Source organism: Ranitomeya variabilis, chromosome 5 (genome assembly GCF_051348905.1).
Source record: "Ranitomeya variabilis isolate aRanVar5 chromosome 5, aRanVar5.hap1, whole genome shotgun sequence".
In the NCBI taxonomy this organism is placed as follows: Eukaryota; Metazoa; Chordata; class Amphibia; order Anura; family Dendrobatidae; genus Ranitomeya; species Ranitomeya variabilis.
The window spans coordinates 435,531,574-435,603,662 of NC_135236.1; the positions used below are offsets into that span (position 1 = coordinate 435,531,574).

A 72,089-nucleotide genomic window follows, 5' to 3' on the forward strand; every position below is an offset into this window, starting at 1 on the left:
CCTGGTGCAGGGCTACAATTTTGTTTCTGGTGTCCTTTGACAGCTCTTTGGTCTTCACCATAGTGGAGTTTGGAGTCAGACTGTTTGAGGGTGTGCTGTTATGATCCTTAGTGGTTGAGGATCACAAATTACTCCAGCTAAGTAACAAACATAGGACAAGCTCTAGGGAGGTGGCAAACTGGACTGACCGCAAATCTGAACCTATCCAAACACACTAGAAGTAGCCGGTGAACGTGCCTAAAAATCCTAGACGTCTCGAGCCAGCCTGAGGAACTAACTACCCCTAGAGAGAAAGAAAAGACCTCTCTTGCCTCCAGAGAAATAATCCCCAAAGATATAGAAGCCCCCAACAGATAATAACGGTGAGGTAAGAGGAAGGCACATACACAGGGGTGAAAGCAGATTCAGCAAATGAGGCCCACTAATACTAGATAGCAGAAAATAGAAAAGGGAATCTATGCGGTCAGTAAAAAACCCTTACAAAATATCCACTCTGAGATTTCAAGAACCCCCACACCAACTAACGGTGTGGGGGGAGAAACTCAGTCCCCTAGAGCAACCAGCAAGCGAGGAAATCACATTTTAGCGAGCTGGACTAAAAACATAATGAACACTGATAATCAAAAAATGATCAAACAAAAACTTAGCTTGTCTTGGAGAGACTGGGAGCAAGGTAGACACAAGGAATCTGAAGAGCACTGAATACATTGATAGCAGGCAAGGAACTGAGTCTCCAGGTGAGCTAAATAGGAAACCAACCAAGGATAACGAACCAGCTGATGCAGCCAACCTGCAGAAAGACAACACTACACAGTACCGCTTGTGACCACTAGAGGGAGCCCAAAAATAGAATTCACAACAGAACCCCCCCCTTGAGGAGGGGTCACCGAACCCTCATCAAGACCCCCAGGGCGATCAGGATGAGCCGCGTGGAAGGCACAAACCAAATCGGCCGCATGAACATCAGAGGCGACAACCCAGGAATTATCCTCCTGACCATAGCCCTTCCACTTAACTAAATACTGAAGCCTCCGTCTAGAGATACGAGAATCCAAAATCTTCTCCACCACGTACTCCAATTCGCCCTCGACCAGCACCGGAGCAGGAGGCTCAACAGAAGGAACCACAGGTACCACATACCTCCGCAACAAAGACCTATGGAACACATTATGAATGGCAAACGATGCTGGGAGATCCAAACGAAAAGACACCGGGTTAAGAATTTCCAAGATCTTATAAGGACCGATGAAGCGAGGCTTGAATTTAGGAGAGGAGACCTTCATAGGAACATACCGAGAAGACAGCCACACCAAATCCCCAACAAGAAGTCGGGGACCCACACCGCGGCGGCGGTTGGCAAAGCGCTGAGCCTTCTCCTGTGACAACCTCAAATTGTCCACCACATGGTTCCAAATCTGCTGCAACCTATCCACCACAGAATCCACCCCAGGACAGTCAGAAGGCTCAACCTGACCCGAGGAAAAACAAGGATGGAAACCAGAATTGCAGAAAAAAGGCGAAACCAAAGTAGCAGAACTAGCCCGATTATTAAGGGCAAACTCGGCCAATGGCAAAAAAGTCACCCAATCATCCTGATCAGCAGAAACAAAACATCTCAAATAAGCTTCCAACGTCTGATTAGTTCGCTCGGTTTGGCCATTAGTCTGAGGATGGAAGGCCGACGAAAAAGACAAATCAATGCCCATCTTAGCACAAAAAGTCCGCCAAAACCTGGACACAAACTGGGATCCTCTATCAGACACAATATTCTCAGGAATGCCGTGCAGGCGAACCACATTCTGAAAAAATAGAGGAACCAAATCGGAGGAAGGAGGCAACTTAGGCAAGGGCACCAAATGGACCATCTTGGAAAAACGATCACACACCACCCAGATGACCGACATTCTCTGAGAGACTGGAAGATCCGAAATCAAATCCATGGAAATGTGCGTCCAAGGCCTTTTCGGAACAGGCAAAGGCAAAAGCAAACCGCTGGCACGAGAACAGCAAGGCTTAGCCCGAGCACAAATCCCACAAGACTGCACAAAGGAACGCACATCCCGCGACAACGAAGGCCACCAGAAGGACCTAGCCACCAAATCTCTGGTACCAAAAATCCCAGGATGACCCGCCAACACAGAAGAATGAACCTCGGAAATAACTGCTGGTCCATCTATCCGGGACAAACAGTCTCTCTGGTGGGCAACGGTCAGGTCTATCCGCCTGAAATTTCTGCAGCACTCATCGCAAATCTGGGGAAATGGCAGACAAAATCACTCCCTCTCTGAGAATACCAGCCGGCTCAGAAACTCCCAGAGAGTCAGGCACAAAACTCCTAGAAAGTGCATCAGCTTTCACGTTCTTCGAACCAGGCAGGTATGAGACCACGAAGTTGAAACGGGAGAAAAACAACGACCAACGAGCCTGTCTAGGATTCAGGCGCTTGGCAGATTCAAGGTAAATCAGATTTTTGTGATCAGTCAAGACCACCACACGATGTTTAGCTCCTTCGAGCCAATGTCGCCACTCCTCAAATGCCCACTTCATAGCCAACAACTCCCGATTACCAACATCATAATTCCGCTCGGCAGGCGAAAACTTTCTTGAAAAGAAAGCACATGGCTTCATCACAGAGCCATCAGAGCTTCTCTGCGACAAAACAGCCCCTGCTCCAATCTCAGAAGCATCAACCTCGACCTGGAAGGGGAGAGAGACATCTGGCTGACATAAGACTGGAGCTGAAGAAAACCGGTGCTTCAGCTCCCGAAAGGCCTCCACGGCCGCAGGAGACCAATTAGTCACATCAGAACCCTTCTTGGTCAAATCCGTCAAAGGTTTAACCACGCTAGAAAAATTAGCGATGAAACGACGGTAAAAATTAGCAAAACCCAAGAACTTCTGAAGACTCTTAACAGACGTGGGCTGAGTCCAGTCATGAATAGCCTGGACCTTGACTGGGTCCATCTCCACAGTAGAAGGAGAAAAAATAAAACCCAAAAAGGAGATCTTCTGTACTCCGAAGAGGCATTTTGAGCCCTTCACAAATAAAGCATTAGCACGCAGGACCTGAAACACCATCCTGACCTGCTTCACATGGGACTCCCAATCATCAGAAAAGACCAAAATGTCATCCAGATAAACAATCATAAATTTATCCAGATATTCTCGGAAGATGTCATGCATGAAGGACTGAAACACAGAAGGAGCATTAGAGAGTCCAAAAGGCATCACTAAGTACTCAAAATGGCCTTCGGGCGTATTAAATGCTGTTTTCCATTCATCTCCCTGCTTAATGCGCACAAGGTTATACGCACCACGGAGATCTATCTTGGTGAACCAACTGGCACCCTTAATCCGAGCAAACAAATCAGACAATAGTGGCAAAGGATACTGAAATTTGACTGTGATTTTATTCAGAAGACGATAATCTATACAAGGTCTCAAAGAACCGTCCTTCTTGGCCACAAAAAAAAAACCTGCACCAAGAGGGGAAGAGGATGGGCGAATATGTCCCTTCTCCAGAGACTCCTTTATATAACTCCGCATCGCGGCATGCTCTGGTATAGACAAATTAAAAAGTCATCCCTTAGGGAATTTACTACCAGGAATTAAATTTATAGCACAGTCACAATCCCTATGAGGAGGCAGGGCACAGGACCTGGGCTCATCAAATACATCCTGGTAGTCAGACAAAAACTCAGGGACCTCAGAAGGAGTGGAAGAAGCAATAGACACCAACGGAGTATCGCCATGAATTCCCTGACAACCCCAACTTGACACAGACATAGCTTTCCAATCTAAAACTGGATTATGAGCTTGCAGCCATGGCAGACCCAAAACGACAACATCATGCAAATTATGCAGAACAAGAAAGCGAATCACCTCCTGATGTACGGGAGTCATGCACATGGTCATTTGCGTCCAATACTGAGGCTTATTCTCAGCCAATGGCGTAGCATCAATTCCCCTCAGAGGAATAGGAAATTCCAAAGGCTCCAGGACAAAACCACAGCGCCTGGCAAACGACAAATCCATCAGATTCAGGGCAGCACCCGAATCCACAAAAGCCATAACCGGGTAGGACGACAAAGAACAAATCAAAGTAACAGACAAAATAAATTTAGACTGTATAGTACCAATGGTGACAGGTTTAGATTTCTTTTTTAAGCGTTTAGAGCATGCTGAGATAACATGAGTAGAATCACCACAGTAAAAGCACAACCCATTTTGACGTCTATGACTTTGTCGCTCAATTCTGGTCAGAGTTTGGTCACATTGCATAGACTCAGGTCTCTGTTCGGAAAATACCGCCAAAGGATGAGCAGGTCTGCGCTCCCGCAAACGCCGATCAACCTGAATGGCTAAAGCCATAGAATCACTCAGACTTGCAGGGGGGCACCATAACATTCTTAACGGCCTCAGAAAGACCTTCTCTGAAATTTGCAGCCAGGGCACACTCATTCCATTGAGTAAGCACCGACCATTTCCGAAATTTTTGACAATACACCTCTGCTTCATCCTGACCCTGAGAGATAGCCAGCAACGCTTTTTCTGCCTGATTCTCAAGATTAGGCTCCTCATAAAGCAGTCCAAGAGCCAGAAAAAATGCATCCACATTAAGCAATGCAGGATCTCCTGGCGCCAGAGAGAAAGCCCAATCCTGAGGGTCGCCACGCAACAAGGAGATAACAATCTTAACTTGCTGAGCGGAATCACCAGAGGAGCGAGGTCTCAGAGATAGAAATAACTTACAATTATTCTTAAAATTTAGAAACCTAGATCTATCTCCAGAAAACAACTCAGGAATGGGTATCTTTGGTTCTGACATAGGGTTATGAATAACAAAATCCTGAATACTTTGCACCCGTGCAGTAAGATGATCCACACTAGAAGTCAGAGTCTGAACATTCATGTCTGCAGCTGAGCTCAAAACCGCCCAGAGTTCAAGGGGATGAAAGAAGCTAAACAGACTGCAGCAAAGGAAAAGCGGGAGGAAAAAAAAAATAAAAAAAATGTACTCAGGTCTTCTTTTTATCCCACTTCTTCGAGGCATTAAACACTTTTTGGCCTGCTATACTGTTATGATTCTTAGTGGTTGAGGATCACAAATTACTCCAGCTAAGTAACAAACATAGGACAAGCTCTAGGGAGGTGGCAAACTGGACTGACCGCAAATCTGAACCTATCCAAACACACTAGAATTAGCCGGTGAACGTGCCTAAAAATCCTAGACGTCTCGAGCCAGCCTGAGGAACTAACTACCCCTAGAGAGAAAGAAAAGACCTCTCTTGCCTCCAGAGAAATAATCCCCAAAGATATAGAAGCCCCCAACAGATAATAACGGTGAGGTAAGAGGAAGGCACATACACAGGGGTGAAAGCAGATTCAGCAAATGAGGCCCACTAATACTAGATAGCAGAAAATAGAAAAGGGAATCTATGCGGTCAGTAAAAAACCCTTACAAAATATCCACTCTGAGATTTCAAGAACCCCCACACCAACTAACGGTGTGGGGGGAGAAACTCAGTCCCCTAGAGCAACCAGCAAGCGAGGAAATCACATTTTAGCGAGCTGGACTAAAAACATAATGAACACTGATAATCAAAAAATGATCAAACAAAAACTTAGCTTGTCTTGGAGAGACTGGGAGCAAGGTAGACACAAGGAATCTGAAGAGCACTGAATACATTGATAGCAGGCAAGGAACTGAGTCTCCAGGTGAGCTAAATAGGAAACCAACCAAGGATAACGAACCAGCTGATGCAGCCAACCTGCAGAAAGACAACACTACACAGTACCGCTTGTGACCACTAGAGGGAGCCCAAAAATAGAATTCACAACAGTGTGCACAGGTGTCTTTTTATACTGATAACAAGTTTAAACAGGTGCCATTACTACAGGTAATGAGTGGAGGAAAGAGGAGACTCTAAGGGTATGTGCACACGATGCAGATTTAGTGCAGAATTGGTGCAGAACTGCAGCAGATTTTTCTGCTGCAGAAACGCTGCAGAACTGCACTGTGATTTACTGTACAATGTAAATCAATGGGAAAAAAAAAGCTGTGCACATGGTGCAGAAAAATCTGCGCAGAAACGCTGCAGATTTCAAAGAAGTGCACGTCGCTTCTTTTGTGCAGTTCTGCAGCGTTTCTGCTGCAGATTTTTCTGCACCATGTGCACAGCTTTTTTTTTTCACATTGATTTACATTGTACTACACAGAAACTGCATAGAAACTGCATAGAAACTGCACAGAAACTGCATAGAATCTGCGCAGAAACTGCATAGAATCTGCATAGAATCTGCATAGAAACTGCACAGAAACTGCATAGAATCTGCGCAGAAACTGCATAGAATCTGCACAGAAACTGCACAGAAACTGCATCAAATCTGCAGATGCAGATTTAGTGCAGAAAATTCTGCACCACATTTCCTACGTGTGCACATAGCCTTCTGTGAGAGCCAGAAATCTTGATTGTTTGTTTCTGACCAAATACTTATTTTCCACCATAATATGCAAATAAAATGATAAAAAAACAGACAATGTGATTTTCTGGATTTTTATTTCTCAGTTTGTCTCCCATAGTTGAGGTCTACCTATGATGTAAATTACAGACGCCTCTCATCTTTTTAAGTGGTGGAACTTGCACTATTGCTGAATGACTAAATACTTTTTTGCCCCACTGTATATAGCACAGCAACGTAGTATATAACACAGCCCATGCAGTATATAACATAGCCCACGTAGTCCCACATAGTATATAGCACAGCCAAGTAGTATATATCACAGCCACGTAGTATATTGCACAGCCACGTAGTATATTGCAGTCCACGTAGTATAAAGCACAGCCCACGTAGTATATAACACAGCCACGTGGTATATTACACAGCCCATGTAGTATATAGCACAGCCGACGCAGTATATAACACAGCCCACGCAAAATATATTACAGCCACGTAATATATTACACAGCCCACGTAGTATATTGCACAGCCAACGTAGTATATAACACAGCCCATGCAGTATATAACACAGCCCACGTAGCCCCACGTAGTATATAGCACAGCCAAGTAGTATATTGCACAGCCACAAAGTATATTGCACAGCCACTTAGTATATTGCACAACCACGTAGTATATTGCAGTCCACGTATATAGCACAGCCACGTAGTATATTGCAGTATATAACATAGCCCACGCAGTATATAGCACAGCCCACGTAGTATATTACACAGCCCACGTAGTATATAGCACAGCCACGTATTATATTGCACAGCCGATGTAGTATATAGCACAGCCCACGCAGTACATAACACTGCCAACGTAGTATATAACACAGCCCACGCAGTATATAGCAATGTGGGCAACATAGCCCTGTTAAAAAAAGAATTAAAATTAAAAATAGTTATATACTCACCCTCCGACGGCCCCCGGATCCAGCCCAGGCCTTTCCCGCTCCTCATGCGCCGCTCCGGTCCCAAGCGGCAATAACACGTGATGATGTAGCGGTCTCGCGAGACCGCTATGTCATCTCCGGTCATTGCAGCAATGCACTCTGGGGACCGGAAAGGCGCGGGAAAGGCCTGGGCTGGATCCGGGGGCCGTCGGAGGGTGAGTATATAATGATTTTTTAAATTATTTTTAACATATGTTTTTACTATTGATGCTGCATAGGCAGTAAAAAGTTGGTCACACAGAGGGTTAATGGCAGCGACCAATCAGCGACGCGGGATTTCCGTGACAGACAGACGTGGACCTTAGACGATTATATAGATAGATGTGTATATGTCTATGCTATTCTAACCTGTCCGTGTGATTTTACTGTACGCCGGACATGAATTACCGGCTTTTCAAAGGACACCTGTGCGTAAAAATCGGACAACACTTGCATGGTGCGAGTGCTGTGCGATTTTTTTTCTCGCACCCATTGACTTACATTGGCGAGTCTCGTCCAAGAATCGCAGCAATACGCAGCATGCCGCGATTTTTTCCTCAGTCCGATTTCGGCTGAGAAAACACTCGCAAATGAGATGTTACCTATTGAATAACATTGGTCCGAGTGCAATCCGATTTTTTATCTGATTGTACTCGTCTGTTTTTCTCGTAAATGGGTATGAGGCCTTATACACATTATATCTTCACAGCACTCACATTATATATTGTCTGTGCAATGCACACATAAACACAATACTGCTGCATGCACAGTACACGCACGCTCAGTTCTACTGTACATTTACACATCTATGCTACATACGCATATACATACAACTCTGCTACATAAACACACATTTCAACTACAATAACACACTCAGCCAGCTACATCAACACCTAGCTTCACCTTGCCAGGACCTGCAGCAAACACCCAGCTTTAGTGCTGTCTGAATCCTGGTAGCATCGTCTCCTGTCCTGCACCAAATCAGTATCAGGCAGGAGAAGAGAAAATAGTGCTGCTACATACCTCTCCAAGGCTAGGTTCACATTTGCGGTTGAGTCCGTAGCGTTTCATACGCAACCGCAAACGCATGCTAACGCTGTTTTTTTATCCGCATGAACTTACGCATGACAGATAAAAAAAACGCACCGTTTGCACGCATTTACATGCATTTTTGCATGCGTTCGCGTTTTTTATGCGCATGTGTTTGATAGGAGAAAGATTTTCCAGGAGAATTTCCTTCTGTAGTCCCGGCGTGGGGAGCAGTGAGTATTCTGGCAGCTGTCCTCTGCTTGTAGGCGCTGCTTACAATCAGCAGCTGGCATCAGTACAGGAGACTGCCAAAGAGAGCAAGGACGGTAAGTAGAATGTGTTTTTTTATGTTTTTCTAATGGGGCCCATGCATACCAGGATAGGGATGAGGAGCCATGCATACCAGGATAGGGATGAGGAGCCATGCATACAAGATAGGGATGAGGAGGCCATGCATACCAGGATAGGGATGAGGAGCCATGCATACCAGGATAGGGATGAGGAGCCATGCATACCAGGATAGGGATGAGGAGCCATGCATACCAGGATAGAGATGAGGAGCCATGCATACCAGGATAGGGATGAGGAGCCATGCATACAAGATAGGGATGAGGAGGCCATGCATACCAGGATAGGGATGAGGAGCCATGCACACCAGGATAGGGATGAGGAGCCATGCACACCAGGATAGGGATGAGGAGCCATGCACACCAGGATAGGGATGAGGAGCCATGCATACCAGGATAGGGATGAGGAGCCATGCACACCAGGATAGGGATGAGGAGCCATGCATACCAGGATAGGGATGAGGAGCCATGCATACCAGGATAGGGATGAGGAGCCATGCATACCAGGATAGGGATGAGGAGCCATGCATACCAGGATAGAGATGAGGAGCCATGCATACCAGGATAGGGATGAGGAGCCATGCATACAAGATAGGGATGAGGAGGCCATGCATACCAGGATAGGGATGAGGAGCCATGCACACCAGGATAGGGATGAGGAGCCATGCACACCAGGATAGGGATGAGGAGCCATGCATACCAGGATAGGGACGAGGAGGCCATGCACACCAGGATAGGGACGAAGAGGCCACGCATACCAGGATAGGGATGAGGAGGCCATGCATACCAGGATAGGGACAAGGAGGCCATGCATACCAGGATAGGGACAAGGAGGCCATGCTTACCAGGATAGGGATGAGGAGGCTATGCATACAAGATAGGGATGAGGAAACATGCATACCAGGATAGGGATGAGGAGGTCATGCATACCAGGATAGGGACAAGGAGGCCATGCTTACCAGGATAGGGATGAGGAGGCTATGCATACAAGATAGGGATGAGGAAACATGCATACCAGGATAGGGACGAGGAGCCATGCATACCAGGATAGGGATGAGGAGGCCATGCATACCAGGATAGGGATGAGGCCATGCATACCAGGATAGGGATGAGGAAACATGCATACCAGGATAGGGACAAGGAGGCCATGCTTACCAGGATAGGGATGAGGAGGCTATGCATACAAGATAGGGATGAGGAAACATGCATACCAGGATAGGGACGAGGAGCCATGCATACCAGGATAGGGATGAGGAGGCCATGCATACCAGGATAGGGATGAGGCCATGCATACCAGGATAGGGATGAGGAAACATGCATACCAGGATAGGGACGAGGAGGCCATGCATACCAGGATAGGGATGAGGAGGCCATGCATACCAGGATAGGGATGAGGCCATGCATACAAGGATGGAGATGAGGAAACATGCATACCAGGATAGGGATGAGGAGGCCATGCATACCAGGATAGGGACGAGGAGGCCATGCACACGAGGATGGGGATGAGGAGCCATGCACACCAGGATGGGGATTATGGGTCCATGATCACCAGGATGGGAATGAGGAGGCCATGCACACCACGATAGGGATGATGGGGCCATGTACACCAGTATAGGGATGAGTGGGCTATGCATACCATTATAGGGATGAGGAGGCCATGCATACACAGATAGGGATGAGGTGGCCATGTATACCTGGATAGGGGACATATATACCAGGATGGGGAATATTAGTTCAGAATTGACCATATTTTTTCTTCACTTTTTTTTCCTACTTTCCTCCTTTAAAACCTAGAGACATATCTACAATATGGGGACCTGGATGGGGACATGACTACAATATGGGGACCTGGATGGGGACATAACTACAATATGGAGAACTGGATACTGGGACATAACTACAATATGAGGACCTGGATGGGGACATAACTACAATATGAGGACCTGGATGGGGACATAACTACAATATGGGGACCTGAATACTGGGACATATCTACAATATGAGGACCTGGATGGGGACATAACTACAATATGACGACATTACTACAATATGGGGATCTAGCTATAGGGACATAACTACAATATGAGTGCACATTTGTTATTACCACATCCATAACGACCCAACTTCTTAAAAAAAAAATTATTTTTTTAAAAAAAAGCAAAAAAAATGTTCAAAAGGTGTATAGAAAAAAAATGGTATCACTAAAAATGTCACTTTGTCCTTCAGAGAATGCAGCCCCCCAAATTAATTTTTTTTTTATATGCGGCCCAAATACCCAGCCAAGTTTGAGACCACCGATCTAAGTGATCTGAAAGGATGATGTGTCAGGAAGCTGCCTTCGGTCTATAAGACGCACACACAATTTAGATTCTCTCTTGCTAAAACATGCGATTTACAGTCAGAAAAATACGATATAACATTTTTCGAAGACAATTGTGTGTGCTCAGATTTGTGTATGATGTATTGCCGCTTTCACAGTGATCTAAAATCTAGTTTATCAATATTCAACCAGTGAGTCTCGAACACTCAGCCCGCTCACTGATCAGTTGTTTGCAGATCCCACAGCAGCCAGATGGATACTGTGTACAGAGCGAAACAGCATGGCTCTGCACAGTGTATAGTGGCTATTCTAGGGTAATACAGTCCAACACCTATTGACTTCCATAGGATCTTTCTCCTTGTGGGGGTGGTGCTTTGGTTTTTACCTGGCAGCGCCCACCGCATGACGCCGGCTGGCGTTGCAGGTAGTCATGGCTACGGACACATCACTTCCGGTTCGGGTTATCACTACATCCAGTCCAGCGGTAATTTATATCCTGCATTTCATTCATCACATACGCATCCTGACGAAGGAGCAAGTCTCCGAAGCGCGCGTCGGGGTTGACGTACTGACCTGACTTCCACACACGGCGCCATTGGCCCTGAGGTAACACCCGTAAGAGATACCACTTGTGGATGCAGTTAGCCATTATGTTTATACTAATAGATGCTAGTGGATAGGAGTAGCTGGGACTGTTAATAGGGGATTTTTGTTTATACTACTGATCTAATATGGTGCATAGCACAGTAGGTGACCTAATTTTAGGCATAATACATAGATAAGTGTCATATATTTCTTGGCATTTATTATCCGGCTGCATACTATAATATCTTGAGGTGCCTCTCTATTGGTTCATCACCATCTAGATGGTGAGTGTTGATCCTCTTCTATTTACCACCACTAAACAGATTACCCTCTACAACAGATTGATAATGGTATAATAAGTGTGGTGTGTCTTAGTCAGAGCGTCTTGTTTTTTGCACTATTGCTTGTATTTGCACACGTTCCCCATGAACTCCATTTTTGTCTCTGTTTTGAATATGCAATAAAGCAAATTGTCTTATCTACATCTTGGATCTTTGGTCGCATTTGTGGTTTCCACATTCCCATTTTGCTTAAGTCATGAGCGACTGATCCGGTTAAATGCCCAAGTCGTTAGCAGGCATGTTTGGATTAATAGTATCACTGAATACTGAATGATATGATGCTGCTATATACCATTTTCTTTGTTCTACATAGGATCTTTCGGTCGTGTTTTGGCTCTGTACAGTACTCACAACCAGCTGCAGTGGGAGCGGCAGAAAGGTGTATGATAAGGAAATGTTTGTCGGCTCCCCACCTATCCGATACTGATGGCCTACTTTGGATGGGTTATAAGTCCTGGACAACCCCTCGGACTGCTAGATCCCAAAATCTGTGCTGAGAACAGTGGTGGAACTTTGCTGTACTGCAGGCAACCAGGTGGTGTGTTTTGATATAAACGGCAGTGAACAAGATAACCACCGTCCCCAAACACCGTCAGAAAATATGCAGTGGACATCTAGTCTCCTTCCTAGATTTTGCAACATGTTATAAATAAAAAAAAAAAAGCACACACTTTCCAAAAAACTACATTTATAGTTTACATGTCAATTTTAAAATATGAGGAAGCAGATACCTAGTAACTTTAGGTATTAGGAAAACAACCTGCATTAACGCCTATAAAGGTCAATGATCCTCCAGCAACATGTCTTGATCAGTTTCTTCGCTCCGACTACATGGGCTCCTTTTAACACCAACAATCAAGTCTACAGTCACAAGCTGGCTGATGCAATGGAGCACAGAGGCTAGCAATTGGTACTTACAGGAAACAGGTTCCAGACCTGTCTCTGCTATGCTAAGCGAAGCTGTGTGTTTCATGTTTTGAGTACACTGTAAATAATATAGTGGTAAATGGACCTGTCCGGTCTTTGCTTTGTAGATTTGCCTGGGAATACATAAAAGAGCATTTCCAAACATTGTACATATGGATGCCAGTTCTGTATCATGGCATGTCTTCGCAAACTTGTAGAGATAATCTTTCATCAAAAGTTCAAAAACTCCAGCCCCTGGAAATACTAGTCCAACATTTGCAAATGGTATTGTGCCCGTTGAATCAGTAATACTACTAGAGTCGCCATGGATTATAAACGGTTCTTGATGCGATTTTCTTCTCATCTCATGAAAACATATATTGCCTGTGTCCTCACATCTATAAGATGGACTTAAACTTGCTGAACACTCTTTACAAGCAAAAGTCGAGTCCTTTTCCACGGACAGTGTGCTGAGTACGTGGACGGCCTGGTCAATATTTTCTAGATAGCACTTGTGGCCAGCTGAGTCATTCCGGCAGCCATTACAAGTCTCACTTTGTTCTTTAGTGCGAACGGCCACGTTCGGAAAATAACTGTCCGCATTACTTGGTGGCTGTTCCTGAATGGCAGTGAACGGATGGAATAACTGGGTTAGCATCCTAAAAGCACCATGAAAGGCAGAAACAAGCTGCTCAGTCACACCTTTGACAGGGCCACACAACACGAGGCTGTGCGGCCTGAAGGCCGATGAACTCTGGAAAACAAGATGCACATACTTCTTGGAACCAATCACAATAGGCTTACAACTTGCTGCTGGAAAAGTTACAGTCTGAAGCTCTCCATTAGGTGGTCCAGACATTTGGGATACTCCAGTGATCTTGCAAAGAAGATCAATCTCCTCTGATGGTAAGCAATCTACTATCGATATTCCACTTAGTTTGGCATAGTAAAGTACAATCTCGTGTTGCTTCACCCTTGAAAATATGACCTTGACTTCTTTCTGTCGTAATTGTCGCAGAACACTTTCGGTTCTCAGTCTTAGGAATAGTTGGGACTGCTGTAGTTGAAAATCTGATGAAACGAGAAAATCTATATCTGTATCTGAGAGATAGGGACTGATCTGCTCGGTTACAATTAGTGCTCTTACTTCTCCCTCTGCTGGACAGTACACAGAAAATGTCCGGTGTAGTATTAGGCCGGGTAATATCCTGGAATCAGCTACTGGGAGTCCCGAAACTTCTGTGAGAAGCTCACAGAAATATTTGTTCACTAAACTGACCACACTGGGAATGTCGCCAATGTCCAGAAAAGAGTTATAAAAGTATTCACAAGCAAGTTTACTAATGAACCCCTGGAGGTTACATCCAATTCTTCCGCTGAAATATGTATCTAATATGTGCTGTACAGACACTCTACATAAAGTAATATTTCCTTCCATAAGTCTGAAAACTGACAGAAAGCGAGGACTCAAGTGCTCGGCTATAATGGGAGCCAGAACTCTACTGTGGAAGGTCAACAGCAAATTGCTTAATCTTCTCAATGCATGACCTAGCCTTTGATATCGGTTCATCAGTGTTGTCTTCCCGGATAAAAGCGGATCTTCATTTTTATCAGCTGTTGCCTGGAGCTCTCGGAGGACAGCACATAAGAGAAGAACAAAGGATTTCACACCATCACCAGTAATACCGGAATGCCTGGAGGCAGAGTTCACAATCATTCTAGAGAAAAACAAAATCAGAACGGAGGTTAACTTCAGTGGCAGATCATTTTTATGTAGTTTGTACATAAGTGGTATTAACCTCATTTTTAAAATCAGCAAGAAAGTTTACAGAGAGACAGATATTATCTTAAGGTGATAAGATAGCAGTTTCTCCACATACGCTCTTCAGCCAAACATTAAAACACCGGTTAAGTGAATAAAATTGATCATCTTGTGACAATAACACTTGTCTAGGGGTCAGTTCTTAAAAAGGAAATGTTGGGGTCAGGAAAGTGAGCAAGTGTAAGAATAGTAGCAATCCTAACAAGCACCAAATTCCGAAGGTTAGATTGGGTTAGAGGATCACCAAAACATCAGGTCTTGGGAAGCGCCCCCAGGATGCAGTGGTATCTGCTAAAAGTAACCAAAATAGGACAATAGTCAAGCTGGCGACAGAGTCATGGGCACCTAAAGCTCACTGATGCGCTTGTGGTGCAAAGGCTAACCCTATTCCAATCCTACAGGGTTAAAGTAGCACACACTGCTGAAAACATCTATGGTGGCTATTACAGAAAGGTTTGGAGTCCGGCCAGAGTGCCCAGGTTGACCAATGTCCAATTTCAGAACAACCAACAATACACATGTAAGCATCAGATCTAGACCATGAAGCAATGAAAGAAAGTGACCTGTCCTGGTCTGGTGCGATGAATCAAGTGTTATTCAACATCATGTGGACGGCTGGGGGGAAGAGATGTATCTGAGAGACACCAACTGACCTGCACCGTAGCAATTAGCGCTCTTACTCCCCCTCCGGTGGATAGTATACGGAAAATGTCCGATGTAGTATTAACCATCAATTATTTAACATCATGTGGACGACCGGAGTAAAACATGTTTCTGAGAGACACCTAGTGATGCACTATAGAAAGAAGGCAAGCTGATGGAGTCAGTATGGTGCTCTTGGCAATTCCTGCACCTTGGGACCAGGCATTCTTCGGTATGTTACTTTGATATATAATGCTCCCTGCGATACTGCAAAAAATGTTTAGGAATGGTGAGAGAAACCTCCAAATTTCTCATATCTCAATGAAGCCATTGTGTACTGTGTTAAAAAAAAAATTGTTATCAAACATTGCAAGTTACATGGATCTCCTTACTAATGTCTTGGAGTCATGTACTATATGACATCTTCAGAGGTTGTGTGGAGTCCATGCCTCCACAGTCTAATCTGTTTAGGTAGCACAAAAGGACCTCCACAGTGTATGATCAGCGCAAATACAGTGGGGAGAACAAGTATTTGATACACTGCTGATTTAGCAAGAATGTAAAAGTCTGTAATTTTTATCGTAGGTACACTTCACCTGTGAAAGACATAATCTAAAAAAAACAAACAGAAAATCAAATTGTATGATTTCTAAATAATTAAATTGCATGAAATGAGTATTTGATCACCTACCAACCAGCAAGAATTCTGTCTCTCACAGACCTGTTAGTTTTCCTTTAAGAATCCCTCCTACTCTGCACTCATTACCTGTATTAATTGCACCTGTTTGAACTTGTTACCTGTATAAAAGACACCTGTCCACACACTCAATCACACTCCAACCTCTCCACCATGGTCAACACCAAAGAGCTGTCTAAGGACATCAGGGACAAAATTGTAGACCTGCACAAGGCTGGGATGGGCTACAGGACAACAGGCAAGCAGATTGGTGAGAAGGCAACAACTGTTGGCACAATTATTAAAAAATGTAAGCCCTCACCCGACCCCAGATCACGAAAAATGGAGACGCTACAAGTATCCGAAAATGGAGGTTTTGTTTTTTTTAGCAAAGTTTGGAATTTTTTTTCACCACTTAGATAAAAAATAGCCTAGACATGTTTGGTGTCTATGAACTTGTACTGACCTGGAGAATCATAACGGCAGGTCAGTTTTAGCATTTAGTGAACCTAGCAAAAAAGCCAAACAAAAAACAAGTGTGGGATTGCACTTTTTTTGCAATTTCACCGCACTTGGAATTTTTTTCCCATTTTCTAGTACAAGACATGGTAAAAACAATGATGTCGTTCAAAAGTACAACTCTCCCCGCCAAAAATAAGCCCTCACATGGCCATATTGACGGAAAAATAAAAAAGTTATGGCTCTGGGAAGGAGGGGAGCGAAAAACGAACACGGAAAAACGGAAAATCCCAAGGTCATGAAGGGGTTAATCATCCTGTCCAAAAATGAACATTTTCTTCAAAAGATGTATCCAATGATTTGCCTCTCAGGACATGAGCCTCAGTGTGTAATTCAAGTCTCTAATCTAGAAATAAAATACATGTGATCCATGCTGTTTCTTGAACTACTTCAGCCCTTAATTTCCTCCTTGCTGAAAGAAAGATATAATAAAAATAAATGAAATACCTTAAATGACTATAAAACTGTTTGCGTATCTGTGGATAGAATGTGCCACCTACAGAAGTAGTGTGCTTCTAGCAGCCTGTGCACCATTTCTAGCAACAGAGTCTGGGGGAAAGGGGAGGTAAACATAATGTGAGCAGGCAGACTTGTAGAAACTATTACAGTGGTGACGTCGCAGCAGCTCAACTGCATATGGAACATGGTAGACATTCCTGGCAGTGTATTAGGAAGATGGAGAAGTCGCCAGCACAAGCAGCTGAGCTTTAAAGGAAAAGTCATCACAACAGTAGTGCAAATAAGGATCCAACAGCTCTGTGAAGAATGTATTTTTCTTGAAAGGTAGACTTGCAAAACCGAAATCCATGTTACAGCAAGCACAGCTCCTTTAGAGAATATTGCTCTATGATACTTTGAGTCTAACAATCCACTGGAGAGTTTCAGAGAGCACTTTCTTTATGTTCTCCTGCAAATTAGATGCCTACACCTGTGAAGTAAAGATCATCATTCCCACACAGTTCCTCCTGCTAACTCAGTCTCCTGTCGTGGTTCCCAATGGCAGGGGAACGTCAGGACACATAAATAACGGACGAGCTCTTGGGTGATGGAATCTCGAGCTGACCGTGAGCTAAACCTACCACACAACTAATAGTGGCCGGGGGGCGTGCCTACGTTTTATCCCTAGACGTCTCTCGCCAGCCGGAGGACTAACTAACCCTAGTAGAGGAAAAAACAGACCTGGCTTACCTCTAGGGAAATTCCCCCGAAAAGGAGACAGAAGCCCCCCACATATATTGACGGTGAGTTCAGAGGAAAAGACATACGCAGTATGAAGGTAGGTTCAGCAAAGCGAGGTCCGCTTACTAGATAGTAGAAAGATACAAAAGGGAACTGCACGGTCAGCTGAAAACCCTTTTAAAATACCATCCTGAAATTACTTTAAGACTCATGTGTCAACTCATGACACCGGAGTGGTAATTTCAGCCCACAAGAGCTTCCAGCTACAGAGAATGATATAACTGTAAACTGGAACAAAAAATGCAAACAAACCTAGGACTAAGAGTCCAACTTAGCTGATCAGTAGTCTAGGAGCAGGAACATGCAACAGAAAGGCTCTGGTTACATTGATGGCCGGCAAGGCAATGACTGAAGAGCAGGAATAAATAGGAACTCCCCACTACTGATGAAAACAGGTGAACTGAGAAAGAAAACACACCCGAGTCACCAGTACCACTAGCCACCACCAGAAGGAGCCCAAAAGCAGATTCACAACAGTACCCCCCCCTCAAGGAGGGGGCACCGAACCCTCACAAGAACCACCAGGGCGATCCGGATGAGCCCTATGAAAGGCACGAACCAAATCAGAGGCGTGAACATCAGAAGCAGTTACCCAAGAATTATCTTCTTGACCATGACCCTTCCACTTAACCAGATATTGTAGTCTCCGTCTGGAAATACGGGAGTCCAAGATTTTCTCCACAACATACTCCAATTCACCCTCAACCAGCACAGGAGCAGGAGGCTCGGTAGAAGGAACAACCGGCACCTCATACCTCCGCAACAACGACCGATGGAAGACATTATGGATAGCGAAAGATGCCGGAAGGTCTAAACGAAAGGATACAGGGTTAAGAATCTCCAAAATCCTATAAGGACCGATGAACCGAGGCTTAAACTTAGGAGAAGAAACCCTCATAGGGACAAAACGGGAAGACAACCACACCAAGTCCCCAACACGAAGACGAGGACCAACACGACGACGGCGGTTGGCAAAATGCTGAGTCTTCTCCTGGGACAACTTCAAATTGTCCACCACCTCTCCCCAAATCCGATGCAACCTATCCACCATAGTATCCACTCCAGGACAATCCGAAGACTCCACCTGACCGGAAGAAAAACGAGGGTGAAACCCCGAATTGCAAAAGAAAGGAGAAACCAAAGTGGCAGAACTAGCCCGAATATTGAGGGCAAACTCTGCCAACGGCAAAAAGGCAACCCAGTCATCCTGATCCGCAGACACAAAACACCTCAAATAAGTCTCCAAGGTCTGATTAGTTCGCTCCGTCTGGCCATTAGTCTGAGGATGGAACGCAGACGAAAAAGACAAATCAATGCCCATCCTAGCACAGAATGTCCGCCAAAATCTAGACACGAACTGGGTCCCCCTGTCAAACGATATTTTCCGGAATACCATGCAAGCGAACCACATTTTGAAAAAACAGAGGAACCAATTCGGATGAGGAAGGCAACTTAGGCAAAGGTACCAAATGAACCATCTTTGAAAAACGGTCACACACCACCCAGATGACAGACATTTTCTGAGAAGCAGGGAGATCAGAAATAAAATCCATAGAGATGTGAGTCCAAGGCCTCTTCGGAATAGGCAAAGATAACAACAATCCGCTAGCCCGAGAACAACAAGGCTTGGCCCGAGCACAAACATCACAAGACTGCACAAAAACTCGTACGTCTCGAGACAGGGAAGGCCACCAGAAGGACCTAGCCACCAAATCCCTAGTACCAAAGATTCCAGGATGACCTGCCAACGCAGAAGAATGAACCTCCGAGATGACTCTACTGGTCCAATCATCAGGAACAAACAGTCTACCAGGCGGGCAACGATCAGGTCTATCCGCCTGAAACTCCTGCAAAGCCCGTCGCAGGTCTGGGGAAACAGCAGATAATATCACCCCATCCTTAAGGATACCTGTAGGTTCAGAATCACCAGGGGAATCAGGCTCAAAACTCCTAGAAAGGGCATCTGCCTTCACATTTTTAGAACCTGGTAGGTATGAGACCACAAAATTAAACCGAGAGAAAAACAACGATCAGCGCGCCTGTCTAGGATTCAGGCGCTTGGCAGACTCAAGATAAATCAGATTCTTGTGATCGGTCAATACCACCACCTGATGTCTAGCCCCCTCAAGCCAATGACGCCACTCCTCAAAAGCCCACTTCATAGCCAAAAGCTCCCGATTACCAATATCATAGTTTCGCTCGGCGGGCGAAAATTTTCGAGAAAAGAACGCACAAGGTCTCATCACGGAGCAGTCGGAACTTTTCTGCGACAAAACCGCCCCAGCTTCGATCTCGGAAGCGTCGACCTCAACCTGAAAAGGAAGAGCAACATCAGGCTGACGCAAGGGGCAGAAGAAAAGCGGCGCTTAAGCTCCCGAAAGGCCTCCACAGCAGCAGGGGACCAATCAGCAACATCAGCACCCTTTTTAGTCAAATCAGTCAAAGGTTTAGCAACATCCGAAAAACCAGTTATAAATCAACGATAAAAATTAGCAAAGCCCAAGAATTTTCCCTTCCCCCATGACGGCACACCTGAGAGAGGGGATCCGCCCAGTCAGGACAGGAAACCCTACTGAAAATAAAAGGGCGGTACCTCTCCCTCGCTTCAGTTGGGTTTCCTGTCCTGACAGGGACCCTTGTACTGAACACGGCGGTTCAACTTACCCAGGTCCCGTCCCGGCGTGGAAGAACAGGCAGCGCCTGTGCGTCGGAGGTTCGGGTCCTGGAGGCGCCGTCCGCAGGTCCCCCCGGGTCACTGCGTCCGTGCGGGCGTTGCGCAGCATGGTTGGAGGACCGGGTTCCTTCCATGGCTGCCACGCCGCCCTCCCCTCTCTGCCGGCGTCCAGGCGCGGCGGCCGCTTCCGGGTCGCTCTTCTGACGTCACACGCCAGGCACGCTGGGAATGGGCGTGCCCGTGTGGCGTCGGAGGCAGGCGCCGGATCCAAGATGGCGGCGCCCATGAAGAAAACGCCGGCCGGTGAATGAAGACTCCGGCGGCATGGCAGAGAGGGGGAGGGGCCATTACTGGGCACCGGAGAGGCGGGGAGTGCAGTGGTCCCCCCATAAAAGGGTGGTAGACCACAGAAGACGCGCTCATGTCCAAAAACTTCACCATGGAAGTAGGACAACAAGAGCAGCTGCAGCAGCCGCTTTCACAACAGCAACAGCAGCAGGAGCTCTCACCAGATGCCTTGCCGAGCCACCAGCATACCAGGAGCAGCCGCTCAAGTGGTAGAAACAGTGGTCGTTCCGTCCGGCAAGATTCGTCGGCGTCCAGGAGGGACGCTTCACGTGCATCTGTCCAGCCTCCAAAATCGGTACCCTTGATTGTCGGCGGTGGTGAGTGATCTACGTGAATGTATCCCTTATGGTAACAGGGTCCATTTTTCTGTTTTGATCACTAGGGGTCCAGGAAAGCTACCGGTAAAACAAAGAACCGAGAGTGTGCCCTTTGTAAAAACCCGCTTGCAGTGCAGTATCAGAAGGATCTCTGTGCTGACTGCATTAATAAGACTATTCAAGAAGAAACCCCTAATTTCGCCACTAGCCTTAAAGCCATAATACAGGCTGAAATTAAAGACTCCTTGAAAGTGGCCCTTAGCGAGCCAAGAGGGAGAAGCCGTAAGGCATCTACAGAGTCGGATACCTCTCAGAGACAGGGGAGTCATAAAACATCCCGATCTCCCTCTACTTCTCCAGCCTCGGTCCACTCTTCAGATTCCTCCTCGGACAGTGATTCAGGGGGTCGTCCATGCTTTCCCACTGAGGACGTGGACAAATTAGTCAAAGCAGTTAGGTCTGCAATGGGCCTTAAAGAAGAGAAGACACCTAGGTCACTAGAGGATGTCATGTTTGGTGGCTTAGAAGAGAGGAGGAAACGCACGTTTCCAGTTAATGCAAAAATAAAAGCATTAATCGAGAAAGAGTGGAAAAGACCTGAAAAAATGGGTTCTTTGCCCTCTTCATCCAAAAGGAGATATCCCTTTGAGAATAAAGACTCTGAACCCTGGGAAAAGATCCCAAAAATTGACGGAGCGGTAGCCAAATGCTTAAAAAAATCATCCCTCCCATTAGAAGACTCGGGTGTTCTTAAAGACCCGCTTGACAAAAAAGCAGATGGGTTTCTCAGACATATCTGGGAAGCCTCAGCGGGGGGCCTGAAGCCAGCAATCGCTGGAACATGTACGGCCCGCGCTCTGATGGTCTGGCTACAGCAGATAGAGGATCAGCTAAGGGACAAGGTACCCAGAACCGACATCCTTGCCAATATATCCTTAGTGCAAGGAGCAGCAGCCTTTTTAGCAGACTCTTCTGCAGATTCCGCAAGACTAACGGCCAGAGCAGCGAGCTTGTCTAATGCGGCAAGAAGAGCCCTCTGGCTCAAAGGTTGTCCGGGGGATTTACCATCTAAACACAAGCTGTGCTCCATCCCATGTGATGGTCAACTTCTCTTTGGGAAGAAGCTTGAAGAAATCCTGGAACATGCAGGAGATAAAAAGAAAGGCTTTCCCAATATCCCTAAAGAGTCCAAAAAACCCTTTTTTCGGAGGAGAAGATTTAATAGAGGTCGCCCCCCAGGGGAGAGGAAAAACTGGGACTTTAGGGATAAAAGAGGCTCAGGCTATATGTTTAAAGGGCCCTCTACTTCAGCCAAAAAATCCCCCCAATGACATTACGCCAGAAGTGGGAGGAAGACTCTCCCTCTTCTTTCCGGCCTGGGTAAACATCTCCCCCAGTACCTGGGTCATAAATATCATCAGAGACGGCCTCAAAATAAAATTCACCTGTCCACCCAGACGAAACTTTATCATAACTCCCCGAAGAAAGTCTCTGCAGGAACAATCTGCCCTAGAAACCGAAGTCTTGGGACTCATCCAAAAAAGGGTTCTTCAGGAGGTTCCTGCTCGGGAGGAGAGAGAGGGATTTTACTCCCCCCTCTTCTTGATCCAAAAACCGGATGGTTCTTGGAGAACTATTATAAATTTGAGAAAACTCAACCAATCCATAGAGAACTACTCTTTCAAGATGGAGTCTATAAATACGACCATAAAACTCCTTTTCCAACACTGCTTCATGGCAGTAATCGACTTGAAAGACGCGTATTATCATATACCAATACATCCGGAATATCAGAAATATTTGAGAGTAGCTCTCTATGTCCAGAACCAGATAAAACATTATCAATACACAGCCCTTCCGTTCGGTCTGTCTACAGCTCCCAGGGTTTTCACCAAGGTGATGGTGGAGGTTATGTCATACCTCCGGTCCCGGGATGTAGTCATTGTCCCATATCTGGACGATTTCCTGGTAATAGGAAGATCAGAGTCCCACTGCACTCATCAAGTATCAGTGGTAACATCAACTCTAAGGGAGCTGGGTTGGATAATAAATATCCCCAAGTCCAGACTGCTGCCAGTAAAATTACAATCTTTCCTGGGGTTAATACTGGACTCCGAACGTCAGCTCTGCCTTCTTCCAGAAAACAAGGTAGACAAAATAATAAATCTGACCAGTACAGCAATACGCCAGCCGACAATGACTCTGAGAAAGGCAATGTCCCTTCTAGGCTCGTTAACATCGTGTATTCCGGCAGTAGAATGGGCACAATTCCACCTAAGACAACTACAGTGGGAAGTTCTCTCAGCTCAAAGACTACTAAAAGGGCATTTAGAAGGAAATCTATGTCTCTCCCTGGGCGTAAGGGATTCCCTAGTTTGGTGGACTGTGAGAAACCACCTGACAATGGGGGTCCGGTGGCAAAATCCGGTCATAGACATTATCACGACCGACGCAAGTGGTACAGGTTGGGGGGCTCACCTGAGGTCTCACTCTGTACAAGGGACCTGGTCCATACGAGAAAAGAACTATGGATCAAACGAAAAAGAGCTGTGGGCAGTGGAGAAATCCCTAAGACATTTTCTTCCTTTACTCCGGGGTCGCCATACTCGAATCCTGACGGACAATCGAGCAGTGGTGGCGTATGTCAATCATCAGGGGGGAACGAGGTCCAAAGGCCTCATGCAGGCATCAAACATACTCTTTCAACTAGCAGAACAACACCTGTCATCTCTGTCGGCATTGCACATCAAAGGCACAGAAAACACTCAAGCGGACTTCCTGAGTCGCAGAGGCTTAAAGCAGGGGGAATGGTCATTAAACCCCCAGATATTTCAACAAATAGTCCAAGCCTGGGGCACACCAGAGATAGACTTGTTCGCCAACTCCCACAACAGAAAAGTCAGGAGGTTCTGCTCCTTGAATCCGAGAGAACATCCCTTCGCAGTAGATGCCCTACTGATACCTTGGAAGTTTTCTCTGGCCTACGCATTCCCCCCGATAGTGATGATTCCAGCTGTGATCCGGAAGATCAGAGAGGATCAGGCGAATATCATCTTCATAGCTCCTTTTTGGCCAAGGAGACCTTGGTTCTCCCTTCTAAGGCAGATGTCGGTAACAGACCCATGGATCCTGCCAGAGGTTCCGGACCTGCTAACCCAGGGCCCAGTGACCCACTCTCAGGTGAAGGGCTTCCATCTCGCAGCCTGGAATTTGAGAGGGCGTTACTAAGTCGCCAAGGATTCTCTCCAGGGTTAATCTCCACCCTGTTGAAAAGCAGAAAACCCATAACCTCCAGGATCTATGGTAGGACATGGAAAAAATTCCTCGACTTCCTGGGTGAACCATTGGGGGAGGTGGCTCCTATAGGTCCTATCTTAGAGTTTCTGCAAGCAGGGTTACATCTTGGGTTGGCAACCAGCACCCTTAAAGTTCAGGTTTCTGCCCTGGGGGCCCTATATAATTGTAATCTTGCCTCAAATAGATGGGTCTCACGATTCATAAAATCTTGCAGTAGATCTCGGCCGGTCATTATCCCAAAAATCCCTCCTTGGGATCTAAATTTGGTCTTAGAAGCCCTGACTAAACAGCCCTTTGAGCCTTTGCAGGAGTTATCACCTAAGTTACTTACCCTTAAAACAGTTTTACTAGTAGCCTTAACATCGGCACGTAGGGTAAGTGATTTACAGGCCCTGTCAATATGCCCTCCTTATACTCAGGTTTTTGATGACAGAATTGTTCTAAGACCAGACCCGGCTTATCTCCCCAAGGTGGTTCAAAAGTTCCATAGAAGTCAAGAGATTACTTTACCATCATTCTGTAGTAATCCTAAAAATCCAGGGGAACAAAAGTTCCACATGTTAGATGTGAGAAGATCTATGTTACATTACATGTCTATGACTAGTCAGTGGAGGAAAGACCAAACCCTATTCGTAGCCTTTCAGGGTAGCAAAAGAGGGTGCGGGGTAGCTAAAAGTACTATTGCTAGATGGATCAGGGAGGCCATTAGTTTATCCTACTCTGCAAGTGGCACTCCGGTTCCTGACGGCATCAAGGCTCACTCCACCAGAGCTGTGGCTACCTCCTGGGCAGAGAAAGCTGAGGTATCAATTGACCAAATTTGCAAGGCCGCTACCTGGTCCTCACCCTCAACTTTTTTCAAACACTACCGGCTAGACCTTTCCTCCTCTGCTGACCTAACCTTTGGTAGAAGGGTGCTCCAAGCGGTGGTCCCTCCCTAAAGGTTTCATTCTACAAAATTCTCTCAGGTGTGCCGTCATGGGGGAAGGGAAAACACCAAGGTTACTTACGGGTAGCCGGTTTTTCCGGAGCCCATGACGGCACCCGTATATTCCCCCCCTTTTATCACCCTTCGGTGTGCACTATTGTTTTGGGTGTGTTTAGTTAATATAATGTGGTGATGGATTTGCCATGTGTACTAACCAGGGGGGCCTCTCATGCTCTGAAAACCAACTGAAGCGAGGGAGAGGTACCGCCCTTTTATTTTCAGTAGGGTTTCCTGTCCTGACTGGGCGGATCCCCTCTCTCAGGTGTGCCGTCATGGGCTCCGGAAAAACCGGCTACCCGTAAGTAACCTTGGTGTTTCTGAAGGCTGTTAAGAGAAGTAGGTTGCGTCCAATCACAAATAGCCCGAACCTTGACAGGATCCATCTCAATGGAAGAAGGGGAAAAAATGTACCCCAAAAAAGAAATCTTTTGAACCCCAAAAATACACTTAGAACCCTTCACACACAAGGAATTAGCCCGCAAAACCTGAAAAACCCTCCTGACTTGTTGGACATGAGAGTCCCAGTCATCTGAAAAAATCAAAATATCATCCAAATACACAATCATAAATTTATCCAAATATTCACGGAAAATGTTATGCATAAAGGACTGAAAGACTGAAGGGGCATTTGAAAGACCAAAAGGCATTACTAAATACTCAAAATGGCCCTCGGGCGTATTAAATGCGGTTTTCCACTCATCCCCCTGCTTAATTCGCACCAAATTATACGCCCCACGAAGATCAATCTTAGAGAACCACTTAGCCCCCTTTATTCGAGCAAACAAATCAGTCAGCAGTGGCAAAGGATACTGATATTTGACTGTAATTTTATTCAAGAGTCGATAATCAATACACGGCCTCAAAGAGCCATCTTTTTTAGACATAAAGAAAAAACCGGCTCCTAAGGGAGATGAAGAAGGACGAATATGTCCCTTTTCCAGGGACTCCTTAATATACTCTCGCATAGCAACATGTTCAGGTACGGATAAATTAAACAAACGACCCTTTGGAAATTTACTGCCTGGAATCAGATCTATGGTACAATCGCAATCTCTGTGAGGAGGGAGTGAACCAAGCTTAGGCTCCTCAAAAACATCACGATAATCAGACAAAAATGCCGGAATCTCAGAGGGAATAGATGATGAAATGGAAACCAAAGGTACGTCCCCATGAGCCCCCTGACATCCCCAGCTTAACACAGACATTGCTTTCCAGTCAAGGACTGGATTATGAGATTGTAACCATGGCAATCCGAGCACCAAAACATCATGTAGATTGTACAACACAAGGAAGCGAATCACCTCCTGATGGTCTGGAGTCATACGCATAGTCACTTGTGTCCAGTATTGTGGTTTATTACTAGCCAATGGCGTAGAATCAATACCCTTCAGAGGTATAGGGACTTCCAGAGGCTCTAGATTAAACCCACAGCGCCTGGCAAAGGACCAATCCATAAGACTCAAAGCGGCGCCAGAGTCGACATAGGCGTCCGCGGTAATTGACGATAATGAACAAATCAAGGTCACAGATAGAATAAACTTAGACTGTAAAGTGCCAATTGAAACAGACTTATCAACCTTCTTTGTGCGTCTAGAGCATGCTGATATAACATGAGTTGAATCACCACAATAGAAGCACAACCCATTTTTTCGCCTAAAATTCTGCCGTTCGCTTCTGGACAGAATTCTATCACATTGCATATTCTCTGGCGCCTTCTCAGAAGACACCGCCAAATGGTGCACAGGTTTACGCTCCCGCAAACGCCGATCAATCTGAATAGCCATTGTCATGGACTCATTCAGACCTGTAGGCGCAGGGAACCCCACCATAACATCCTTAATGGCATCAGAGAGACCCTCTCTGAAATTCGCCGCCAAAGCGCACTTATTCCACTGAGTAAGCACAGACCATTTACGAAATTTTTGGCAGTATATTTCAGCTTCATCTTGCCCTTGAGACAGGGCCATCAAGGCCTTTTCAGCCTGAATCTCTAAATTAGGTTCCTCATAAAGCAACCCCAAAGCCAGAAAAAACGCATCCACATTGAGCAACGCAGGATCCCCTGGTGCCAATGCAAAAGCCCAATCTTGAGGGTCACCTCGCAGCAAGGAAATTACAATCTTAACCTGCTGTGCGGGATCTCCAGCGGAGCGAGGTCTCAGAGAAAGAAATAATTTACAATTATATTTGAAATTCAAAAAACGAGATCTATCTCCGGAGAAAAATTCTGGTATAGGAATTCTAGGTTCAGATATAGGAGCATGTATAACAAAATCCTGTAAATCTTGAACTTTTGTGGCAAGATTATTCAAACCTATAGCCAAACTCTGAGGATCCATTTTAAGCAGGTGAGATCAGAGCCATTCAAGGGTTAGAAGGAGAGGGAGACAAAGACTGCAATTAGAGCTGAAATGCAACTGATTCAACTATAGAGCAAGCACCAAGGAAAAAAAAAAAAAAAAAAATTTGCAGACTTCTTTTTCTCTCCTTTCTTCTGCCAACAGTTTTAACACTTGGCCGGCCATACTGTCGTGGTTCCCAATGGCAGGGGAACGTCAGGACACATAAATAACGGACGAGCTCTTGGGTGATGGAATCTCGAGCTGACCGTGAGCTAAACCTACCTCACAACTAATAGTGGCCGGGGGGCGTGCCTACGTTTTATCCCTAGACGTGTCTCGCCAGCCGGAGGACTAACTAACCCTAGTAGAGGAAAAAACAGACCTGGCTTACCTCTAGGGAAATTCCCCCGAAAAGGAGACAGAAGCCCCCCACATATATTGACGGTGAGTTCAGAGGAAAAGACATACGCAGTATGAAGGTAGGTTCAGCAAAGCGAGGTCCGCTTACTAGATAGTAGAAAGATACAAAAGGGAACTGCACGGTCAGCTGAAAACCCTTTTAAAATACCATCCTGAAATTACTTTAAGACTCATGTGTCAACTCATGACACCGGAGTGGTAATTTCAGCCCACAAAAGCTTCCAGCTACAGAGAATGATATAACTGTAAACTGGAACAAAAAATGCAAACAAACTTAGGACTAAGAGTCCAACTTAGCTGATCAGTAGTCTAGGAGCAGGAACATGCAACAGAAAGGCTCTGGTTACATTGATGGCCGGCAAGGCAATGACTGAAGAGCAGGAATAAATAGGAACTCCCCACTACTGATGAAAACAGGTGAACTGAGAAAGAAAACACACCCGAGTCACCAGTACCACTAGCCACCACCAGAAGGAGCCCAAAAGCAGATTCACAACAGTCTCCCCGTTGTATTAATGGAAATGCTGAGCTAAACTGTGAGTAGAAAGTGCTCCGAATAGTGAGGCCTCAAACAATTTATTTGCATTTGAATGTACTCTTCAAAGTTATCCAAAGATTGTTTAAAATCAAGTTAATGACTTTGCACAAATAGGGGCATCTACAAGGAACTTTGCTTATTTTGATAAAAATTTTATGAGAAAACAGAATCCCTTTTAATGAGACTGTTAGCACAGAATGACTGTTGAAGCCAAGTACAGTCACTATATGCATCATGGTGTGGCCAATCATTTAAATGCTCATTCCCATCTGCTTGATTTCCATCTACAGCTGATTCTCACAAAATTAGAATATCATCAAAAAGTTAATTTATTTCAGTTCTTCAATGTAAAAAGTGAAACTCATATTATATAGAATCATTACAAACAGAGTGATCTATTTCAAGTGTTTATTTCTGACAATGTTGATGATTATTACTTATAGCCAATGAAAACCCAAAAGTCACTATCTCAGTAAAGTAGAATAATTAAGAAAAACACCTGCAAAGGCTTCTTAAGCATTTAAAAAGGTCCCTTAGTCTGCTCCACAATCATGGGGAAGACTGCTGACTTGACAGATGTCCAGAATACAGTCACTGACACACTCCACAAGGAGGGTAAGCCACAAAAGGTCATTGTCATTGGCGGTTCACAGAGTGCTGTATCCAAGCATATTAATGCAAAGCTGAGCGGAAGAAAAAAGTGTGGTAGAAAAAGATGCACAAGCAACCAGGATAACCACAGCCTTGAAAGGATTGTTAAGAAAAGGCCATTCAAAATTTGGGGGAGATTCACAAGGAGTGGCATGCTGCTGGAGTCATTGCTTCAAGAGACACCACACACAGAGACGTATCCAGGACATGGGCTACAAGTGTCACATTCCTTGTGTCAAGCCACTCATGACCAATAGACAACACCAGAAGTGTCATACCTGGGCCAAGGAGAAAAAGAACTGGACTGTTGCTCAGTGGTCCAATGTGTTGTTTTCAGATTAAAGTAAATGTTGCATTTCATTTGGAAATCAAGGTCCCAGAGTCTGGAGGAAGAGTGGAGAGGCACACAACCCAAGGTGCTTGAGGTCTAGTGTGAAGTTCCCACAATCAGTGACAGTTTGGGGAAGATGGAAATTTCATTGTCCAGCAGAATTTGACACCTGTCCACACTGCTAAGTACCAGTACCTGGTTTAAAAACAACAGGATCACTGTGCTTGATTGGCCAGCAAACTTGACTGACCTTAACCTCATATAGAATCTATGGGGTATTGTCAAGAGGAAGATGGGAGACACCAGACCCAACAATGCTATCAAAGCAACCTGGGCTTCCATAACACCTCAGCTGTGCCACAGGTTGATCGCCTCCATGCCACGCAACATTGATGCAAAAGGAGCCAGAACCAAGTATTGAGTGCATTTACTGAACATACATTTCAGCAGGCCTATATTTCAGATTTTAAACTCGTTTTTCAAGCTGGTGTTATAAAGTATTCTAATTTACTGAGAAAATGACATTTGGGTTTTCATTGGCTGTAAGCCATAATCATCAACATTAACAGAAATAAACACTTGAAATAGATCACTCTGTTTGTAATGACTCTATATAATATATGAGTTTCACGTTTTGCATTGAAGAACTAAAATAAATTAAATTTTTGACGATATTCTAATTTTGTGAGAAGCACCTGTACAACAGCCTTTGTCTGGCTGTATGAAGTCAGAACTGTCAATCAAAGAGGGGGGTGGAGATAGAGGGAAAACAAACAGGTGGGAAGGTGAATATAAATGATTGGCAATGCTGTGAAGCACCGAGTGGCGGGACTTAGTTTGAACAGTCATCCTGTGCTGGCACAATACACAAAGTATGCATAAGTACCTTGCAACAGGGTGATCCAATAAAAGGCTCTCCAGTATCCTTCTTCCATCTTTGGTAATGAGAAGATCACCTGTGGATTTAATGAATAAAACTTGTCCTCCTTCAGGACCAAAGCAACTACGTAGAATATTCTCTAATGGCTCCGTCACCTGCAGGATTTTATGAATGTTTAGATGTTCTGTATGTCTTTGCATTCTTTAAAAAGAAAAGAAAAATAAATTGTACTGGTGTATACAAAGATTATTTTATATGACATCCTAAGTAATAAAACAGTGACAGTACAATAGCTGCTACTGCGCAGGCGGCGCCACCTTTGGAGGCCGGTGCCTGTGCAGTATAGAAGCTATCGGATCACCTCTATATACACCGATAGTTGCTACTGCGCAGGCACGGCGGGGCGCCATTTTCAAATGGATTTTGTTTTTTAATATCCGGATAACCTCAACCATATTAATTTTATTCACAGTACACATGCGATTATGCTGCAGCGCAGGTGCCACGGCTGGTGCCTGCCTGCAGAAGGTTTGTTTTTTTTCCAATATGTACGACCCGTATATATAATATTCATTATGTAAACTAGGGGGCAGATCACTTAGGGATCAGTGACCTGTCAGCAGGCGGCACTATGAATATGTAAGCAGAGCACCACATGAAGACCCCCACAGGCCGCCCCGAAGCATGAGCATATAAGTAACTCAAAACTAAAAATAATGATTAAACCATAAGACGGATTTCATCAACCAAGGTATCATTGTAATCAGTATAACTGCGCCGACCTGACACTGTCTGTAGGTTACTGTGCACAATCCTGCTGACAGGTTCCTTTTAAATTACACTATCAATCTCTGACAGCAGCATGTAAAGCACCACTTCGGCATTTTATTTCACTGTCGGAGTGGTATCATTAATGTCTGTTCCTTGCCTGTAGTAAAATACTTACCAGTCACCATCGAATGTTAGAGTTGGAAGGGACCTTCAGGGTCATCGTGTTCAACCCCCTGTTCAATGCAGGAGTCACTGAACCATCTCAGACAGATGGCTGTCCAGCCTCTGTATGAACACTTCCATTGAAGGAGAACTCACCACCTCTAGTGGCAGCCTGTTCCACTCATTGATCACCCTCACTGTCAAAAAGTTTTTTCTAATATCTAATCTGTATCTTCTGTGTTTCAGTTTCATTCCATCTTCTGTTCTTCCCAGCCCTGCTCTGATCCCACTCCACCATCATGAGAACAACGCTCCTGATTGACTGTTAGGGTATGTGCAGATGATCAGGAATTGGCAGCGCTTTGGATGCAGCACATGCCCGCTGCGTCCAAAGCGCTGCCATCTATTGCATGCAGGTGAATCCCCATGTGATCACTGAACTGTACTGATTCACCGCATCCAATGCATTCTATGGGTGACATTTATACTGCGGAGACTCGCGTCTCAGCTAGAGAAATTGCCATGCTGCGGTGTGGAGAGGCGCTCAGCATATCCGTCTCTGCGGGAGCCTGTGGATGCATAGTACACATGGGAACTCTTGAAATCCATCCACTATGCTGTAACAGCGTCCAACCCGCAGCGTTTACTGATTGTCTGCACCGACCCTAAGGCTAGTTTCACACTAGCGTTAACTGCAATACGTCGCAAATGCGTCGTTTTGCCGAAAATACGCATCCAGCAAAAGTTCTTGCTGGATACGTTTTTTCGTCATAGACTAACATTAGCGATGTATTTGCGACGCATTGCCAAACGTCGCGTCCGTTTTGCGACGCTTGGGCGTGTGGTAGCGGACCGTCGGGAGAAAAACACGTTTTTTGCTCCCGACGGTCCACTTTTTCCGACCGCGCATGCGCGGCCGGAACTCCGCCCCCACCTCACAATGGGGCAGCGGATGCGTGGGAAAAATGCATCCGCTGCCCCCGTTGTGTGGCGGAGACCACCCTAGCGTCGGGAACGTCGGCCCGACGCACAGCGACGGGTTGTTCCCGACGCTAGTGTGAAACTAGCCTAAGTCAGCGCTGACAGTAACTAGCTCTCAGTCCAGGTTTATGAGACCCTCTTCTGATGTTGCCATGTAGCGATTTGCTTAGTCACAACTAGCAGAAAACAACCGGAGCGGTGCCGAGAACAGCAGAAGACGGTGACCGATAGATACGGGCAGGGAATATACATTACTATGTGGGGGTGAAGTAAAATAACACCTCAGAGTGGGGCCTTAAGGAGCACACGTCTGACAAGACATCTATTGCGTTCCCCCGTGAAGTGATCACAGAGCAGCAATGGCTGGCGATGGCAACTGGGGCCTACAGAAGACCTTTAACCCTCTATAAAAGTAAAGAAATTATAAAACAAACACGTTTGGATGAATGTCTGATAAAAATATGAATTTATTTAATCTATACGGTTAATATAAAAACAGAAACAACACACCAGAGTTGCTGATTTTCCGGTCGCTGCTACTACCCCTAAAAACCCTCTGAAAAGTAATGAAAACATCATGGCTACCAGGAAGGCTACCAGGAAGGCTACCAGGAAGGCTACCGCTCGCCGTGCAAGGAACAAGCATCGCTGTCCATCAAAGAGAAAGTTACTGAGGCAGAAAATGGCCACACAAGCCAGGTGGAGTTATTGCTGCAAGTTTCCACATTTTTATCAGCACTTAGATTAAAAACAAAAAACCTCCTAACTCTGATGCCGCTGTAACCATAGTGACCGGAGCACCGCGCCCATCAGCGCACCCAGGAGACAACGGCAGCATCCGCCTCGGGTTCTCACCGCACATTGTAAGGTCAAATACATTCTGTCAATCAAAACTGCAAGTTGTCCCTAAACACAAGTCCTGGAGCCACAGTAAGAGGCTCTGCAGCGGCGGTGTGCGGGCATGTCTGCACTTCCGGGTGTATTGGGGGGCGCCACACAGCGCAGACCACCCGGGACTGCCAGCACCCCGACAAGGAGCAGCGATACCCTCCCCCTCAGACTGTCGCCACTGCCAGCAGCTGTCAGTGTGCCCTGAGGAAGACATGGACATCTCGGTACTGTAACAGTTAATACCAGGAACATGCCTACAGGTGCACAATATAGCTACCTCCCCAGCCAGGTATCACCCGGAGTGTGAGCCTATCAGCTCTCACCTCCGCCTGTCTCCATGACAACCACTAGCAGGAAACAGCGCGCCCAATCAAAGAGCAAGCTACAAAGTTACTAAAATGTAACGCTCCTTCCGGGATGGCGTCATTTCCGCCACGTGTTATGGGCGTGCCCTCACTAGACTCCACCCAAGCTACAATCATCTTGTGACAAAGGCGTGCCGACGTAATAGATTAGTCACGTGATTGTCACCTGACAGCTTACCATGTGACCCACGTTGGTTAGCGAGAAAATCCACACAGGAAAAATGTTATTTTCGGAGAAAAGAATCAGTTTATAGAAGAGCTGCGGTGGCCCAGCAGTATGGTGTGTTCTGTGTGCTAGTAGTGTGGTACGCAGTGTGTGATAATACAGGGGTGTATATAGGACGTAACTGGGGGCACTGAGCGGGTGTGTGACTAATAGAGGGGTGTAATATATGTGAGGTGTATATAGGAGGTTACTGGGGGTACTGAGCGGGTGTGTGACTAATAGAGGGGTGTAATATATGTGAGGTGTATATAGGAGGTTACTGGGGGTACTGAGCGGGTGTGTGACCAATAGAGGGGTGTAATATATGTGAGGTGATATAGAAGGTTACTGGGGGTACTGAGCGGGTGTGTGACTAATAGAGGGGTATATATAGGCCGTAACTGGGGGCACTGAGCAGGGGTGTAATATAGGACGTAACGGGGGGTACTGAGCGAGTGTGTGACTAATATAGGGGTGTAATATATGTGAGGTGTATATAGGAGGTTACTGAGCGGGTGTGTGACTAATAGAGGGGTGTATATAGGCCGTAACTGGGGGCACTGAGCGGGTGTGTGACTAATAGAGGGGTGTAATATAGGTGAGGTGTATATAGGCCGTAACTGGGGGTACTGAGCGAGTGTGTGACTAATATAGGGGTGTAATATAGGTGAGGTGTATATAGGCCGTAACTGGGGGCACTGAGCGGGTGTGTTACTAATAGAGGGGTGTAATATAGGTGAGGTGTATATAGGCTGTAACTGGGGGTACTGAGCGAGTGTGTGACTAATATAGGGGTGTAATATATGTGAGGTGTATATAGGAGGTTACTGGGGGTACTGAGCGGGTGTGTGACTAATAGAGGGGTGTATATAGGCCGTAACGGGGGGCACTGAGCGGGTGTGTGACTAATAGAGGGGTGTAATATAAGTGAGGTGTGTATAGAAGGTTACTGGGGGGGTGCTGAGCGGGTGTGTGACCAATAGAGTGGTGTATATAGGACGTAATGGGGTACTGAGCGGGTGTGTAACTAATAGAGGGGTGTAATATATGTGAGGTGTGTATAGGACGTAACGGGGTACTGAGCGGGTGTGTGACTAATAGAGGGGTGTAATATAGGTGAGGTGTGTATAGGAGGTTACTGGGGGGGTGCTGAGCGGGTGTGTGACTAATAGAGGGGTGTAATATAGGTGAGGTGTGTATAGGAGGTTACTGGGGGGGTGCTGAGCGGGTGTGTGACCAATAGAGGGGTGTATATAGGACATAACGGGGTACTGAGCGGGTGTGTAACTAATAGAGGGGTGTATATAGACCGTAACTGGGGGTACTGAGCGGGTGTGTGACTAATAGAGGGGTGTAATATAGGTGAGGTGTATATAGGAGGTTACTGGGGGGTGCTGAGCGGGTGTGTGACTAATAGAGGGGTGTAATATAGGTGAGGTGTGTATAGGAGGTTACTGGGGGGGTGCTGAGCGGGGGTGTGTGACTAATAGAGGGGTGTAATATAGGTGAGGTGTGTATAGGAGGTTACTGGGGGTGCTGAGAGCGTGTGTACCTCTCAGTTCCTGGTAGATGGCTGCGCTGACTTTGCTCTTGGTAAAATACACTGGACCTACACCAGCAGATGACATGGCTCCCAAACCAGCACTGATTGTGGAAACTTCACACTAAACCTCAAGCAGATTGGATTGTCTGTCTCTCCACTCTTCCTCCAGACTCTGGGACCTTGATTTCCAAGGTCTAGTGTGAAGTTTCCACTATCAGTGATGGTTTGGGGAGCCATGTCATCTGCTGGTGTGGGTACACTGTGTTTTATCAAGAGCAAAGTCAGTGCAGCAGTCTACCCGGAAATTGTAGAGCATTTCATTATTCCCTCTGACCACAAGCTTTTTGGAGATGGAAATTTCATTCTCCAGCAGGACTTGGCACCTGTCCACACAGCCAAAAGTACTAATAGAACAAAGTCCAGCTCACCATAGTCGACATCCTGAGGAACTTGGCGCACAGAACCGCTGTGTTAGGGCGTGTAGTAATCAGAAGAAATGGACAATCCAGCTCAACGAGGTAGTGAAAAAAACTTCTTTATTCACTAGAAAATGTGCTCAATAGAGGATAAAACATCAGCGTAGACTGAATAAAATGCGATATCAATGCATTTCTAGTGACCAAGCACCCTACATGATATTCATGTAGGTTGCTTGGTCACCATAAACGCGTTATCGCATTTTATTCACTGTCTATACTGATGTTTTATCCTCTATTGAGCACATTTTCTAGTGAATAAAGAAAAGGTTTTTTCATTACCTCGTTGAGCTGGATTCTCCATTTCTTCCAAAAGTACCAATACCAGGTTTAAAAACAACAATACCACTGTGCTTGATTGGCCAGCAAACTCGCCCAACCATAACCCCATAGATTTTCTATGGGGTATTGTCAAGAGGAAGATGAGATTCCAGACCCAACAATGCAGATGAGCTGAAGGCTGCTATCAAAGCAAACCTGGGCTTGAAATAAAGCACTCTGTAATGACTATACAACATGAGTTTAACTTGTATTGAAGAACTGAAATAATAACTTTTATCGGTCGTCCATGACAGCACTACGGAGGGGATCCGCCCTTCAGGAACAGGAAACCTACAGATACATAAGGGCGGCACCTCTCCCACGCATCAGTTGGTTTCCTGTTCCTGGAGGACAGGATTCCCTGCAGATACGACTTCGTTTCTCCTATCAATACCCAGGCCGGCTGTCCGACCCAGGTAGCGAGGGGGTCTCCTACCTCGGGCAGTGCGGGTCCCTGGAAGCGCCACGGTGGGTCCGGGTAGGGCTCCACGACAGTGAGCGGTGCAGTGTGGAGCGACGTCCGGAGGAGGTCCATCCCCAGTGGTCAGCAGGTGAGTATGTCCTCCCCCGGGGTCCGCTCACCCCCCTGGGCCTCGGTCTTCCCCACTCTGATCCCTGTCGGTGCGGTGCGACGCGGCGTCCTGTGTGCTCCTTTCGATTCGGGACCGGTGCTGGGGGTCGGACGCCGGCCTCTGCCGCGGTCTCCGCTGGGCTGCGGAAGCGGCGGTAGCGTAGCGGGGGGGCGGCTGAGTGGTCCGGCGGCACCGTTCCCCGGCTTCCGGGCACGTTCCTGAGCGTTCTGCCCGAAACCGGAAGTGACCAGACCAGTCGCAGATCTAAACAGAAGGATCTGGACCGACCCCCCCGTAATCCGGTACCTACCGCTACTGCCTGGGTAAGAGATCTTCGTGAATGTACCCTGATGCAGTCTTTTCCTATGTTTATTTCCGTAGGGGAAAAAAAAGCGCTGGTAAAACAAAAAACAAGGAGTGCGCGCTATGCGCTTGCCCTTTGCCAGACGCCTACCCTAAGAGACTTTGTCAGTCGTGTGTACGGCAGACGGTAGGAAATAAATTGATGGGAACTCTGATAGCGGTAGCGCCAGATAAATTACATAGCCTTTTTCTCCGCTTCCATAGGTGGCGGAAGAGTCTCCTGATTTCACGTCAAACCTTAGGGAGATTATCAGGAAGGAGGTGAAAGATTCCCTGAAATCCCTGTCCCGGGAGCCTTCCAAAAGAAGAAGGGAGCCTAGCGCCTCAGATTCGGATTCGTCCGCTGGCCCTAGTAGGGAGAATGAGTCAGATGCCTCTGTCTCCTCAGCGTCCTCTTCGGAAGAGGAGTCTAACCGGTTCTGTTTCCCATTGGACCAAATGGACAAACTAATTAAATCAGTTAGATCCACCATGGGGGTGGCTGATGAAAGGCCAGAACTCTCTACACAGGACCTAATGTTTGGCGGTCTAGACCCTAAAAAACGTAGGTCTTTTCCGCTCAATGACAAGGTCCAGAACCTCATCAAAAGGGAATGGAAAAAACCAGAGAAGAAAGGCTCTTTTCCACCTGCCTTTAAACGCAGATATCCCTTTGAGGACCCCATGGTGAATACATGGGATAAGGCGCCGAAATTGGACGCAGCATGGACCAACCATGGATAGGGTCTTTGGGGGGGTCGCGTGAGATGGGGGAAAGATGATGAATTCTGTTTTGTCCATGTTAAGTTTCAGAAATTGAGCGGAGAAGGATGAAATAGTGGACAGACATTGAGGGATTCTGGTTAGTAGGGAGGTGATATCTGGTCCAGAGATGTAGATATGTGCGTCATCAGTATAGGGGTGATACTGAAAGCCATGAGATTCTATGAGCTGTCCCAGGTCAAAGGTGTAAATGGAGAAGAGCAGGGGCCCTAGAACTGAGCCTTGTGGGACTCCGACAGATAGGGGGTGAGGTGAGGAGGTGGTGTGTGAGTGGGAGACGCTGAATGTCCGGTCTATTAGGTATGATGAGATCCAGGATAGGGCCAAGTCTGTCATGCCAAGGGATGAGAGGGTCTGTAATAATAGGGAATGGTCCACTGTGTCAAAGGCAGCCGACAGGTCGAGGAGGAGGAGGACAGAGTAGTGTCGCTTGCTCTTGGTGGTTAAGAGGTCATTGGTGACCTTAGTTAGGGCAGTTTCAGTGGAATGGTGTGACCGGAAGCCAGATTGTAAGTGGTCAAAGAGGGAGCAAGAAGAGAGATGGGAGGACAGTTTAAGGTAGACGTGTTGTTCCAGTAGTTTGGAGGCATAGGGGAGAAGTGATATAGGGCGATAGCTAGATACAGAGGATGAGTCAAGAGAAGGATTTTGATGATAGGTGTGATGGAGGCATGTTTAAAGCTTGAGGGGAAAACACCAGTTGTTAGTGATAGGTTGAAGAGATGGGTTAGGGTTGGGATGAAGACTGTGGTGAGGTTTGGGATGAAGTGGGATGGGAGCGGGTCAGGTACACAGGTGGTGAGATGCGATCTTGAGAGTAGAGTGGAGAGTTGATCTTCTGTAATGGTGGAGAAGTTGGTTTTGGAGGTGGAGGGCTGGGAAGTCGGGAGGAAGGGCTCTGGGGGTTGTTGACCAAAACTGTCTCTGATGTTATCAATCTTCTGCTTGAAAAATGAGGCAAAGTCTTCAGGTGAGATAAGTGGGGAGGGAGGACGTGCTGGGGGACAGAGGAGAGAATTGAAAGTGTTGAATAACTGTTTAGGGTTGTGAGAGGGAGGATATGAGCGATGAGAAGTAGGTTTGTTTAGCTGTGGCGAGTGTGGTCTTGAAAGTAGTGAGGGACTGTTTGAATGTGAAGTACTCGTTGGAGTGGGATCTTTTCCATCTGCGCTCAGCAGCCCTGGAAGCTCGCCTCAGTTCTTTGGTCAGGCTGGTGTGCCAGGGCTGTCTGTTGATTTTGCGAGCTTTGGTATGTGTAAGTGGGGCAGCAGATTCCAAAGCTACAGCTATTGTGTTATATAGAGCGGCAGCGTCATCCGCATTGTGTAAGGAACTTATATCTGTGAGAGGGAGGAGGGATTCAGAGAATGAATGTAGGTCAAGATGTTTAAGATTTCTGCGAGGGTGTAAAAGTTTGTGGGCTGGGGATTGTAGACATGGAGTGGAGAGGTAAGAGAATGTAAGAAGGTTGTGGTCAGAGAGAGGAAGAGGTGAGTTAGAGAGGTTAGATAGGGAGCAGAGGCGGGTGAAGATGAGGTCCAGTGTGTGACCATCTTTGTGGGTGGCTGTAGAAGACCATTGAGTGAGGCCGAAGGAGGAAGTGAGAGATAGAAGTTTAGTATGACCTCCCTACAATGACTGGGCATGCTCCTGATGATGTGGCGGATGGTCTGCTGAGGGATCTCCTCCCAGACCTGGACTAAAGCATCCGCCAACTCCTGGACAGTCAACGTGATGGATGGTGCGAGACATGATGTCCCAGATGTGTTCAATCGGATTCAGGTCTGGGGAACAGGTGGGCCAGTCCATAGCTTCAATGCCTTCATCTTGCAGGAACTGCTAACACACTCCAGCCACATGAGGTCTGGCATTGTCCTGCATTAGGAGGAACCCAGGGCCAACCGCACCAGCATATGGTCTCACAAGGGGTCTGAGGATCTCATCTCCTTACCTAATGGCAGGCTACCTCTGTCGACACATGGAGGGCTGTGTGGCCCTTCAAAGAAATGCCACCCCACACCATTACTGACTCACTGCCAAACCGGTCATGCTGAAGGATGTTGCAGGCAGGCAGAGCGCTCTCCACGGCATCTCCAGACTCTGTCACGTCTGTCACATGTGTTCAGTGTGAGCCTGCTTTCATCTGTGAAGAGCACAGGGTGCCAGTGGCGAATTTGCCAATCCTGGTGCTCTGTGGCAAATGCCAAGCATCCTGCACGGTGTTGAGCTGTGAGCACAACCCCCATCTGTGGACGTTGAGCACTCAGACCATCCTCATGAGGTCAGTTTCTAACCGTTTGTGCAGAAACATGCACATTTGTGGCCTGCTGGAGGTCATTTTGCAGGGCTCTGGCAGTGCTCCTCCTTGCACAAAGGCTGAGGTAGCGGTCTTGCTGCTTGGTTGTTGCCCTCCTACGGCCCCCTCCACGTCTCCTGGTAGCACCTCCAGCCTCTGGACACTACGCTGACACAGCAAACCTTGCCACAGCTCGCATTGATGTGCCATCCTGGATGAGCTGCACTACCTGAGCCACTTGTGTGGGTTGTAGAGTTTGTTTCATGCTATGAGTGGGAAAGCACAATCAACATTCATAATGACCAAAACATCAGCCAAAAAGCATTGGTACTGAGATGTGGTCTGTGTTCCCCACCTGCAGAACCACTCCTTTATTGAGGGTGTCTTGATAATTGCCAATAATTTCCATCTGTTGCCTATTCCATTTGCACAACATGTGAAATTGATTGTCAAACAGTTTTGCTTCCTAAGTGGACAGTTTGATTTACTTGGAGTCATATTCTGTTGTTTAAGTGTTCCCTTTATTTTTTTGAGCAGTGTAGTTGTGTAATATGTGAGGTGTGTACAGATTACTGGGGTGATGAGGGTGTGTGACTAATATATGAGGTGTATATAGGAGATTACTAGGGATGCTGAGAATATGTGACTAGGGGTATAATATGTGAGGTGTGTATAGGAGGTTACTGGGTGCTGAGTGGGTGAGTGACATACTGGGGCGTAATATCTGTCCAGTGTATATAAAAGGTCACTACGGATTCTGAAACGATGTGTGACTAATATAGGTGTGTAATATCTGTGAGGTGTATATATGAGGTTACTGGGGGTACTGAGAGGGTGTGTCTAATATAGGGGTGTAATATTTGTGAGATGTATATAGGAGGTTACTGCAGTTGCTGAGAGGATGTGTGACTAATATAGTGGTGTAATATATGTGCAGTGTGTACAGTTACATATAAAAGTTTGGGTACCCCTGGCAAAAAAAAAAATAAAAAAAGGTTTTGTAATTTTTTACATTACAAAAATGAAAATGGGTTGACGCAAAGGTTTGGGGACCTTACATAGTAGCACCCACTTTTGCAAGTATCACAGCTTGTAAATGCTTTTTGTAGTCAGCCAGGAGTTTTTCAATTCTCGTTTGAGGAATTTTCATCCATTCTTCTTTGGAAAATTCTTCCAGTTCTGTGAGATTCCTATGTCGTCTTGCATGCACTATTTTGAGGTCTAGCCACAGATTTTCAATGATGTTCAGATTCAGGGACTGTGAGGGCAATTGTAAAACCTTCAGCTTGTGCCTTTTGAGGTAGTCTATTGTAGATTATGATATGTCTTTAGGATCTTTATCCATTTGTGGAAGCCATCTTTTCAACCTGTTTATTTATTTTTTACAGATGGTGTTGTTTGTATCAATTTGTTGAAATTTCATTTAATACATTCTTCCCTCTACCCATGAAATGTTCTTCGTGGCATTGACTGCAACACAACCCCAGAGCATGATTAATCCACCCCCATGCTTAATGGTTGGCGAGATGTCCTTTTTTCTCCACACATACAGCAGTGATCAAAGTATGATTGGCTCCCACCTTCTATCTTCCCCCTCCTGCGGTGAGTGCTCTCCTCCATAGTTGGAAAGTGAGTCTCCGTGGCAACGCATCCTGAGCGTGGCTATCTCGGCCCACTGTCCTGATGCATCGGACAGGGGAGTGGATCAGTCACGTGGGACACCGAGCCACCTGACGTCACTGCCCTCTACTATGGAGCGAGCACCATTGCATACCACTGCCATCTATGTACTGACAGGAATAGACCTTGGATTGTTACCCAGCATTGACACACACCCCCTAAGGAAGCTCACGCGAAACGCGCGTCAGGGCGTCTCAACTGCCAACAGATCAGGTATACAGGCTGGTGGGATTTGCACTTACTGTATAAAAATTGAGAGTTGCTTGAATTTGTTACAGCTCAGTGCTCTTTGCTGCTCTGCACTCTTGCACTTTATGGGGCAACTATTATATCAGCTTATTCTGAGCACGGGTCTTTATCCAGTCCAGTCTGGACAATGCATTTATCTCCATTTACTTTTGCTACTATGCACAGATGCACTTTTAAGCATGTTTACAATAAATATATATATATATATATATCCTATCTATATATCCTGAAATTCATCCATAATAGTCTAAATTGTATTATATATTAATGCACTCCAGCCAATTTGTACATACTGAACTCATACTACCAGGGATTGACTATCTGTTATACTTCGTTGCAGGACATTTGTAAATTACTGAGTTTCTCTTATTTAGGTCTTTGTGACCACTGACCACCTATATCGAATGTTATTCATTTTGTTCATATAGTATGAGTTATTTATTGTTATACCTGACTTGTTAATCAGCAGCAATTTTTTGCTTCTGTATCTCTGTCATTAACCATGTATTTCAATAAAGATTATTACTTTTAATACTATTTGGCTTAACTTCCAATATTTGTAGGGTATACAATAGCAGTCCAATATAACTAGACAGATTAATCAGTTTTTGGTATAAATTATTTTACCACATATCAAACAATTTTCAGTTGGTGCAGTAGATTCTAAGAAAGCCAACAGACTCCGCATTCATGATCTGTATGTTTTTGAGTCTGTGTATTAGAATAATTAATTGAAAGGGGATGTGTTCAAAATAATAGCAGTGTGGAGTTCAGTTAGTGTGGGCAATAGTTCTGTGAAGAAACAGGCGTGAAACGGGTGGTCCTTATTTAAGGGTGAAGCCAGAACATGTTGTACATGCACTTCTTGAAAGCCTGAGAAATATGGGTTGTTTGAGACATTGTTAAGAAGAACTGCGTACTTTGATTATAAAGTTGACTGGAGGGGGTAAAACATATAAAGACGTGCAGACAATGATAGGCTGTTTAGCTAAAATGATCTCCAATGCTTTAAAAATGGAAAGCCAAACCAGAGACGTGGAAGAAAACGGAAGACTACCATTCAAATGGATGGAAGAATAACCAGAATGGCAAAGGCTCAGCCAATGATCTGCTCCTGGATGATCAAAGACAATCTCAAGTTACCTGTGAGTCCTGTAACAGAAGACGCCGGTGTGAAGCTAATCTTTTAGCAAGAAGTCCCCGCAAAGTCCCACTGTTGAAAATAACACACGTATTGAAGCGGATACAATGAAAGTAAAATTGTTCTATTTGGTTCCAAGGGCCGCAGACAGTTCGTCAGATGACCCCCAAACTCTGCATTCAAGCCACAATACCCTCTGAAGATAGTGAAGCATGGTGGTGCAAGCATCACAATATGGGCATGTATCTCTTACTATGGTGCCGGACCTATTCACTGCATACCAGGGATCATTGACAAGTTTGCATATATTAAAATACTTGAAGAGGTCATGTTGCCTTACACTGAACAGGATACACCCTTCAAATGGGTGTTTCAACAAGACAATGACCCCAAACACACTAGTAAGTGAGCAAACTCTTGGTTCCAGTCCACAAAATTGAGATTGTGGACTGGCCAGCCCAATACCCGGACCTTAAGGCGATACAACACTTGTGGAGTGACATACAAAATGCAGTTTCTGAGGCAAAGTCAACAAATGGCAAAAAATTGTGGGATCTAGTCCAAGCATCCTGGGCTGGAATAACAGTTGACAGGAGCCAGAAGTTAGTTAACTATGCAACATAGGTGTGAAGCAGTTCTAAAAAACAAAACAACTTGTGGGTATACAACTAAATATTAGGTTAGTGATTTACAGGAATGCTAAATTGTCATAAAAAAGTACATTTTGTGAGTTTGTAAAGACAAATGCAGAACATCCCAGTGTTTATTTTGTTATTTTCTGTATTATAGTTAAAAAATTATATACATGTCTCTTCATGTTTTGAATTAGAAAACAGTGTGCAATGTTCCCAATGCATGGAAATAAAAACTAGAATAAAGATTTTGTGATTAACTCATTTTTATTTTATTATATTTTTGAACACACTTATTTTGAATCCTACTGTGTAAAACGCTGACCTGCTGTTGATTCCTACTTTGTGCCTCCCACAGATTGCAGTAAAGGTACTTTCACACTAAGCGACGCTGCAGCGATACAGACAACGATGCCGATCGCTGCAGCGTCGCTGTGTGGTCGCTGGAGAGCTGTCACACAGACCGCTCTCCAGCGACCAACGATGCCGAGATCCCCGGGTAACCAGGGTAAACATTGGGTTGCTAAGCGCAGGGCCGCGCTTAGTAACCCGATGTTTACCCTGGTTACCAGTGTAAAATGTAAAAAAACAAACAGTACATACTTACATTCGCGTCCCCCGGCGTCCGCTTCCTGCACTGACTGAGCGCCGGCCCTAACAGCAGAGCGGTGACGTCACCGCTGTGCTGTGCTTTCACTTTACGGCAGGCCCTCAGTCAGTGCAGGAAGCGGACGGCGAGGGACGTGACGGACATCAGAGGGTGAGTATGTACTGTTTGTTTTTTTTACTTTTACGATGGTAACCAGGGTAAATATCGGGTTACTAAGCGCGGCCCTGCGCTTAGTAACCCGATATTTACCCTGGTTACCATTGTAAAACATCACTGGTATCGTTGCTTTTTGTGTCAAACACGACGATACACGCCGATCTGACGACCAAATAAAGTTCTGAACTTTCCTAAATGACCAGCGATATCACAGCAGGATCCTGATCGCTGCTGCGTGTCAAACACAACGATATCGCTAGCCAGGACGCTGCAACGTCACGGATCGCTAGCGATATTGTTTAGTGTGAAGGTACCTTAAGGCTCAGCTCACATTATACTGCCCTCTCTGCTGAGCGCTTGCATTGTGTTTTTTCTGCTTGAATCTGAAGAAAACGTTATTCTGATAAAACCCGACAGAAGATTCCCTATAATGAGGCAGATGGGGTCACTTGTGATCCGGCGGTGTCAGTTTTATTTTTACTCATGCACAAAAGTGCGGTGAACCACAGTTTTCTGCACCTCTGAAAAGACAGACACTGCTGAACAGAGACCAGACTGAGTCCAGAGTAACTCTGCCTTATTATAGTGAATGGATTTGTCGGGTTTAGTCTGAATCACGTATTTTTGATATTTAGATGGAAGTCCTGATATACGCGCTCAGCATAGAGCACAGGATAAATGTGAACAAAGCCATAAAAGTGATCCAAAATGTCCTCTACCCCAAAATGCTACCAAAAAAACTTCAACTCATTCCACAAAAACAAGTCCCCAGGCAGGCCCGTCATCTTGTATTGGAAATATGTCCACCGATCAATGATATTAAATTCTATGTAACAACTGTGGTGTTATATGCTCAGTGCAGCCCTAGATAAATTTATGGAGGGGGTGTAGATTGTAAAATAAGGTCACTTATGGGGGGGGTTCTGTCAACACGGGGCTTTGCCATTGTGACATGGCTCTAACAAACCATCCCAGTAAATTCTGCACTATAATACCATACTCCTTACATTCTGAGCTTTGCTTTGTGGTGGAAAAGTAGTTTCTGTCCACATGTGGCATCACCGTACTCAGGAGACGTGGAACAAATTGTATGGTCCGTTTTCTCCCATCAGCCTTCTTGAATTTTAAAAACTTGGGGCTAAAAAAATTTAGTGGAAACATTTTCTCAACCTAATGTTATATAATCCTGTGAGTCACCTGTGGATTAAAAATGCTCACTATACACCTAGATGAATTCTTCAAACAGTGATGTTTCAAAAATGAGGCCACTTGTGGGGTTTTGCTGTTTGGGCATGACAGGGGCTCTCCTAATGTGACATGGCTCTAGCAAAAATTCTGATCCTAAAGTCATATGCTGCTCCTTCTCTTCTTAGCCCTGCCCCCAAACAGTAGTTTCTGACCACGGATAGGCATACTCAGTAGAAATTGCACAGCAAATTATGGAATCTATTTTCCCATTTTACCCTTATGAAAATAAGTATTTTAGGGTTAAAAAAAAAAAAATCAACATTTTTGTGTAATATTTAAATTGTCACATCCCAATATTATAAATTTTTGTTAATAATGGTTTCAAGATGCTCCTCCCATCACTAGAAAAATTCATCAACGGGTGTAGTTTCCAAAATTGGGTCACTTGGGGGGGGGGGGGGGGGGAGTTTCTGCAAATGTGAGATGGTGTCCGCAATCTATTCCAGCAAAATTTGTGCTGCAATAGTCAAATGGCGCTCCTTCACTTCTGAGCCCTGCCGTGCGCCCAAATAATAATTTCCGACCACATATGGGATATTCCTGTACTCAGGAGAAATTGCACAACAAATTGTAGGGTGCATTTTTGCCTTTTAACCTTGTGAAAATCTTCTTAAGCACCTGAAGGGTTAACAAACTTTTTGAATGCAGTTATAAATTCCTTGAGCGGTGTTGTTTTTAAAATGGGGTACTGTTTGTGAGTTTTCTAGCATATATGGTGAGCCCCTCAAAGTGAAGTGGCTGCTACAACTATTAACCCTTTCAACATAGATCATCTCCCTCCCAAAAAAAAATATTTAAAAAAATGCTGATGCAAAGTAGACTTGTGTAAATCTTATGTACAGTATTAACTATTTTGTGTGGCAGGACTATCTTTTTAAAGGGCCTATGAATTCAAAGTTCTAATATTGCAAATGTTTCATATTTTCATAAATGAAAATAAATCAACCTACATTTACGGCTTAAATACGACTTCACGACAAAGTACAATGTGTCATGAATACTGTAAAAAAAAAAAAATCTTAGAAGCACTGAAATATGTGGCGTGTTCCAGAGTTATTACCACCTAAAGTGACACTGGCTGGATTTGAAAAATTTGGCCCGGTCAGGAAGCTGAAAAAAGGCTTATGTGTGAAGGGGTTAAAAACAGACCCGTCACACAACATGTCCTATTATCATGGGTTCTGTGGATCTGACTCTGCCAGTAGTTATAGGATCCATGACACCCTGATGAAATTAGGAAGGTCTGCATCCTTTACATTTGTAATACTAAGTCATTATTTACAGTGGGTACGTAAAGTATTCAGACCCCTTTACATTTTTCACTCTTTGTTTCTTTGCAACCATTTGGTAAATTCAAAAACGTTCATTTTTCTCATTAATGTACCCCATCTTGACTGAAAAAACAGAAACATAGTAATTTTTGCAAACTTATTAAAAAAGATAAACTGAAATATCACATGGTCATAAGTATTCAGACCCTGTGGAGCTCATTCACAGTGGTCTTGGGGTTCTTCTTTACCTCTCTCACCAAGGCTCTTCTCCCACGATTGCTCAGTTTGGCTAGACGGCCAGATCCTAGGAAGACTTCTGGTGGTCCCAAACTTCCACTTAAGGATTATGGAGGCCACTGTGCTTTTAGGAACCTTGAGTACTGCAGAAATTCTTTTGTAACCTTGGCCAGGTCTGTGCCTTGCCACAATTCTGTCTCTGAGCTCCTTGGCCAGTTCCTTTGACTTTCTCATTTGGTCTGACATGCACTGCGAGGTCTAGAGACAGGTGTGTGCCTTTCCCAATCAAGTCCTATCAGTTTAATTAAACACAGCTGGACTCCAATGAAAAAGTAAAACAATCTCAAGGAGGATCACAAGGAAATGGACAGCATGTGACTTAACCCCTTAACGACCGCCGATACGCCTTTTAACGGCGGCCGCTAAGGGTACTTAAACCACAGCGCCGTTAATTAACGGCGCTGTGGAAAAAGTGAATAGCGCCCCCCAGAGTCGGATTTTCTCTGGGGTCTCGGTTGCCGAGGGTAGCCGAGACCCCAGAGAACATGATTCGGGGGGTTTTTACCGACCCCCGAGTTGCGATCGCCGGTAATTAACCGTTTACCGGCGGTCGCAACAAAAAAAAAAAAAACGCGATTTGCCGTTTAATTTCTCTGTCCTCCGATGTGATCGCACATCAGAGGACAGAGAAATGTGGTCCCCGATGGCCCCCAATAGCCCCCCAATACTCACCTACCTCCCCCGGTGCTCCTCGTGTCTCCCCATGGGCGCCGCCATCTTTTTTCCGGGAAAAAATGGCGGGCGCACGCGCAGTGCGCCCGCCGCCCGGCACCCGGATGTTCTTTGGGGTCTCGGCTGCCGGGGGTAGCCGAGACCCCAAAGAACATGATCGGGGTCGATTTGCACCGACCCCTGCTTTGCGATCGCCGGTAATTAACAGTTTACCGGCGACCGCAAAAAAAAAAAAAAAAAAAAAGCGATCAGTTATTTCTCTGTCCTCTGATGTGATCGCACATCAGAGGACAGAGAAATAGGGGGATTCGGGGACCCTAACATACTCACCCGGGGTCCCTGGGTCCTCTTCTGTCTTCTCCTGCCAGCCGGCTTTTTCATCATGGCGGGCGCATGCGCAGTGCGCCCGCCATCTGCTGCCATCTGCCGGCCGGCAGGAGAAGACAAGTTGGGGCTAAAATTAGGGTTAGGGTTAGAGTTAGGGTTAGGGTTAGGGTTAGGGTTGGGGCTAAATTTAGGGTTAGGGTTAGGGTTAGGCTACTTTCACACTAGCGTTTTTTGGCTTCCGTCGCAATGCGTCGTTGGAGAAAAAAACGCATCCTGCAAAAGTGCTTGCAGGATGCGTTTTTTCTCCATTGGCTTGCATTAGCGACGCATTGCGACGGATTGCCACATGTCGCATCCGTCGTGCGACGGATGCGTCGTGCTTCGGCGGACCGTCGACACAAAAAAAACTACATGTAACTTTTTTGTGCGACGTGTCCCACATATTTCAGTGCCACGTGCCACGTATTTAAGTGACACGTGCCACGTATCAAAGTGCCACGTGCCACATATTTCAGTGCCACGTATCAAAGTGCCACGTGCCACGTATCAAAGTGCCACGTGCCACGTATCAAAGTGCCACGTGCCACGTATCAAAGTGCCACGTGCCACGTATCAAAGTGCCACGTGCCACGTATCAAAGTGCCACGTGCCACATATTTCAGTGCCACGTGCCACGTATCAAAGTGCCACGTGCCACGTATCAAAGTGCCACGTGCCACATCTTTCAGTGCCACGTGCCACGTATTTAAGTGACACGTGCCACGTATCAAAGTGCCACGTGCCACATATTTCAGTGCCACGTATCAAAGTGCCACGTGCCACGCATCAAAGTGCCACGTGCCACGTATCAAAGTGCCACGTGCCACGTATTTCAGTGCCACGTATTTAAGTGACACGTATCACGTATAAGTGCCACGTGTCACGTATTTAATTGCCACATATTTAAGTGCCACGTATCAAGATTTTCCATGGAGAACAGACACATCCAGAGATATGTCTGCTCTCCACGGCTGCAGCAACACACTGACAGGAGCCATAGTTCCTGTCGGTGTGTCACTGCGCATGCGCGAGCGAGTTTACCGGCGGTCATTGACCCCGGCACTCTCGCTTAACGGCAGTGCTGCGTGGGAAAGTTCAACGCAGCTGTACTGCTGTTAACCGAGACGCCGGAGTCATTGAACTCCGGAACAGTACGCGATACACTGCTAGGAGCTTCGCTCCTGGCAGTGTATCGCCGGAGAGCAGCCGATCGGCGTGGGACACTCGTTTTATGGATTCTGCGGACAGGGAGTATGAATTTGGTTTATTATTTTTGGATTTTTTCCTGGAGGATCGAGGGCTTCGCCTACAAGTGTGCTGTTGGTGAGTATATACTCTGTTATATGTTGTATGTACTGTGTGTCATGTATGTGTATTGTGTGTAGGTGTTTTGTGTAACTTTACAATTGTGCTAAGTCGCCGGACACAGGGACAACTCTCCCATCCTAATACCGGATGGGAGTAGTAGTCCCATACGGCGACTTAGCACAATGGTGGCACTAGCGTCGCATGGGGACACACACACGCACGCACACACACACACACAGAAGGACTCCATGCTGCTTCACTGGGGGGCGGGGGCTTCCCTCTTCCTGTCCGACGTCACGTCCGGTCCTGGGTGTCAACCCCTCCGTACAAAGACGCCGACACCCAGGACAAAGGCGCTGTGTGTGGAAGGTGATATGGGGCCCTAGGGGGATACGCAGACACGCCGCTGCGTAAAGAATTGACATGTCAATTCTTTTTACGCCGGCGTGTTTGCAGACAAAAGCGCCGCGTTTTTTTGCGGTGTGTCTGAACGGCAAAGTGAATTTCTCATTCACTTTGCCGGCAGACGAAAATGACATTGCGCATTTTTGAAAAGCGCCCGCAAAATAGCCCGCAAAATAGCGCTCAAAAATGCGCTATGTCTGAAAGTAGCCTAAGGCTTCTTTCACACTTGCGTCGGTACGGGGCGGTCGCAATGCGTCGGCCCGATGTACCGATGCACGTTGTGAAAATTGTGCACAACGTGGGCAGCGGATGCAGTTTTTCAACGCATCCGCTGCCCAGTCTATGTCCTGGGGAGGAGGGGGCAGAGTTACGGCCACGCATCCGCGGAAATGGCAGACGCGACGTACAAAAAAAAGGTTACATTGAACTTTTTTTGTGACGACGGGGGCTAAAGTTATGGTTAGGGTTGGGGCTAAAGTTAGGGTTGGGGCTAAAGTTAGGGTTAGAGTTGGGATTAGGGTTAGGGTTTGGATTAGGGTTGGGATTAGTGTTACGTTTGGGATTAGGGTTGGGATTAGGGTTAGGATTAGGGTTAGGGGTGTGTTGGATTTAGGGTTTTGATTAGGGTTATGGTTAGGGTTGAGATTAGGGCTGTTTTGGGGTTAGGGTTGTGATTATCGTTAGGGTTGTGATTAGGATTATGGATCGGGTTGAGATTAGGGTTAGGGCTGTGTTGGGGTTAGGGTTGGAGTTAGAATTGGGGGGTTTCCACTGTTTAGGTACATCAGGGGGTCTCCAAACACGACAGCCAATTTTGCGCTAAAAAAGTCAAATGGTACTCCCTCCCTTCTGAGCTCTGCCGTGCGCCCAAACAGTGGTTTACCCCCACATATGGGGCATCAGCGTACTCGGGATAAATTGGACAACAACTTTTGGGGTCCAGTTTCTCCTGTTACCCTTGTGAAAATAAAAACTTGGGGGCTAAAAATCTTTTTTGTTGGAAAAAAATATATTTTTTTATTTTCACTACTCTGCATTATAAATTTCTGTGAAGCACTTGAGCTTTCAAAGTTCTCACCACATATCTAGATAAGTTCCTTAGGGGGTCTAGTTTCCAAAATTTGGTCACTTGTGGGGGTTTCTACTGTTTAGGTACATTAGGGGTCTGCAAACGCAACATAACGCCCGCAGACAATTCTATCAAAGTCTGCATTGCAAAATGGCGCTCCTTCCCTTCCGAGCTCTGCCGTGCGCCCAAACAGTGGTTTACCCCCACATATGGGGTACCAGCATACTCAGGACAAATTGGACAACAACTTTTGGGGTCCAATTTCTCTTGTTACCCTTGTGAAAATAAAAATTTGGGGGCTAAAAAAATCTTTTTTGTGGGAAAAAAAATATTTTTTATTTTCACTACTCTGCATTATAAACTTCTGTGAAGCACTTGGGCATTCAAAGTTCTCACCACATATCTAGATAAGTTCCTTGGGGGGTCTATTTTCCAAAATGGGGTCACTTGTTGGGGGTTTCTACTGTTTAGGTACATTAGGGGTCTGCAAAGGCAACATAACGCCCGCAGACAATTCTATCAAAGTCTGCATTCCAAAATGGCACTCCTTCCCTTCCGAGCTCTGCCATGCGCCCAAACAGTGGTTTACCCCCACATATGGGGTACCAGCATACTCAGGACAAATTGGACAACAACTTTTGGGGTCCAATTTCTCTTGTTACCCTTGTGAAAATAAAAACTTGGGGGCTAAAAAATCTTTATTGTTAAAAAATATATATTTTTTATTTTCACGACTCTGCATTATAAACTTCTGTGATGCACTTGGGCATTCAAAGTTCTCACTACACATCTAGATAAGTTCCATGGGGGGTCTAGTTTCCAAAATGGGGTCACTTTTGGGGGGTTTCTGCTGTTTAGGCACATCAGGGGCTCTCCAAACGCGACATGGCGTCCGATCTCAATTCCAGTCAATTTTGCATTGAAAAGTCAAATGGCGCTCCTTTGCTTCCGAGCTCAGCCATGCGCCCAAACAGTGGTTTACCCCCACATATGGGGTGTCGGCGTACTCAAGACAAATTGTACAACAGCTTCTGGGGTCCATTTTCTCCTGTTACCCTTGGTAAAATAAAAATTTGGAGGCAAAAAGATCATTTTTGTAGAAAAAATGCGATTTTTTTATTTTCACGGCTCTACGTTATAAACTTCTGTGAAGCACCTGGGGGTTTAAAGTGCTCACCACACATCTAGATAAGTTCCTTAAGGGGTCTAGTTTCCAAAATGGTGTCATATGTGGGGGGTCTCTACTGTTTAGGCACATCAGCGGCTCTCCAAACGTGACATGGCGTCCGATCTCAATTCCAGCCAATTCTACATTGAAAAAGTAAAACGACACTCCTTCTCTTCCAAGCTCTGCGGTGCGCCCAAACAGTGGTTTACCCCCATATATGGGGTATCGACGTACTCAGGAGAAATTGCACAACAACTTTTGTGGTCTAATTTCTCCTGTTACCCTTGTGAAAATAAAAATTTGGGGGCAAAAAGATCATTTTTGTAGAAAAAATGAGATTTTTTATTTTCACGGCTCTACGTTATAAACTTCTGTGAAGCACTTGGGGGTTCAAAGTGCTCACCACACATCTAGATAAGTTCCTTGGGGGGTCTAGTTTCCAAAATGGTATCACTTGTGGGGGGTTTCCACTGTTTAGGCACATCAGGGACTCTCCAAACGCGACATGGCATCCGATCTCAATTCCAGCCAATTCTGCATTGAAAAAGTCAAACGGTGCTCCTTCACTTCCAAGCTCTGCGGTGCGCCCAAACAGTGGTTTACCTCCACATATGGGGTATCGACGTACTCAGGAGAAATTGCACAACAACTTTTGTGGTCTAATTTCTCCTGTTACCCTTGTGAAAATAAAAATTTTGGGGCAAAAAGATCATTTTTGTAGAAAAAATGAGATTTTTTATTTTCACGGCTCTACGTTATAAACTTCTGTGAAGCACTTGGGGGTTCAAAGTGCTCACCACACATCTAGATAAGTTCCTTGGGGGGTCTAGTTTCCAAAATGGTGTCACTTGTGGGGGGTTTCCACTGTTTAGGCACATCAGGGACTCTCCAAACGCGACATGGCATCCGATCTCAATTCCAGCCAATTCTGCATTGAAAAAGTCAAACGGTGCTCCTTCACTTCCAAGCTCTGCGGTGCGCCCAAACAGTGGTTTACCTCCACATATGGGGTATCGACGTACTCAGGAGAAATTGCACAACAACTTTTGTGGTCTAATTTCTCCTGTTACCCTTGTGAAAATAAGAATTTGTGGGCGAAAAAATCATTTTTGTGAAAACAAATGCGATTTTTAATTTTCACGGCTCTACGTTATAAACTTCTGTGAAGCACTTGGGGGTTCAAAGTGCTCACCACACATCTAGATAAGTTCCTTGGGGGGTCTAGTTTCCAAAATGGTGTCACTTGTGGGGGGTTTCCACTGTTTAGGCACATTAGGGGCTCTCCAAACGCGACATGGCGTCCGATCTCAATTCCAGCCAATTCTGCATTGAAACAGTCAAACGGTGCTCCTTCACTTCCAAGCTCTGCGGTGCGCCCAAACAGTGGTTTACCTCCACATATGGGGTATCGGCGTACTCAGGAAAAATTGCACAACAAAATTTGTGGTTAAATTTCTGTTTTTACACTTGTGAAAATTAAAAAAAATGGTTCTGAAGTAAAATGTTTGCAAAAAAAAGTAAAATGTTAATTTTTTTCTTCCACATTGTTTTAGTTCCTGTGAAGTACGTAAAGGGTTAATAAACTTCTTGAATGTGGTTTTGAGCAGCTTGAGGGGTGCAGTTTTTAGAATGGTGTCACACTTGGTTATTTTCTATCATATAGACCCCTCAAAATCACTTCAAAGGTGATGTGGTCCCTAAAAAAAACATGGTGTTGTAAAAATGAGAAATTGCTGGTCAACTTTTAACCCTTATAACTCCCTAACAAAAAAAAAAATTGTTTCCAAAATTGTGCTGATGTAAAGTAGACATGTGAGAAATGTTATTTATTAACTATTTTTTGTGACATATCTCTCTGATTTAAGGGCATAAAAATACAAAGTTTGAAAATTGCAAAATTTTAAAAATTTTCGCCATATTTCCATTTTTTTCATAAATAATCGCAAGTAATATCGAAGAAATGTTACCACTAACTTGAAGTACAACATGTCACGAAAAAACAATCTCAGAATCAGCGGGATCCGATAAAGCGTTCCAGAGTTATAACCTCATAAAGTGACACTGGTCAGAATTGTAAAAATTGGCTCGGTCATTAAGTACCAAATTGGCTCTGTCACTAAGGGGTTAAATATGAGTGTCTGAGAAATGGGTCTGAATACTTATGACAATGTGATATTTTAGTTTTTTTTATTTATTAAATTTGCATCTACATTTGTTTTTTTTTTTCAGTCAAGATGGGGTGCAGAGTGTACAGTAACCCCTTTACCCCCAAGGGTGGCTTGCACGTTAATGACCGGGCCAATTTTTACAATTCTGACCACTGTCCCTTTATGAGGTTATAGCTCTGGAATGCTTCAACGGATCCCGGTGATTCTGACATTGTTTTCTCATGACATATTGTACTTCATGTTAGCGGTAAATAGTGTTGAGCATTCCGATACTGCAAATATCGGGTATTGGCCGATATTCGCTGTATCGGAGTTCCGATACTTTTACAATATCGAATACCGGAATCAGAATTTCCCATAATGCAATGAGCCAGTTGAAGATCCTAAGAAGTGTGGGCACATCCTGTTAGGCATGTTATCCATGCTAATGGCATGGCTGTGATTGGCTGCTGAAATGATGTCATGATGCGCTATAATTGGTGTGGGCGGAGACTGCGTGTCTGGCCGGGGTCTGTGCGTGACCGTGGGGGTCTGTGCGGGCCTGCCGGGGGTCTGTACGGGCCTGCCGGGGGTCAGTGCGGGCCTCTCGGGGGTTGTGTGTGTGTGCAGGCATCGTCCGATGGGACTACAAGTCCCATCGGGCTATGCCTGCTACAATGACAGTGATTGATACATTAGCCAATGATGGGACAGTAGTAGTCCCATCATCCGGCTAATGTGTTGAATGTAAAAAAAACCCCACAAACATACATACTACATACAACATACTACATACAACACACTAAATACTACATAGATACATACTACATTTTTTGCAGGACAAGATGACATTTTCAACGGTACAATGTTTATTTGTATCCATCTTTTTGATTGCGTGTTATTCCATTTTTTGTTCGGCGGTATGATAAAGCATTGTTTTTTGCCTAGTTTTTTTACGGTGTTCACTGAAGGGGTTAACTAGTGGGATAATTTTATAGGTCAGGTCGTTATGGATGGGGCGATACTAAATATGTGTACTTTGATTGTTTTTTTAATTATTTATATAAAGAAATGTATTTATTGGAATATATATATATATATATATATATATATATATATATATATATTTTATTTATAAAAAATTTTTACACATGTAAATATTTTATTTTTTACTTTGTCCCAGTGTGGGACATCATTGTAAAGTGTCACATCCCTGATCTGACAATTTGCAATGCACTGTGTCAGAGCAGCGATCTGACAGGCACTGCAGGAGGCTTGCCGGCACTTGCAAGCCACCTCCCTGCAGGACCCGGAAGGAGCCCCGCAGTCATCTTGGATCCGGGGTCCGCAGGGAGGAGGACGCAGGAGACACTCGGAGCAACGCGTTCACATCGTGTTGCTCCGAGGGTCGCAGGGAGCCCCCTCCCTGCGCGATGCTTCTCTATGCCACCGGAATGCTGTGATCATGTGCCGGATGTCAGCCGTGATAGTCAGCTGACACCCGGCCGCGCTTCCCCCGTGAGCGCGGCTGATCGCGTTAGATGTATTATCCCGTCGGTGGTCATACGGGCCCATACCACCTCGACGGGATAGTACGTCTAATGTCAGAAAGTGGTTAATGAGAAAAAAATGAACTTATTTGAATTTACCAATTGGCTGCAATGAAACAAAGTGAAAAATTTAAAGGGGTCTGAATACTTTCCGTACCCACTGTACCATAGTACTACCAGGCTCCGGCTTGTGCAATATTCGGCTAATTTATCTCACTGGCATCTTTTTGACTCCTTGGCAATACAATACCACTATTACAATTTGTTTTCCTCTGGCATGGTTATTTATTAGTTATATCATACCTACCCACTATTGTTCCCCATCATCATGTTTTTAAATTTCCCTTGTCATTTTGTGTTAGGCTTATGTTCATACGTAGTGTTTTTCCAGTTTATTTTTTAAAGCAAATTTTCAACTGCGTTTTACAGTATCAGCAAAGTCTAGTAGATATCAGAAATCTCATGCACACAGCCTTGGCTTTTTTTGTCCTTAATATTTTGCGCAAAACCTGAGGTTTTGCAGAAAGCAGCATGTCACTTCAGCGTTTTTCACCCATTGAATGCAATGGGTGGGGAAGAGACAAATGTACCTTGACATACTGTAGATTTAAAATTGCTTTAAGTCATCAAGGAAATCATAAGCAACATGTGCATGAGATTTTAGAAATCTCAATCACTTCGATGGGACAGTAAAAAAGCTGATGTATGGATGGCGGCGGCTTAGTCTGTTCTTGACAAACAGTTTTGGTTATTGATGGAACAAATTGGTGAGACTACATAAACCTACGATAATTCTATGTGCATAAAACGAGGAAGTGTATATAGCACCACCTATAGGAACGTTGAGTTCTAATACACCACATACACTACATGCGCAAAACTATTGTGCCACCTACACAATCTTTTATGAAATCCACTTCTTAATCTATATGGAGTGGGTCCCCTTGTTGCAGCCAAGACAGTCTACTCTGAAAAGTTGAGGCTTTCTATGCGATTTTGGAATGTGTCTGTGGGAATTTGCCCCTATTCATCCAGAAAAGCATTTTTTTAAGTCAGACAGATAGACACTGATACTTGACCCGAGGTTCTGGCTGTCAATCTCATGTTCTTTCCAAAGGTGTTATATATTGCTCAGAACAGGGCTGTATGGGCCTGTCAAGTTTTCCACACCAAGCTCAGCCAACCATGGCTTCATGGACCTTGCTTTGGCTATTGTTTTATAGTCATACTACAAAAGAAAAAGCCTTACCCAAATAGTTCTGACAAAGTGAGAATCATAATTGTCCAAAATGTGTTTGTATGCTTTAGTATTAAGATTTACCTTGTAAGAGGTCTATGCCAACCCCTGAATAACGATTAAGCATTACCCCTCTTCCACCAAACTTTAGAATTTGCACAATGCAGTAAGACAGGTAATGTTTTCTTGGCATTTTCAAAATCCAGACTCATCCATCAGACTACCAGAGAGAAGTGATTTGTCACTCTATCATCATCATTATTCATTATTATAGTGCCATTTATTCCATGGCACCGTACATGTGAAAAGGGGTATCCAGAATTAAAACGAGTACAGTAATCTTAAACAATAAAAGTCACGACTGACACAGGAGAAGACGACCTACACTCTACAAAAGACATTTTCATTGCTTTAAATTCCTATTGTGGCCTACTTAACACCACTCCATCAGATGCTTGGCATTGTGCTTGGTGAGGTGAGGTTTCCATGCTACTAAACCACAGAAACCAATGCCACAAAGCTCCTGGCACAGAGTTTTTCCACAGATGTTTATCATAGAGGAGGTTTGGAGCTCTGTAGTTATTGAGTTTGCAAAGTGTTGGCAACCAATATGCAATATACGCCTCAGCATAAGGCGACCCTGCTCTGTAAGTTTATGTGGTCTGCCACTATATGGATGAGTTATTGTGGTTCCTAAACAGTTCCACTTTCATATTTGTAAAAGTAGGAGGCTTTGTTGCACCCTTGGCATGGCCAGCATCTTGGTGCACCTATTCACTAAGTCAATACTCCGCTCCTCTCATGCCGATTGGCAGTGCTCGCTTTGCATCTGACTCCTCAGCCCTGCACATACAGACACTGGAGTGGCCGAGCACCTGCCTACCCAGTGTCAGTGTGCGCAGGGACACGAGTTCTCATCCCCTTTTCCTGTGTATAGTAGCTGTTCATTGCACACAGGGTCACAAGACAACAGAGGCCGATGGTAACAAGGTAGGGAGAGGAGACCACGCACAAGGTCGGTGTATGCGCCCTCTCGTGTGCGATGGCCGCACGTTGCAGTGTCATCCTTTGTGTATCGAGTGGCTACAATACACCGGAGAGGGAGCTAACCGGGTGCACACACATACATGCAGGGAGGGACGAGCATGTACACACAGCATGTGCGCATTTGCATCTCCCTCATATGTCTCCATGGTCCATCGCTTTTTACATCTGTGTGCAGAAAAAAACTGCTATACAGAAAAGAGGGAGATCAGAACTCTGCCCCTTCACACTGACACTGTGTATGGAACTCAGCCATATACAAGTGCTTCCCACCAAATTAGAATATCGTCAAAATTTCAGTTCTTCAATACAAAAAGGGAATCTCATATACTATATAGAGTCATTACAAACAGTAATCTATTTAAAGTGTTTATTTCTGTTAATATTGATGATTATGGCTTACAGCCAATGAAAATTCAAAAGTCATCTCGGTTACTTAGAAGAATTAACAAAAAAAAAACACCTGCAAAGGCTTCCTAAGCATTTGAAAAGGTCCCTTAGTCTATTTCAGTAGGCTCCACATTCATGGGAAAGTACTTACTTGACAGATGTCCAGAAGGCAGTCATTGACACACTCCACAAGGAGGGTAAGCCACAAAAGGTAATTGCTAAAGAAGCTGGCTGTTCACAGAGTGCTGTATCCAAGCATATTAATGGAAAGTTGAGTGGAAAGAAAAAGTGTGGTAGAAAAAGGTGCACAAGCAACCGGGATAGCCACAGTCTTGAAAAGATTGTTAAGAAAAGGCCATTCAAAAATTTGGGGGAGATTCACAAGGAGTGTACTGCTGCTGGAGTCATTGCTTCAACAGCCACCACACACAGACGAATCCAGGACATGGGCTACAAGTGTCATATTCCTTGTGTCAAGCCACTCATGACCAATAGACAACGCCAGAAGCATCTTACCTGGTCCAAGGAGAAAAAGAACTGGTCTGTTGCGCATTGGTCCAAGGTGTTGTTTTCAGATGAAAATAAATTTTGCATTCATTTGGAAATCAAGGTTTGAGAAGCCATGTCATCTGCTCATTATGGTCCACTGTGTGTTATCAAGACCAAAGTCAGTGCAGCAGTCTACAAGGAAATTTTAGAGCACTTCATGCTTCCCCTCTGCCAACAAGCTTTTTGGAGATGGAAATTAAATTCTCCAGAAGGACTTGGCACCTGTCCACACTGCCAAAAGTACCAATACCTGGTTTAAAAACAACAGTACAACTGGGCTTGATTGGCCAACAAATTCGCCAGACATTAACCCCATAGAGTAAGATGAGAGACAACAGACCCAACTATGCAGACGAGCTGAAGGCTGCTATCAAAGCAGCCTGGGCTTCCATAACACCTCAGCAGTGCCACATAGTGATCCCCTCCATGCCACTCCGCATTTATGCAGTAATTGATGCAAAAGGAGCCCTGACCAAATATTGAGTGCATTTACTGAACACACATTTCAGTAGGCCAACATTTCATATTTTAAAATAATTTTTCAAGCTGGTGTTATAAAGTATTATAATTTACTGAGATAATGACTTTTGGGTTTTCATTGGCTGTAAGCCATAATCATCAACATTAACAGAAATAAACACTTGAAATAGATCACTCTGTAATGGCTATATAGGAGTTTCACTTTTTGTATTAATTGACTTTTTGAAGATATTCTAATTTAGTGAGAAGCACTTGTACAATACCAGAGAAATGGCCTTCGTGCCATTTTTATGGACTTTGCTAGAGATGAGCGAATCTGATCGGGTCCCTGCTTATTCGGCAAGCTATAGTGCTTACCAAATAAGCTGCAGCGGGAACCCGGCTTCCTGGATCGCACCGGCTGATCAGCTGTCTGGCGCCACAGCTGCATGTGTCGCGGCTCCGTCACAGTCAACACATGCATGGAGATCCCAACACAGACTCTCCATGCATGTGCTGTCACACAGCCGCAACACATGCAGCTGCGGAGATGAACAGCTGATCAGCCGGAGCGATCCAGGAGGCTGTGTTCCCACTGCAGCTTATTTGGTAAAGGCTATAGCTTGCCGAATAAACAGGGACCCGAACAAATTCGCTCATCTCTAGTCTTTGCCAAAAAAAAAGTGCTTACACTTGACCTGGTTACAGGTTCTTTTGAAGAGATTTCCTGTTTGTTCTTCTCATTTTAGTTTCTGGCACATGAAGTAGCTGTCTGTCTATAATTGGGTCTCAATATAGGACCGTATACAAGGAATTCTGGGATGTGTGACATTAGTGAGGAAGCAGCTACTATCAGCATCATATGCCTTCAAAAAGAAATAAATATAACTGGTATATGACTGCATACCAATAAAGATTAGACGAGGTACCTTTGTATCTGTTATCTGGCTTCTTTATATGTAGAGGTTCCCTTATTGTTGATTTGGCTCCTCACAAATACCATGCTGCTCTCTAGACTATCGGTACATATAAACCAGACATGAATGTGTGTTATGATCATGTTTTATTCTAATTGGAAATACAAAACTACTGACCAGTGGTATTGTTTCCATTTTCAAAAAAGCCATTGGACAAGATGTTAAACACACATGAACACATAACATGCTACAAGACAGCACATTTGTCATTCCATCCTAGCTCAGCGACATGTGAACCATTGGACCTCATGTATAATAACTCATGATTCCTACTCCGAATGGTTGCTATTGACAACATCTCAATCTCTGGCAGAAATGGTAATTATACATGAGGTTCAATGTGTATGGAGTCCGGCTAAGACGGTGCTATTCCTGCTCACAGGTTTAACATTGAAAATCATCAAATGCTCTTTTTATTAGACATAAATAACGTTGTCTTTGCTGTTTTCTTTCCGTCTTCTCACATTCATTTGTCATGGGTTCTGGCTCTTCATCGATACATAACACTGGTCTTTACTCAATGTTGATATAACAGTCTATTGTAGTTAAAAATGTAACAGTACAAAACAAGCAATGATGGTAAAAGAACAGATGTGCAGAAAAGTACAAGGTGGAGATACAGAAGCCTTCAGTCACACCTGGTTTAACCTCTTCTCCGTTGAGATCCAAGCGCATATTTTCAAGCACTAGGAATACATTGGTATACAGAACTATATATATCACTGGATTTTTTGTACTTAAAAGCTGTGAGATGCAAATAAAAAAACATTTTAAACATTGTAATGAAGTCACACTTCTGTGTAAGAGGTCACTGCTTGTTGCTATGGCTATTAGGAATATGCCACAAATTGTAATGACTCCATTGTATATACACCCAATATGTGGACATAAATGCAACAATTTAAGATACGTCACAGGTCCTCCCTCTGACCCTGCTGATCCCCCCCCGATACTCAACGAAAGGGAGTCCAGTCAGAAGAAAGCCGATTAACTTGAAAGTACGCACAGCTTACCCTTCAAGAGCGAAGGAGATAAATATCTGACCAAGTATTGCAAATCCTCTTAGAAAAGTAAGAGCATGGGCTTGAAACCTGTGATCGTATGAATATGGCACAAACCCCAAAACACAAAACCGTTTATCAAAAAGGCACAGGTAACAATGTTCAGACAGCTCTCTGGCTTTCAGGGTCATCCAAAAAGTGCACATGTAGGACATGAAATACATAATCTACAGAAAAATTATACCGCGCCACCGTGTTCTACTCCATATACTGGAATATACTGCACTAAAGGGACGGACCGTCTCGCTATCTCAATGGTTAATCAGCCAGCAAGGCATTTTAGGCTCCCTTTAGTGAAGGAGAATGTACGCAGTAATGTTATATCAGGACTTCATGAAAATATGCCAGAAGCGCTGTCACTTACAACAAAGTAGCGGAGTTCCAGGCTACAATTATGCTCAACCCCAAGAAATCCATCAAAAATGTGATTGTACTGAGTGTTGGTCACAAGTAACCTTGTTACACTGGACAGAAACCATTCCCTGGTAAGTACATGACAACATACCTGTCTCAGTGCTGCCCAAAGGAGAGATATACGTACACATGATGTGTGGGGATGCCTTCCATATATACACAACACTGCCTTAGAAACATGAGCATTCTGATCACAACGGTTGTTCTGTAACAACAGAATAAGCTTCTCCACGAGACAGTGCAGAGCGCGCTAGAAATGACAGGTGATGATATGTATTATTTATATATATATATATATATTGCTAACCAGTTTTCTACATTAGTAAACCACTATACAAAGTCATCATGGAGTGCACTGTACAGTCCCTCATCACTAAAGGTGCTCTGTACAAGAAATACACAGTTTTCACTATACAATTCATAATTGTTTTCTTCCTCTTTAGACCTAAGTGGTTAGGTGATTAACCCTTCAGTGCTGGCCACAGGATGTTAGGCTACATCTCTGCACCAATAAGGATATGTAATGCTTTAAGGGGAGTTATGGGTTACACAACGGAAATTCTTATTCGATGTATAAGTGATTTTAGGATTCTGATAGAAATCCGGAAGATACAATGTTCTGTTTCATTTTTCATATAAGAATACTTACTGTACAAATATTTATATCACTACAGCTATAATGTTTAGAACCTACAGTATACCGAGACAATCCGTATCCTATGGACACAATAATAAAGACATTTTGGTATGACACAAGGGTCAGACAAACCGTGAACCCTCAATTCTCCACGTGGTGGAAGTTTCTACTGTATAGTATGGAATGTTCCAATGGCTTTGGCAGGAAGAGCTGTCATCTTTTACCCTTTTCCAGTTCATTTTGGCAAATTATCTACAGCTTTCACAATTATTTAGAAAAGTCATATTTTAGAATCAAGAGGTGATTGATGCATCAAATTTAAGCACTGGGTATGTTCACATGTTCATGTACGGGAGGAAGAAAAAAACTATTTGAGGATAGGATTTTAATAAATCCACTCACGCATCACAATAAAGCATTATTTGGGATATACGAAGAAACTATTTGAAACACCGTGTCCATATTTATTTTAATTTGTGGTGATATTTTTTCCTGACGTCACAAAAAAAATTGTCAAAAGGCAATGTAATAAAATAAGAGAACCAATATTTGCTGGTATATCCGCCACCGTTCCACTGCTTCGGACGAATCTTTGAGTGTACAATGACAAGCTGTCTAATCACATGACTGTCGCAGCCTACCGCTGGCCTCAGCGGTCATGTGCCCTATAACACTGAGACCAGTGATTGGCTGCAGCACTTACATTCGTATTCGGAACGGCACTGATTCGCCCAACCAAGAGTTTGGGGAGCAACGGAGGTGAGACGTAAAAGCGCTGGGGATTCAACTGGAGAGTATAGGGCTTTGTTTTATTACATTCCTTGCTTTTGTCTAATTTTTTAATGATTTGGGAAAAAAACATTTTAATTTAGCAATTCCATCATCATTTCAGAAAATGTGTTGCAGATTGTGGCACAACAGTAAGTAGCAATGATCAGTTCTGCCGTGTGTATGAATTTCAGTTGCTCCCTGCACTATTTCCAGCACCAGTGAGCCCAGCTTTAGGCTGTATTTGTCATTATTCTCTTTTTATTATACAATGTAATCATTATGACTGTAATAAGCTGTACAAATAACTAAACCGGGTAAAAATTGATGGTTAAGTAAAAATATGGCCTTTTCCTATACTTGCTTGTATATGGTGCTGGCAGGTTACTTTTTTTTTTTTTTTTTAAAGTGAATTATTCACCTTGAAAGCATACATTTTAAACATAAATACAATTAATCTATCTGGAACCTTTAAAAAAAAAAATGAAGAAAATGCCAGCATTTCCAGCCAGCTACATGATGAATAGAGGCACAATGCTGAAAGTTTAGCATATACACCCAAGTTGAAAATTGCCTCAAATGTTTAATTTTGCTGCTCAGTTTCCATAACCTGAACATGTATTTCCTTGTTGGGCTGGAGTGTAGCTTAGAAATGTATCTAGCCAAGCACCCCCAAAGAAAATGAACATCCGGTTTCACCGCAGTAATGGAGAATTATAACTGGGAACCGTCCACTTGGCTTCTCTTACACTGTAGTTTCTCTCCATGTGCTGCCATAGTCCAGCCCTAAGAGGCTGCCAGCTGCAGACTGCTGTAGGTAGGGGCTAATATGGCAGTCTGATAAACTTATGGAATGTAGGCTTTACTTACTAAATACTAATTCAGTATTTAAAAGGTATAGGATACTTACGGTATACTGTTATTCTAGGCAAAACATCAACATTTTTTTTTAGCCAGAATGTCTGTTCTCCTCCCCCAGCCATCAATTCAGTGCTCGTGTGCAATCCTTTAGGCCTTTTTATATTAGCTAGTACTGAAATCACTTACTACAGGTACGAAATTAAGGAGCGAGAAGATGAAACATACATGCAGTGTGATGCTATATAGGCATCACAAACTATGGCAATATTCAAGTTGAGTTTTTACACAGCCAATGGCCTGAACCAGTTTGGAAGTGGGCAATTGTTTACATGTATTTGTACCCATCAAAACCAGGAACAAGTGCTTAATTGGACTTAAAATTTAAATACTGACAAAAATGTATGGGCCATCATCCTAATACATACCGAATGTACAGGGAAGACATGTTAAACCTCACAATAAAAGTTTGATAGATTCTGTAAAGAAAAGAAAACTCTGGGTACATTGGGCACAATGTATAAATAAGTAAGGAGGACGCAGTGCGGTGTACCTGGCTTAATGACCAGTCTGTTTTTGTGATGGTTAGAGCCACTGTTTTATACGTATGATCACCTGCATGGAATCTATAGTAGACTATTGGAACAGTACTAATAGTCATATTAAGGCCCATATACACATTAGATGAAAGATGGCCACAGTGGCCCGACCACCAGATGTTCTCATAGGGTCCAAGACACCAGAGATAGATCAAAAGTTCACATTTTATTAATTCCATCAGATTAAAATACAAAAAAACAATGTAGCAACATTACAGCCATATGACCTTTATCAAGCAAGACAAGATTAAAAAAAATGAAATTAAGTTTTAATCTATCTTTGGTGCCTTGGTTCCTTGGGTTTGTTTCTTCTGCTGGGTGCAAAATTGAGCCAAGTTTGCACAGACTTCTCCATGTAGTCAATGGGACTTTACTCAGAATATACGACCATCAGGGTGTTGACAGAGGAGAAAAGATCAGACAGATTGAATTTCAACACCCGATCCCTTTGTTTTCAGGAAAGGTAAGCCACCGACAGATGCGTCTGGCAGCGGCTTTCTCCTCTATCATCATTGAAAACACATAAGTGCTCAGCATGGCCAAATATTCACGTACATAGGGGAGTCGAGAGAGTTAGCTCTCTGCTGGATCTTGGCGGCTATTACATTTGTAGGACCAGCTCTACATAAATCTATATTGGTCGAACATCAGTATCAGAATGATACTGACTTAACGTACTCCCAAGTGGCACTCATATAAGTGGTCTAAATCCTGATACATTGGATTTGACCACACACACTGAAGCTCCACATTCCATTAAAATTTGCTGTAAAATCAATACTCTAATTATAGAGTTATTATAGAACGATTTGCTATGGTTTCTCCTTATTTTCTTGTCTGTTGGAGTGTAGAAAAAAAAGAATCAACAAGCTATTGATGCCACTTGTTATCATCATATTAATAAATATTACTTAAAGTCAAACCTGCTATATTTAGTTGGAAGCACTAACCATGTAATGTCTAAAGAGGCCTCCAGACTTTTCCCCGACAGAGGTCATTAGGCACAAGAATGGTTGGATATGTTGAATTTCAATAGGCCTGACCTTTTTTTCCCACAGGACATAACCTGTTGCCAGAGCCAGGTATGTTTGGCTCAGCTTACTGCCTACTACCCATAAAGAATTAAGTTCCCCCGACGACTCTCTCTGCAGAGTCCCCATACACAAGAGTGATCGAGCGTACGTTTTCTCTACAAAAGAGATGTCTCCTACTTCGCTCCTGGAGAACAAAAGGATTGGCTCCTGGAAATCTATCATGCCAGATCTTTCTCTTCCCCAGCATCATCTATCGGGAGAGAGTCAGTAGGCGTCCCTACACATTAGACTGTCGGGCTGAGGACGGTGGGTTCAGCTGACATTAGTATAGTGTGCATAGGGGCCTTAAGGCAGTCTGACTCTCCTTTCCGGCAGATGTTTGATTTCTGTAAATCAGCAAACTATGTAGTGGCTTTAAAATGTTTCTACAGTTGTGTAGATTGACCTAACATTTGTCACTGGTTTGGTGATTACCTTTTATATATATGGTAATGTGCGGGGACGTTCTAAGTATCACATAAGAAATAATTAGAACAACAGAGTATATATATATATATATGTAACGGAGATCCTTCAGCTGCAGTAGCCTACTTGGCTATGTTTGCTGACACAACTCAATTTTCAGACATTGCAAAGAGTGATAATGAATCAAGAAATGGGAAAAGACTATAGAATACCAAATAAATTACATTGCCAGCTAACCAACGCAAATGAACGGTATGGCTACATGGTGGACATAAGTAACTGTAGCATTTTGAAGCAAGCTCACCCAGAAAAGCAGCCAATTGTCCTGCCGCAGCTCGCACCTTTATCAATATCATCCGCTTTCCGGTGGCTTTCCTGAACTACGTAGAGAAGATCAGTTTTGGCATAAGTTATCAGGTAACCATAACTCTGCAGAATACTAGTGAAGGATCCTGTTAAGAATATACTTAATAGAAACGTGATGTTTGTCAAGTACCTGAATTAACAGGACCTTTGCTTTCCAGGCTGTCATTTCAACTCAGAATGCTAATAGCTCAATTAACCCAAAAAGACCTGCAATGGCAGCCAGCAGCATACTTAGAAAACGTGTTCATATACATCTGTGACATGGACATTACAGAACAGTGAGGTGTGTAACAGCGAATACAATGACACAGCTCGCTAGACAGTGCGGGCACTTTCATACTTGTTCTACTGGCGATGTGGACAAAGTGAAAAGCTGTACAAGATTCCAGAGTCGAGGGCGGATACTTTAAAAAGAAGAAGAATATTGCACCCAAAAGTTCAAATCATCTGACCTCCAACATGGCGGGGATGAAAAGCACTGAAAATGCTAGTGAGGCAAGAAGTGGTCCCAATCCAACAGCGACAGTTCCAGACTCCACATACTTCTATGTGAGTCCGTTTCTTTCATTTGAACAAATAGTTAATGGCAATCTGAAGAAAAATCAGGAAGATAATAATACAATAGTCTCTTTGCTGAAGGAAGCTACCTTCTGTGCTTGAGGCATTTGCAGTTACACGATTACGGAGAGCGATGATGTTCCTATAGGACAGAACAAGAGGGTGGAGATTAAAACAAGCAGAAGATTAGGCTGGATTATCAAAGAGGACTTGTAATTTTGGAAAGTTGATTGTCGTATTAGAGTCAAATGGCCAAATTAGACAAGCTACTACTATATTGAATATTGGTTCGCCTAAAGAGGCACGCTGGCTTAAAGGGGACATCTAGGACTTGAAAAAAAAAAAAGGCATGTAGTTGATAACAGAGGCAACTACCTGCCCGTTGTACCTGGTGCCGGTCATTGACCGCTCCCGATGGCGATTCAGCAGCTCCCTGGCAACAAAGCAGCAGTTTCTCTTCCTGTTAACAAGGAGGGACTACTGGCGACATGCTAACTGACAGCTGACGTCTGATGCCTATTTGGGGAAACCAGCTGTCAATCAGCATGACACCAGTGTTCCCACCCTGTCAACAGGAAAAGAATCTGCTCCTCTATTGCCAGGAAACAGCTGAATCTCCGCCAGGAACAGTCAATGACCGGCCCTGGGTACAACAGGCAGGTAGTCTGCCTCTGTTAGCAACTACCTTTTTTAAGTCCTAGATATCCCCTCTAAGAGTAATTGTCCAGCTTTGAGGAATTATTATATTTTTATTATTTAAATGGCTGCATTTGGGGCTCAACCAAACGATCACAGACCATCATCAATTTAGAATGTGCAGAGAAAGAAAATCCGAAAAAGCCACATTTTTAAAGAAATCCAATTGAAAAAATTATTTTTAGTCTTAAGTACAAGCATAAAAAAAGATATATAATATTTATATATATATATATATATATATACACATTATATACAGTACAGACCAAAAGTTTGGACACACCTGTTCATTTAAAGATTTTTCTGTATTTTCATGACTATGAAATTGTACATTGACACTGAAGGCATCAAAGCTATGAATCAACACACGTGGAATTATATACTTAACAAAAAAGTGTGAAACAACTGAAATTATGTCTTATATTCTAGGTTCTTCAAAGTAGCCACCTTTTGCTTTGATGACTGCTTTGCACACTCTTGGCATTCTCTTGATGAGCTTCAAGAGGTAGTCACCGGGAATGGTTTTCACTTCACAGGTGTGCCCTGTCAGGTTTAATAAGTGGGATTTCTTGAGCCTTATAAATGGGGTTGGGGCCATCAGTTGTGTTGTGCAGAAGTCTGGTGGATACGCAGTTGATAGTCCTAATGAATGGACTGTTAGAATTTGTATTATGGCAAGAAAAAAGCAGCTCAGTAAAGAAAAACGAGTGGCCATCATTACTTTAAGAAATGAAGGTCAGTCAGTCCGAAAGTGTCCCCAAGTGCAGTGGCAAAAACCATCAAGCGCTACAAAGAAACTGGCTCACATGAGGACCGGCCCAGGAAAGGAAGACCAAGAGTCACCTCTGCTTCTGAGGATAAGTTTATCCGAGTCACCAGCCTCAGAAATCGCAGGTTAACAGCAGCTCAGATTAGAGACCAGGTCAACGCCACACAGAGTTCTAGCACCAGACACATCTCTACAACAACTGTTAAGAGGAGACTTTGTGCAGCAGGCCTTCATGGTAAAATAGCTGCTAGGAAACCACTGCTAAGGACAGGCAACAAGCAGGAGAGACTTGTTTGGGCTAAAGAACACAAGGAATGGACATTAGACCAGTGGAAATCTGTGTTTTGGTCTGATGAGTCCAAATTTGAGATCTTTGGTTCCAACCACCGTGTCTTTGTGCGACGCAGAAAAGGTGAACGGATGGACTCTACATGCCTGGTTCCCACCGTGAAGCATGGAGGAGATGGTGTGATGGTGTGGGGGTGCTTTGCTGGTGTCACTGTTGGGGATTTATTCAAAACTCAAGGCATACTGAACCAGCTTGGCTACAACAGCATCTTGCAGCTGCATGCTATTCCATCCGGTTTGCGTTTAGTTGGACCATCATTTATTTTTTTAACAGGACAATGACCCCAAACACACCTCCAGGCTGTGTAAGGGCTATCTGACCAAGAAGGAGAGTGATGGGGTGTTAGGCCAGATGACCTGGCCTCCACAGTCACCAGACCTGAGCCCAATCGAGATGGTTTGGGGTGAGCTGGACCGCAGAGTGAAGGCAAAAGGGCCAACAAGTGCTAAGCATCTCTGGGAACTCCAAGATTGTTGGAAGACCATTCCCGGTGACTACCTCGTGTAGCTCATCAAGAGAATGCCAAGAGTGTGCAAAGCAGTCATCAAAGCAAAAGGTGGCTACTTTGAAGAACCTAGAATATAAGACATATTTTCAGTTGTTTCACATTTTTTTGTTAAGTATATAATTCCACATGTGTTAATTCATAGGTTTGATGCCTTCAGTGTGAATGTACAATTTTCATAGTTATGAAAATACAGAAAAATCTTTAAATGAGAAGGTGCGTCCAAACTTTTGGTCTGTACTGTATGCGTATATTATCATGACTATGTGTACAGAACGATCATACTAACGAGAATACTTACACAGCACTCATTTAACGACATGGATCATGCTGAGGCCACTACAGTTATTTTCTATGCACTGAACAACATGAACCTAATGTCTATCAGGTTAAAAAAGTTTCACATCCAGAAAACAAATGTGCAAAGAGATATGATCACCTGTTGATTTCTTCTTGTGTTTTCTTGATGGATTCTATGGCACTTTGTAATTCTCCATGATCTGCCCCTTTCTTTCGACTTCTACTGCTGTGAGCCAATACGTGCGCTGTAAGAGCAATGACGACACACACTTACTGCATCATTCTTCTTTTACCATTATTACAAACCTCAGCAAAGTCACTGCAGTCAGTGGTTCTCTCTTAAAGGGATTTTAATATATGTAAACAAACTATACAAAACACTTGCCTAAGGGTACCGTCACACAGTGCCATTTTCATCGCTACGACGGCACGATTCGTGACGTTGCAGCATCGTATGATTATCGCTCCAGCGTCGTAGACTGCGGTCACACGTTGCAATACACGGCGCTGGAGCGATAATTTCATGACGTATTTGCGATGTAGAAGCCGTTGGTTACTGAGCGCACATCGTATACAACCTGTGTCACACGATGCAATCATGCCGCCACAGCGGGACACTAGACGACGAAAGAAAGTTTCAAACGATCTGCTACGACGTACGATTCTCAGCGGGGATCCGGATCGCAGTAGCGTGTCAGACACAACGATATCGTAACGATATCGCTAGAATGTCACGAATCGTGCCGTCGTAGCGATGAAAATGGCACTGTGTGACGGTACCCTAAGTATTTGGGCAAAATGGTTTAACAGCGTGGTGTGAAAGCATTGCCACTATTTACTGCCACCTGATCACTTAATTATGTCATTTTAATTGACATCTTTCATTTTACTTTACAGTGTAATTTTTTTTTATTTTATTTATTTATTTTATTTTTTTTTTTTGGGGGGGGGTAATTTTTTTTTTACTAAGTTCACTCTGCAGAAAAAATTACCTATGTGCACACGTTGCGGATTTGCCTGTGGAATTTTCCATGCGGATTCTGTATCTCTTGGCAGAAAACGCAGGTCAAAATCTGCGCTTTTTAATGCGGATTTTGTGCATTTTTCCTGCGGATTTTATGCGTTTTTACTCCAGCGTTTTCCTATAATGGAATGGGTGCAGAAATGCACAAAGAATTGACATGGTCCTTTTTTTAAACCGCTGTGGATTCCATGCAGAATTTTCCGCACCATAAGGACAGCATTTTTATTTTCCCATTGATTTACATTGTACTGCAAATCACACGCGGTTCTGCACGGAAAAAGCGCTGCGGATCCGCAGTAAATCCGCAACGTGTGCACATAGCCTGTGTTCTATGAATCAGTACTTTTATAATTTAGTATTTATGGAGGAGGTAGGTGTTGTCTATTTAGAAAACCATAACACTTCATAAGCTTCATTAAGCTATATTTTGTTAAATAAAATTGTATGGGTGCTTGTGTTTTATTGGTTGACCATTTTTACTGTACAGGATGTATATTTTTGTATCTTATTAGGGTGTAAAATTACTTACACAGTGATTTTTTAAAAAAATTTCAATATTTGAAAAGGAGGTGATTTCAACTTCCATAATTGTTGCTTTTTTATATAAAAAAAAATATATTTTTAGCGTTTCTTAAATGTTATATTTGTCCCCTTGGACCTGCGATAGCTTGCTCACCTATAAAATACAATAATACTGTAGTACTTCAAC

The 72,089-nt window shown here is 44.4% G+C and overlaps 2 protein-coding genes across 9 annotated transcripts in view; both read right to left on the minus strand.

Moving 5' to 3' along the window:
* Nucleotides 1-12,666: 12,666 nt before the first annotated feature.
* On the minus strand, nt 12,667-33,901 carry BBS10 (Bardet-Biedl syndrome 10). 2 transcript variants are annotated; one of them, XM_077265328.1, is made up of 3 exons: nt 33,727-33,859; nt 30,651-30,845; nt 12,667-14,678 (listed from the first exon to the last, which is right to left on the minus strand). In XM_077265328.1, exons 2-3 carry the CDS (start codon nt 30,842-30,844, stop codon nt 12,836-12,838), a joined length of 2,037 nt encoding a protein of 678 aa, XP_077121443.1. In that variant the 5' UTR covers nt 30,845; nt 33,727-33,859; the 3' UTR covers nt 12,667-12,835. The 2 variants fall into 2 exon arrangements, with proteins under 2 accessions (XP_077121443.1, XP_077121444.1); XM_077265329.1 differs by having other exon boundaries at nt 12,668-14,678; nt 33,773-33,901.
* Nucleotides 33,902-67,405: 33,504 nt separating this feature from the next.
* OSBPL8 (oxysterol binding protein like 8) overlaps nt 67,406-72,089 on the minus strand; it is a 365,096-nt gene continuing 360,412 nt past the window's right edge. For all 7 annotated transcript variants that reach the window (XM_077265332.1, XM_077265333.1, XM_077265331.1 and 4 more), the window contains 2 exons: nt 70,496-70,601; nt 67,406-67,879 (listed from right to left, as the gene is read on the minus strand). In XM_077265332.1, coding sequence (XP_077121447.1) covers nt 67,744-67,879; nt 70,496-70,601 — 242 coding nt within the window. In that variant the 3' untranslated portion in view covers nt 67,406-67,743. The remainder of the gene's footprint in view (nt 67,880-70,495; nt 70,602-72,089) is intronic.

Excerpts from the sequence above, each read along its gene's own strand:
- BBS10 (XM_077265328.1), bottom strand. The coding sequence starts at position 30,844 with ATGCAAAGACATACAGAACATCTAAACATTCATAAAATCCTGCAGGTG. Across the intron at positions 14,679-30,650 it reads TTGGATCACCCTGTTGCAAG|AATGATTGTGAACTCTGCCT; the intron begins GTACTTATGCAT and ends GTTTTTCTCTAG.